We start from the raw sequence: 72089 nt of genomic DNA on the forward strand, positions 1-72089 counted from the left end.
AGTTCCGCAAACGTATTTAGCAATTAATGTCGTAGAGCCGACAGCAATTACTTTTTTTCTGTTCTAAAAAGCGAGTTACTGTAGCATATTTCTAAAGTTTTGAGTATGTTACCCCTACCGCAAGCTGTGTTCTCGTGCACTGTAAGTATGCGGATGTTAGGAACATTAAAGGAACCACCTGACGCGCCCACAGCCAGTTCATGGTCCCATCCACTTGTGAAGGCCACGTGCTCAGACGGAGCTTTTAATTTCAGCAAGGACGCTCCCAGCGCTAAAGAAGCACCCGCTACCTCATAATTTGTCTGAGTCTACTTTCACCCACCCAAAAGTCTGGAGCGCTCACTAGACCGCTCATTAAAGATGCAAACTGTGTGATGGTAACAGCTGCCAATGAACAACTCCCTTCATTTTGCTTAACAGCAAACCCAGTTCCCCACATAGAGGTGAGCCACTGTTCTACCTCTATATCTACATACATACGCTGTTTACTGCCGTAAGATGCGTGGCGAAGGATACCTTATACCATTAGTAGTCGTTTTATTTCTTCCTCCACTCGCAAACAGAGCGGGGAAAGACGACTGTCTGTTACGCCTCCGTATGAGTGCTATTTACTCTTGTGTTATCTACGTGATCCATACGCGTAATGTACGTTGGCGGCAGTGGAATCGTTCTGCAGTCAGCTTCAAATGCCGTTGTTCTCAATTTTCTCAGCAGTGTTCATCGAAAAGAATGTCGTCTTCCCTCCAGAGAATCGCATGAGTTCCCAAAGCATCCGCACAATACTTGCATTTTGTTCGAACCTACCGGTAATAAATCTGGCAGTCCGCCTGCGTATTGCTTCAACGTCGTCCTTTAATCCGACCTGGTGGGAATCCCAGATACCCGATAAATACTCAAGAATGGGTCGCACTAGTGTTCTATACCCGGTTTCCTTTACAGATGATCCAAATTTTCCTAAGTTTCTGCCAATAAACCGATGTCAACCATCCGTCTTTCCTGCTACCGTCGTTTCATTTCATATCGCTTTCCACCGTTACGCCTAGTTATTTCTTCGACTTGACTGTATCAAGCTGCACGTTACTGATATTGTATTAGAATATCACGGTATGGTTTATCCTAATCATCTTCGTTGCCTCACACTTTTCTACGTTTGGAGCTAGCTGCCATTCATCACACCAAATAGAAATTTCATCTAAGTCATTTTGTGTCTTTCTACGGTCTCTCAACGACGACACCTCCCCGTGCCCTATAGCAGCATCAGCAAACAGCCGCAGATTCCTGCTCACCCTGTCCATCACATCATTTACGTATATACATAGCGAACAACTGTGGTCCTATCACTTCCCTGGGGCAATCCTGATGATACCCGCGTCTCTGATGCACGCCCGCCGTCGACGACAACCTACAGGGCTCTATTACTTAACTATTCTTCAAGCCATACACATATCTGAGAACCTATACCGTAGTTTCGTACCTTCGTTAACCTCCTGCAGTGGGACAGCGTATCAAATTCTTTTCTGAAATCTAGGAATATGGGATCTGCCCGTTGCCCTTCATCCACAGTTTGGTAGATATCATGTGAGAAAAGAGCAAGCTGCTGTCTAAAATCGTGCTGAATTGTGGACAGAAGCTCTTCCGTCTCAAGGAAATTTGTTATATTAGAACTGAGAATATATTCAAGAATTCAGCAGCAAACCGATGTTAAGGATATTGGTCTGTAATTTTGCGGGTTCATTCGTTTACTCTTCTTATACAGAGCTGTCACCCGTGTTTTTTTCCAGGCTCTTGGGACTTTGCGCTCGACGAGATATTCGCGATAAATGCAAGTTACGTAAGAAACCACTACCGTAGAGTACTGTCTGTAAAACCGAATTGGGATTCGGTCTCCACCCGGCGAGTTTGTATACCCTGTTCTTCTACCACAAACAGAGGGGAGAAACAGTCCTCAGATAAACATAACAACAAACGTTCCACAATTTCATTACTTTTACACGTGGACCCGTCATATTCTTCAACTGTAACATAAAGGTTTTCCGAAAAAAAAGGGGGAAAAATGTTATATTAGTAACTACTATCAGAATAGAAACTTTATTTTTTGAACCATAGGCTTTACATATATAGTTTCAATTACAGCACCAGTTTAAATTTACCTTTATTAAAACTTAAAATTTCATTCTTTTGCTTTGGAAATAATGAATAACCTTAGTTACTACAATGAGGTGACAAAAGTCATGGGATACCTCCTAATATCGTGTGAAACCTCAATTTCCAAGGCATAGTGCAGCATCTCCGCGGGGCATGGACTCAAGTAGTTGGAAGTCCCCAGCAGAAATATTGAACCATGCTGCGTTTACAGCCGTCCATAAATGCGAAATTGTTACCGCTGCACGATTTTGTGCACGAACTGACCTCTCGATTATTTCCCATAATGTTCGATGGGATTCATGTCGGGCGATATGGGTGGACAAATCATTCGCTCAAACAGTCCAGAATGTTCTTCAGACCAATTGCAAGCAATTGTGGTCCGAAAACATGGTGCACTGCCGTCCATAAAAATTCCACCGTTATTTGGGAACATGAAGTTCATGATTGGTTGCAAATGATCTCCAAGTGGCCAAACATAGTCAGAGGATCCATTCCATTCCATTTAAAACAGCCCACAGCACTATGGAGCCACCACCAATTTGCACAGTGCCTTGTTGACAACTTGGTTCCATGGCTTCACGGATCTGCACCACATTCGAACCCTGCCATCATCTCTTACCACCTTAAAACGGGACTCCAGGCCACGATTTTCCAGTAATCTAGGATCCAACCGATATGGTCACGAGCCCACGAAAGGGGTTGGAGGCCTTGTCGTGCTGTTAGCAAAGGCGCTCGCGTCAGGCGCCTGCTTCCATAGCCCATTAACAGCCCAGAGTCCGCAGCATTGTACTTTGGGATACGTTTGTCGAACGTCCCACACTAATTTCTGGGGTTGTTTCACGCAGTATTGCTTTTCGGTTAGCACTGACAACTCTACTCAAACGCATCTGCTCTCGGTCGTTGACTGACGGCCATCGGTCACTACGTTGTCCGTGGTGAGAGGTACTGCCTGACATCCGGCTGAATGGCTCTGAGCACTATGGGACTTAACAGCTATGGTCATCAGTCCCCTAGAACTTAGAACTACTTAAACCTAACTAACCTAAGGACATCACACAACACCCAGCCATCACGAGGCAGAGAAAATCCCTGCCCCCGCCGGGAATCGAACCCGGGACCCCGTGCTCGGGAAGCGAGAACGTTACCGCGACACCACGAGCTGCGGACCTGACATCTGGTATAAGCTAGTAACTATGGGTGAAAAGGGACCTTCTATAGGCACTCCATCAGTTTATTTATAAACTTATCATCAACGAAAAAATAATTTGCCATTTGGTGCATGCACTGAGTACTCTCTGCTGTTCTATGTAAGGCCCCCGCTCCCAAAGTAGCATCAGTTTGACGAGACTCATCAGCAGCAGCGTCATACCTGAAGTTTACGACCAGGCTGGCCGTCGAAACATTGCGTATCTTGACTAGAAAAGCCACCTGCAAACCGAGAAGAGTATCACAACTTATTCCGCAGGGAAATCGAACGAATCCATTGAGAAAACAACATTATCAATGGTGGTTCACTCCCAAGCATTGAGAAAATCACATTGTCAATGCTTCCTCATGATCTGAAGACGGTAGGTGACGTCCGAAGCAATTAATTCTTCATGAAATTATACTGTCGAGTGACATTATTGTGACAACCTACCATAAGCTTAAATAACCATCCTTTGGACCGTGTAATAAACCATCCTCCTCTAACATTGCCATTTTTATATAGACATAACCGATAGGACGTATAATCTCGAATCTCGCATAGGTTAAAATTATCTCAGTTGTTTCATTAAAAGAATTCATATGATCTTGTATACAATGTATTATTTTTCAGGCTGAAATGTTGTTTGGTGTTGTTGTTGTTGTTGTTGTTGTGGTCTTCAGTCCTGAGACTGGTTTGATGCAGCTCTCCATGCTACTCTATCCTGTGCAAGCTTCTTCATCTCCCAGTACATGCCGCAACCTACATCCTTCTGAATCTGCTTAGTGTATTCATCTCTTGGTCTCCCTCTACGATTTTTACCTTCCACGCTGCCCTCCAGTACTAAATTGGTGATCCCGTGATGCCTCAACACATGTCCTACCAACCGATCCCTTCTTCCAGTCAAGTTGTGCCACAAACTTCTCTTCTCCCCAATCCTATTCAATACTTCCTCATTAGTTATGTGATCTACCCATCTAATCTTCAGCATTCTTCTGTAGCACCTCATTTCGAAAGCTTCTATTCTCTTCTTGTCCAAACTATTTACCATCCATGTTTCACTTCCATACATGACAACACTCCATACAAATCCTTTCTGAAATGACTTCCTGACACTTAAATCTATACTTGATGTTAACAAATTTCTCTTCTTCAGAAACACTTTCCTTGCCATTGCCAGTCTATATTTTATATCCTCTCTACTTCGACCCTCATCGGTTATTTTGCTCCCCAAATAGCAAACTTCCTTTACCACTTTAAGTGTCTCATTTCTTAGTCTAATTCCCTCAGCATCACCCGACTTAATTCGACTACATTCCATTATCCTCGTTTTGCTTCTGTTCATGTTCATCTTATATCCTCCTTTCAAGACACTGTCCATTTCGTTCAACTGTTCTTCCAAGTCCTTTGCTGTCTCTGACAGAATTACAATGTCATCGGCGAACCTCAAAGTTTTTATTTCTTCTCCATGGATTTTAATGCCTACTCCGAATTTTTCTTTTGTTTCCTTCACTGCTTGCTCAATATACAGATTGAATAACATCGGGGAGAGACTACAACCCTGTCTCATTCCCTTCCCAACCACTGCTTCCCTTTCATGTCCCTCGACTCTTATAACTGCCATCTGTTTTCTGTACAAATTGTAAATAGCCTTTCGCTCCCTGTATTTTACCCCTGCCACCTTTAGAATTTGAAACAGAGTATTCCAGTCAACATTGTCAAAAGCTTCCTCTAAGTTTACAAATGGTAGAAACGTAGGTTTGCGTTTCCTTAATCTAGCTTCTAAGATACGTCGTAGGGTCAGTATTGCCTCACGTTTTCCAACATTTCTACGGAATACAAACTGATCTTCCCCGAGGTCGACTTCTACTAGTTTTTCCATTCGTCTGTAAAGAATTCGCGTTAGTATTTTGCAGCCGTGACTTATTAAAACGATAGTTTGGTAATTTTCACATCTGTCAACACCTACTTTCTTTGGGATTGGAATTATTATATTCTTCTTGAAGTCTGAGGGTATTTCGCCTGTCTCATACATCTTGCTCACCAGATGGTAGAGTTTTGTCAGGACTGGCTCTTCCAAGTCGATCTCATTTTTGAGACGTTTGTGTTCCTTTTTACCTGCTTCACTTATTGCATTTTTATATTTTCTCCTTTCATCAATTTGCCTGAAATGTATAAAAGAGAAATTAATGTGTTACAATCGATATATGCTAACAGTTAAAATTACTCTTCCTTTAAAAATATTTGAGGCCGGAAGTGGTGGCCGTGCGGTACTAGGCGCTTCAGTCCGGAATCGCGGGACTGCTACGGTCGCAGGTTCGAATCCTGCCTCGGGCATGGATGTGTGTGATGTCCTTAGGTTAGTTAGGTTTAAGTAGTTCTAAGTTCTAGGCGACTGATGACCTAAGATGTTACGTCCCTTAGTGCTCACGGCCATTTTTTTTAAAAAATATTTGAAATTACAAAATTTGTGGCATACTTAAAATTCACGTTATTAATTGCACAATTTAACACTATTACATTCATTTCTGGATTAATTTATAAAATAATGATATAATTTGATAAAGATTCTTCTCTTGTCAAGATAGTTTGTAAACTCTTTTGCTTTGCAAACTGTTTGGAAAGTTTGAGTTCTGCAGAATGTAAGCCTCTGATTGAAACGCATCTATTTTGCTAAACTTGTCAAGAACAATGTAATTATTGGTTTTTTGAACGTGTAAATTGTAAAGTCAGTGCGATTTAGAAGAACTTGATTAAATAAAAAGATATTCACAGCAACAGGCAACTCTTCAACAGTTATTTTGTCATCGAGGACCAAAGAAATCGAAATTTTCGGCTGTAAGACCGTACTCCTAGAGAAGACTTCGAGCCATCGACAAAAACAACGATACAATGAAGATAAGTAAAAAAGTTCTTCTTTTGTAATATTACTCCTCTCGTTATTTTCAAAAAATTGTGAAAAGAATGAGAACTCTAATGCTGATGTGTGGTAGGGTAAGATTACAACCTCTCGGAGACAGGCGGAAAGAAAGTCGATGAAGTTATTGAAGGTACCGACAGGAATGTGTAGGATTGAAAACTCCAGTGCAGTGGCCATGTTCGCTCGGGCTCTCTGTTGAGGATCCATGGTGCGAACACCCCGATCGACGTGGTCCAATATATTCTCGATTGGGTTTAAGGAGTTTGGTCGCCAGAGGAGTACAGTAAACTCGTCCCGGTGCTCTTCGAACCACTCATGTACACTGCGAGCTGTGTGACACGTTGCAGTGCCCTGCGGAAGGTGCCATCGTGCCGACAAAAACTGCATGCAGTGATGGACATGGTGCGCAAGGATAGATGCATACAAGTGCCTTCGAGAATGACGAGATAAGCCAGGGAATGACACGAAAACATTCCCCAGATCAAAGCCCTCCTTCCTCCGGTTTGGACCTTCCAACGGCTGTTGCAGTGTGTTTCCTTTCAGACGTTTCACGCCGATGGAACATAAAACGTGATTTATCTGAATATGCCACCTGTCGTCACTCAGTGGACGTCCAGTTGCTGTATTGGCCTGCAAATTCCATCCTTCGTCGCCGATGAACAGCAGTCCGCATAGGTGCGCGAACCAGACGCCGGCCGTGGAGACCCATCCGCAGCAACGTTCGCTGAGGAGACAGTTGGTAGCTCCTTGGATCATCTGGGTGGTCAGGTTCTCAGCACTTGCTTGTCCATCCGTCCGTGCACATTTCCGCAGCCGTCATTCACCCCTGTCATCGATGGCCCGTGGTGCACTACAGTTTCATCGGGGCCAGTTTAGATAGCGGCGTTTCTCCAAGCTCGGTATAATTTAAACACGGCGGCACGCGAACAGTTGAAAGTCTTAGCCGTTTCATAAATTTTTCCAATCGTGGTCCGAAAGCCAATCATCATTCCCTTTTGGATGCTAGATAAATCGCTCCACTGTCGCATTACGACAATGACTGCACTGGTTCCTGCGTCCATAGGAAACACTGTATGTATCTTGCAGTGCTATTGCTGCCACCTACCGTCTGTGAGTGGTTATTACACGTTGACGTTGACGATAGGTGGTGGCCACATACGTACTTAAATGTATATGGACCGTGTATATGCTGTTGTGCCGTAAAACAAACTATTTTTATTTTAACTGGCTGTGTACTTGTCCTTACAGGAAGAAGTAATGTTTTGTATTTCCGAAGCTATTAAAGCTGCCCAGCTGTTGAGGAGGCACTTGCCGCATGCTGTCGTGTCCCGGAGCCTCCTCGTGCCGTTTGCTACCGGCAGCTCTGCTGCTAAGAGCCTACAGCGATGCGACGCCACTTCGCAGCACAAAGTGCGCACATTCCGTGACGTGCCTCTGCCCACTGCAGACCGCAGTTCCTGTTGTACAAACGTATCACAGTCACCTCTGCGTACACTTAGCAGCACTGACCATGTCCTCTGCCAAGGAAAGCCTAACGTGTCTGTCACAAAGTAGTCTCACATTCTACAGAACTTGTGATGTCTCCTGGCAAGACATTTGCCAAATCGCTGTAATATATGCGAAAAAAGAAACATGTATCTGTATTATTATTATTATTATTATTTCATTTCTGTATGAACGGTTGTCTATTATGTAGATTTTTCATTTTTGTGTTTCTGTGATATTTATGTATTTATATTTTGCAAATAACGTCTGTGGTCGGCGTGTGTGGAAATCGAAGCAGACAATGATAACTGAAAAAATTAACAAAGATATTTACTAGCGTACCGAATGGATTATAAATAGTGGAGGTTATAAATTACTCTCTCTGTCTTCTTGTAGCCGTTAAAGCTGTAAGAGCCTGTGACGCTCGCTTGAATGCTTGGTTAGCTTCCCTTTGTTCTTTGTTCGAGGAAGACGCCATTGGACGCTGATGTATAAAAAAGGTGTGTACTTTGAATTTATGTTGATTTTTTAATGTAGAAATTGTTAAAAATACTTGTAATAACTCATTGCTAGCTTGTCCAGTATTTCATTCCACATTCTTAGACGTTTTCAGCATATTTAGAATTTCTCACGAAGCAGATCCGCGCCGCGATCGCGGGAGCCGCTGCCGCGGCAAATTCAAGTTATAATAGAATGAAAGCAGGTTTCCCGCAATTAAGCGGGTAGGTAATGGTACATTAAAATTACACTCCTGGAAATGGAAAAAAGAACACATTGACACCGGTGTGTCAGACCCACCATACTTGCTCCGGACACTGCGAGAGGGCTGTACAAGCAATGATCACACGCACGGCACAGCGGACACACCAGGAACCGCGGTGTTGGCCGTCGAATGGCGCTAGCTGCGCAGCATTTGTGCACCGCCGCCGTCAGTGTCAGCCAGTTTGCCGTGGCATACGGAGCTCCATCGCAGTCTTTAACACTGGTAGCATGCCGCGACAGCGTGGACGTGAACCGTATGTGCAGTTGACGGACTTTGAGCGAGGGCGTATAGTGGGCATGCGGGAGGCCGGGTGGACGTACCGCCGAATTGCTCAACACGTGGGGCGTGAGGTCTCCACAGTACATCGATGTTGTCGCCAGTGGTCGGCGGAAGGTGCACGTGCCCGTCGACCTGGGACCGGACCGCAGCGACGCACGGATGCACGCCAAGACCGTACGATCCTACGCAGTGCCGTAGGGGACCGCACCGCCACTTCCCAGCAAATTAGGGACACTGTTGCTCCTGGGGTATCGGCGAGGACCATTCGCAACCGTCTCCATGAAGCTGGGCTACGGTCCTGCACACCGTTAGGCCGTCTTCCGCTCACGCCCCAACATCGTGCAGCCCGCCTCCAGTGGTGTCGCGACAGGCGTGAATGGAGGGACGAATGGAGACGTGTCGTCTTCAGCGATGAGAGTCGCTTCTGCCTTGGTGCCAATGATGGTCGTATGCGTGTTTGGCGCCGTGCAGGTGAGCGCCACAATCAGGACTGCATACGACCGAGGCACACAGGGCCAACACCCGGCATCATGGTGTGGGGAGCGATCTCCTACACTGGCCGTACACCACTGGTGATCGTCGAGACACTGAATAGTGCACGGTACATCCAAACCGTCATCGAACCCATCGTTCTACCATTCCTAGACCGGCAAGGGAACTTGCTGTTCCAACAGGACATTGCACGTCCGCATGTATCCCGTGCCACCCAACGTGCTCTAAAAGGTGTAAGTCAACTACCCTGGCCAGCAAGATCTCCGGATCTGTCCCCCATTGAGCATGTTTGGGACTGGATGAAGCGTCGTCTCACGCGGTCTGCACGTCCGGCACGAACGCTGGTCCAACTGAGGCGCCAGGTGGAAATGGCATGGCAAGCCGTTCCACAGGACTACATCCAGCATCTCTACGATCGTCTCCATGGGAGAATAGCAGCCTGCATTGCTGCGAAAGGTGGATATACACTGTACTAGTGCCGACATTGTGCATGCTCTGTTGCCTGTGTCTATGTGCCTGTGGTTCTGTCAGTGTGATCATGTGATGTATCTGACCCCAGGAATGTGTCAATGAAGTTTCCCCTTCCTGGGACAATGAATTCACGGTGTTCTTATTTCAATTTCCAGGAGTGTATTTCTTCTAGCTTCCCAGAAACCTCAGAGGAGAATTTTGGATTTTATGATGTCATTTTCTGGTGGACATGCGCAGCTGCTATTACAATCTCAGTGGCGTAAATAATCTATGTAAATCTGAGTGGTAAAACTTTACTTGGGTGATATCAAAGACTGCTGTGCTGAAACCTGTTCCGGCTAATAATAATATTAAAATCAAATTTCATTTCTTGTTTCATGCTCTCATGTTAGTCGTGGCAATCAATAGTGTTCATATGTTAAAAAATCCACAGCAGTCTTCATGTGTAGCGAATATAACATACTGTAACTTCTGTACATTTAAATAAGAGTATTTTTCAGTGCATTTCAGAGATGAAAGTAGAGAAGGACAAGTTCAATTTCATAATTATTTACGGTAATGATGCCGCGTTCCATTTCTAACAGGCCAGATCAGGGTTGTGTGAAAATAGTTTGCAAATTAAAGATCACACGTTCACAGCAGGAAGTTTTTTAGTGTTATGCGTATCCCCGCAAAATAGGTCGAGGTGCACGAAGTTAAAGTTTTTCAGCTATAGAAACTAATAGTGAGAATTGCATGTTATCTTTTGTGCTCGCAACAATAAGCAATATACAGTTAATTAAAATGTTATGCGACATAAATTGGCTATAAAATCAAAAAGTGCGCGATGGGGGAGACGCGACAAACTGCATGGCCATTTTACTATTTACGTTTGGTACTAGTTGTTTTGCCTTAAGGTACTATGTTGTCCTCCACCCACTAATTTGATTTTGTAGCTCTTCTGCCTTAATAGCGTTCTGTTACTCACTCTGCTTGAAAGAATTGACCGTGGGCCTTACACACTACTGCGGAGTGACGTGCTTGACAGCGCAATAATTGTTATAACAAATAATCCATGGAATATTTTTACTTTGAAATTTTTATATCTTCTCGAAATCCTATGTTTTGAAGTTATGTGGGCCATATAACCTAACCACAACATTAAAAAATCTAAATATAGGAAAATTGAAAAACGTTACTTTCTCTTAAGTTGTAAGTTTTCTTTGTTTTCATATCAATGGCTAATACTTTAACTGAGTTTGCTCGAGATACAGTACAACAAGAAAAAGATAATTTATTATTGATCAAAACATTTATTCTGAAAAATAAGATAATCGTGAAACACTGAAATTCTAATAGGTTTGTGTATAAATAACTCATCTGCTACCAGCCAAGATTTTCTTTATTTTACTTTTCGCACGACGCGTTTCGGGAAATGATTCCCATTTTCAAGTGCGTTTTTTGTGTTTGTTATGTCATTCCTATGTGATGTTCTCGATGTGTGAGATTCTGCTTCATTTCGTTGACTTTAAGCAGAATCTCACAAATCGACATCTTTACTGCAGTAAAGTCAACGAAATGAAGCAGAATCTCACACATCGACAACATCACATAGGAATGACATAACAAACACAAAAAACGCACTTGAAAATGGGAATCATTTCCCGAAACGCGTCGAGCGAAAAATAAAATAAAGAAAATCTTGGCTGGTAGCAGATGAGTTATTTATAAGCAAATCTATTGTTTTCACAGTCGCAGGCTTTCAGACCCATTTATAACGGATCAAATCAAACAATTGAAATTCTGTTATTATCAAACTAAGAAACGTTTTTGCTGTTTAAACATAATATTCATACGATTTGGATTAGAAAATAGAAGAAACATATTCCTAATCACGAAATGAAAGAGTTTCAGTCAAATTTATGTGTCTTTAACATACACGCTCGTCCCAGTTTTGTCTTCATACAAATGGCTAAAAGTGTTTTGCAATTCCCGCTAAAGATACAAGACCTTTTAGTGCTGTTTCTAAAGAAGGTTTCAAAGAACTATGCCAAGAAGTAATACATGTAGGTGCACTTTTTGGAGTCAATTTTTCAGGTGTCATGACACATTCCTCCACTATAGGTAGACATGTTACAGAACAGCACAATGCTTTCTTTTATTACAGATGTCATTAATAAAACGTGCTGCGACAGTTGATATGCGGACTGATTCGCATAGTCAAATCCATTCTTTAACGCCCATTCAAACTAGCTTCTTCCGTGACAGTAGCGTCATACGCATCCACTTTCTCTTTTCTAGTGCACGTACAATCTTCTTCTCTAGCAAAATTCTTCTCGTCGCTTTGTTCAAGATACTATTTTTCTCTACCTCAAGCACCTATTCGCATATATGTCGAGTTCGCAGATTGTACGCATCTAATTATTTGAATAAAATATTGTCTATCTTACACAATAATTCGAGATGATAAAACATGTTATGCTCACTTTATTTTTCTGTCTGATAACAAAATACACTTGAAATAAAATTCACTCAAGTCTCACTCACTCGATCTCATTTGGGGTTTACGGAACCCCAGTCGCCAGGGGACACCTGCCGTAGAGGGACTGACGCTTCCAGTGTGATGCCACTGGCTGTAGGGTTAGCGGTACTGTCGAACTCATAGCAGATGGCGCCGAGTTTCTCATGTTTACGCAGTTAAAATGAACGATTAGTGTGCTTAAGGTGTGTTACATCCCATTGTGTCAAATAACAGTTAATCAGCAAGTCAAAGCGGTCCCGTACTCAGGAAATGAGAACAGGGGAGCAGCTCCAATAATCCTGCATTGCCGCTCTTGGAAACGTCCTAGTGGAGGTGATTTGCCATTGCCTTCCTCCGACCTTATATCCAATATCAAGTGTGTATCTGTGTCGTGCAGATGACTGTGCTGAACGCTTATGGTGTGCACTGTTAGGTCTGCCTTCTTGTGGCAGGAGGGAGCAGGTTAAACCCTATGCTGGCACGTAGCCTACTCACCACAAACAGCAGCAAGGAGACCACCGAGCTGAAGATTCGCGTCACCATTAACAGCGTCACTTGAGTCGCTTGATGAGACATTGCGGACAGGTTTCCAATTTAATTATTTCGAATAGATATCCCGACCATGTTATAATTCTGCGTCGATATTTTTAATTGCCGGATATAGACTGGGAGACTCAAATGTTTATAACGGATGGCAGGGACAAAGAATCCAGTGAAATTTTTTTTCTAAGTGCAATATCTGAAAACTACCTTGAGCAGTTAAACAGAGAACCGACTCGTGGCGATAACGTATTAGACCTTCTGCTGACAAACAGACCCGAACTATTTGAAACAGTTAACGCAGAACAGGGAATCAGAAATCATAAAATGGTTACTGCATCGATGATTTCAGCCGTAAATAGAAATATTATAAAAGGTAGGAACATTTTTCTTTTTAGCAAAAGTGACAAAAAGCAGATTTCAGAGTACTCGACGGCTCAAAATGGTTCAAATAGCTCTGAGCAGTATGGGACTTAACATCTGAGGTCATCAGTCCCCTAGAACTTCGAACTACTTAAACCTAACTAACCTAAGGACATCACACACATCCATGCCCGAGGCAGGATTCGAACCTGCGACCGTAGTGGTCGCGCGGTTCCAGACTGAAGCGCCTAGAACCGCTCGGCCACAACAGCCGGCTAGCCGGCTCAACACAAAAGTTTTGTCTCAAGTACAGATAGTGTTGGGGATTAGTAGACAAAGTTACAACCATCGTACAATATGCATTAGATGAGTATGTGCCAAGCAAGATCGTAAGAGATGGAAAAGAGCCACCATGGTACCACAAACGAGTTAGAAAACTGCTACGGAATCAAAGGGAAATTTACAGCAAACATAAACACAGCCAAAGCCTTGCAGACAAACAAAAATTACGCGAAGCGAAATGTAGTGCGAGGAGGGCAATGCGAGAGGCGTTCAAGGAATTCGAAAGTAAAGTTCTATGTACTGACTTGGCAGAAAACCCTAAAAAATTTTGGTCTTATGTCAAAGTGGTAGGTGGATCAAAACAAAATGTCCAGACACTCTGTGACCAAAATGGTACTGAAACAGAGGATGACAGACTAAAGGCCGAAATACTAAACGTCTTTTTCCAAAGCTGTTTCACAGAGGAAGACTGCACTGTAGTTCCTTCTCTAGATTGTCGCACAGATGACAAAATGGTAGATATCAAAATAGACGACATAGAGATAGAGAAACAATTAAAATCGCTCAAACGAGTAAAGTCCGCTGAACCTGATAGGATACCAGTTCGATTTTACACAGTGTACGCGAAGGAACTTGACCCCCTTCTTGCAGCGGTGTACCGTAGGTCTCTAGAAGAGCGTAGCGTTCCAAAGGATTGGAAAAGGGCACAGGTCATCCCCGTTTCCAGGAAGGGACGTCGAACAGATGTGCAGTAGACCTATCTCTCTAACGTCGATCACTTGTAGAATTTTGGAACACGTATTAAGTTCGAGTATAATGACTTTTCTGGAGACTAGAAATCTACTCTGTAGGAATCAGCATGGTTTTCGAAAAAGACGATTGTGTGAAACCCAGCTCGCGCTATTCGTCCACAAGACTCAGAGGGCCATAGACACGGGATCCCAGGTAGATGCCATGTTTCTTGACTTCCGCAATGCGTTCGATACAGTTCCCCACAGTCGTTTAATGGGCAAAGTAAGAGTATATGGACTATCAGACCAATTGTGTGATTGGATTGAAGAGTTCCTAGATAATAGAACGCAGCATGTCATTCTCAATGGAGAGAAGTCTTCCGAAGTGAGAGTGATTTCAGGTGTGCCGCAGGGGAGTGTCATAGGACCGTTGCTATTCACAATATACATAAATGACCTTGTGGATAACATTGGAAGTTCACTGAGGCTTTTTGCGCATGATGCTGTGGTATATCGAGAGGTTGTAACAATGGAAAATTGTACTGAAATGCAGGAGGATCTGCAACAAATTGACGCATGGTGCAGGGAATGGCAATTGAATCTCAATATAGACAAGTGTAATGTGCTGTGAATACATAGAAAGAATGATCCTTTATCATTTAGCTACAATATAGCAGGTCAGCAACTGGAAGCAGTTAATTCAATAAATTATCTTGGAGTAGACATTAGGAGTGATTTAAAATGGAATGATCATATAAAGTTGATCGTCGGTAAAGCAGATGCCAGACTGAGATTCATTGGAAGAATCTTAAGGAAATGCAGTCCGAAAACAAAGGAAGTAGGTTACAGTACACTTGTTCGCCGACTGCTTTAATACTGCTCACGGTGTGGGATCCGTACCAGATAGGGTTGACAGAAGAGATAGAGAAGATCCAACGGAGGGCAGCGCGCTTCGTTACAGGATCATTTAGTAATCGCGAAAGCGTTACGGAGATGATAGATAAACTCCAGAGGAAGACTCTGCAGGAGAGACGCTCAGTAGCTCGGTACGGGCTTTTATTGAAGTTTCGAGAACATACCTTCACCGAGGATTCAAGCAGTATATAGCTCCCTCCTACGTATATCTCGCGAAGAGACCATGAGGATAAAATCAGAGAGATTAGAGCCTACACAGAGGCATACCGACAATCGTTCTTTCCACGAACAAAACGAGACTGGAATAGAAGGGAGAGCCGATAGAGGTACCAAAAGTACCCTCCGCCACACACCGTCAGGTGGCTTGCGGAGTATGGATGTAGATGTAGATGTAGATGTGGATGTAATCAGAGACATTGACGCACAGACCGGTGATCAGGAATTCTGCAGTATCACCTCTCGCCCCCTTGCCAGCCGAATACTGACAGTGAACATTTTCCACCACCAGGATTCGAAACTGTTAACCTCTGAGTCGAGCGCCAACGCACGAGGGTGAATTAGGGGATTCTACTACAGAGCCAGTTAATCATATTAAGCCTAAAATAATATACAGGGAACATATTGAAAATAAAACAGTATCAATTAACAATGGAGTCATTTCCACCAGGTGAACTGAACTACTGGATGGATAGAAAAAGAATGGAAGAGAAAGAACAGTATGGAGTTCGTCTGGGAAATTAACCAGGATTTTCAAAAGGGACCTTTAAATGAGTCTGAAATGGAAAGTATACAGTCTATTGCGGAGGTTCCCAAGCTTTCTGAGACCATAACCCCGAAGTGTAATCAGATATTGGCTGGGACCGTCATCCAAAACTAGCGCCTTGCTAAACTTGAGGATGAAAAAGAATTTTCTTTCAACGCTTTTATTTTTAAAATGACGGAAGATAAATGGATATTTGCATTTTATGTTTCACTTAAACACAAACTGCTGAATCCACGAGACAATGGATACTGCTTAATTCTAACAACGTTTTTTTATATATATACTAAGATGGTATCTGTTCTTTCGGACATGTCCGAAAGACCAGATACCATCTTAGTATATATATAGTTAAGGCTCACCGGCCACTTGGCCATCTTCTTCTTCTGTGCGAATGCACAAACAGTGCCCGAACTCTTACGGGAATCGGCAACGCGCCGCGAGTAATGAGTATAATGGGCAGGGGCACTACGAATGTATTGCGGGACAAGACGTTGAGAATGTGGGTTTCGCGGGAGGGGTGCCAGAGATAAATCCCTGCAGTCACGCTATCCTCTATGTCCTCGGTGGCTCAGGTGGATGGAGCGTCTGGCATGAAAGCAGGAGATCCCGGGTTAGAGTCCCAGTCGGGGCACACGTTTTCATCTGTCCCCGTTGGCGTATGTCAACGCCTGTAAGCAACTAATGGTGTTCATTTCATTGCAATAATTTTTTTATATATATAATGATAAAGTAATCCGTTATCCAAGTGCTACTTACAACTCCTTCTCAGAAAAGAAAGCTAACTGTCGACATTGACGGTAGACACTTGTTACAAAGCATGCTTCGTCCATAGAGTTCATCTTCCTAGCCACATTAGTATCACCCACACACTGTACTCCCATTTTAAAGCAACCAAATTAAAACGCGTGCAGCGCGCTCATTATCTGTAAATCACTTGGTTGGTGGACTTCATACCTGTGAAACGACAAATTTTAAGACTTCAGGGCATCAGCGCTTTTTGTTCAAAAATGGTTCAAATGGCTCTGAGCACTATGGGACTTAACATCTGAGGTCATCAGTCCCCTAGACTTAGAACTATCTTAAACCTAATTAACCTAAGGACATTACACATATCCATGCCCGAGGCAGGATTCGAACCTGCGACCGTAGCAGTCGCGCGGTTCCGAACTGAAGCGACTTGAACAGCTCGGCCACAGCGGCCGGAGCGCTTTTTGTCTGACTGCTGTCAGTAACAATAATAATAATAATACCGTATTGGCCCTTAGACAGTGTAGCAATCATTGCATAGTTATTCTTGTATTGTGCTGCCAATTAGCATGTTTATCTGTTCCAAGATGATACCTACAACTCTAAGAAGAGATTTTCCAGAAATATTAAAGTATATGTAATATACATGCCTCAGTTTCGCTGTCATATGATACTTGGTACAAAGTAGAATGGATATTTGTAGCGAGTGGGCTGTGTGAGGAAGATGTTTATACATTCATCTCACAAGCCGTAACCTCCACCATGTTGTGCCCTATGTTAATTATAGTATTTGAAAAACAACGTTATTATCGGTAAATTATGTAATCAGGGGTGACTGCCCCTATATGCAGATGAAACGTTAGCTTTTACAGGTGGCGCAGCGATCGAGCCGCGCGCGATTTCTACGAGAGCATAAGGCAGTAGCGTTCAGTGAGACATTTATGTCTCAAGCGGACATTGTATGTAAACGTGGTTTAAACTTAAGGACGCGACAGAACGGCGAAAGAGGGCAAAAAGGCGGACAATTTATAGTGTCTGCCAGCAGTGGCAATGAAACACGACGTCAGAACTGTGGTGGGAAAAAGATTCTGACCGAGAGGGACCGCTGACGCGTTTCACGGCTTGTGAACCGAGATCGCTTCCACATCCGACAGGAATTGCTGCAGGCAGTGAATGGAGGTCCATCACAACCTGTCAGCAGGAGAACATTGCGACGAGTATTGTGTGCAATGAACATTTGGAGTCACAAGAGGCTATTTCTCGCACAGGCACATAAGGACGACACCAGCAAAATTCATCGGGCTGGAAGAATGTGTGACCGGTTTTCTGAACACTCCTTCACACTATTACATCTTTATTGGCCTGCAAAATCACCTGAATTGAATCCCACAGAAACTCTATTGAACATGTTGGAACAGCTGGTAAAACTCCGACATCAGCATCCTCCCCCCCCCCCCCTTGCCCTTACCCTTCCAATTTGGTGGAATTGCACTACGAAACCATCACTGAGTGGCTTAACCTGGATGCGACTTACCTGCACAACCCTGTGGATTCATATCCCAACGCCCGCATCTCGTGGTCGTGCGGTAGCGTTCTCGCTTCCCACGCCCGGGTTCCCGGGTTCGTTTCCCGGCGGGGTCAGGGATTTTCTCTGCCTCGTGATGGCTGGGTGTTGTGTGCTGTCCTTAGGTTAGTTAGGTTTAAGTAGTTCTAAGTTCTAGGGGACTTATGACCACAGCAGTTGAGTCCCATAGTGCTCAGAGCCATTTGAACCATATCCCAACGGGTCCGCCGCCGGTAGCTGTGTGGTCAGCGCGACAGAATGTGAATGCTCAGGGCGCGGGTTCGATTCCCGGCTGGGTCGCAGATTTTCTGCGCTCAGGGACTGAGTGTTGTGTTGTCCTAATCATCATCATTTCATCCCTCTCGACGCGCAAGTCGCCGAAGTGGCGTCAAATCGAAAGACTTTCACCCAGCGAACGGTCTACCCGATGGGAGGCCCTAGACACAAGACATTTTTTTATATCCCAACGGAATCCAGGTGGTTAGTAAGTCCAGCGGCGGGATTACACTGGATTAAATGATGCTTGGAATGATATTTTTGCCCGGCGAGCTTATTAATGATCTTTTAAAATTAGTTTCGTGGCCAAAACCCAATCAGACCGTCTTGTTTCTATGCTAAAGAAAATTTTATGTTACCCCTGAGAGGATAGTTCCTCCCAGGTTGGGAACCACTGGTCTAGGGGATTCCCGACTTTTTTACTTGTAATGGAGTCTCTTGGGTAGTGTAAGGTGGTGGACCAGATGTAAGCTTGACAGGGTGGCTGGTCGAAAGTTCTCAACCGGCGAGTTGGGAGCAATGGCTACATTGCAAACAGATACACTTATTAGTCTCAGACAGAGTACAGTGACGCTCCAGGCCCACATCCAGCAGATACCATGGCCGTCAAACCACCGGTCTTGTCGGTGGTACATTGACAGGATCCTGGCGTGGCCTGTAGCTCGAAGCGGAGGGTTCTTGCTGACATGCATCTCGGTGGCAGCCGACCGCTGAGTTAGTGCTGGCCCTGCAACTGTACTTCACTGTCACTCGGTAGGTGGGTGCTGTTAACAGTCTGCCCTGCAGCGGCTTGTGGTGAAGGCGTTTTCAACCACGAAGCCATCTCTGGACCCCGGCGTCAGGCTGGTGTCTTCCTGCGGCAGCAGTGACTAAGCAGGCAGTGGCTAGTAGGGTTCTAGCGCAATTCTCAGATCCATAAATTGTAGATGTAGGACAGTATCGCAAGTGGTCCCATTGACTCATGGCTGGAATGCCCGATGCCACTTCAGACCACACAGCAGTAGCCCACTCCGCCAATAGCCGATTCAGTGCTCTCTGCTAGCTGGGCGAGTTCTCTCTCTACGTGCCCTGACGCAGCGTGTTGTAACAGTGCTGTAACAGTGCCGGTTGCGCAGCAGTGGTTGTTGTGACATACTGTAACCTCACAGTTGGAGTACTGCTCAAACAGCAGCTTGCAGAAATCTGAAGTGGTTATGCCGCCATCAGGTGGTGACCTGCAATAACTGGCTAGCGCCGTCACATTCTTGCAAACGAGAGACGTGGACTTTATTAGAAAACCATTCGAAAACTGAGGGTGGCTCAAAGGACAAACTACTGACGTACGTTAGGAATTTGTAGGATAAAAAGGAAATAAATGAAAGGATTCAGATAACAGACTGGAGCGGAAGAAGTAATCGTGCCTATAATGGAATGGAGATGGACGATACTCGTAAACAGGTGAATGGATGGTGGATTGATCAAGGTAGTTCTTTGCTAGACTTCAAGAAATAAGCAAAGTTCGACACCACTGTCTAATAGCTAATGGAATAGAGAACAGCACAAAATATGAGGCAACAATGTGGTGCATATAGCTAGAGATATAATAGACGGTCTTTATCCATTAGTTATTGTCCTCTACTAATAATGAAGAGTGCGGAATTTGGATTCGAAACCGAGATCTCCTGCTTATTAGGCAGTTGCGTTAACAACGTTTTTTTAATTTTTTTCCTCCGATCACAATAATGAAGAGACTAACAAAATAAGTGATGACATAGCTGTTCTCGGTGTCCGTGTTGAAGAAATGGAAGATGTGTTGGATGGAATGAACAGTCTAATGGGTGCAGAATATAGATTGAGATTAAATTGAAGAAAGACGGAAGTAGCCAGAAGTAGCAGCAATGAGAACAGCGAGAAACTTAGCATCAGAACTGGAGATCACGAATTGGACGAAGTTAAGGAATTTTACTACCAAGGCAGCAAAATAACCGATGAAGAGCGGAGCAAAGAAGACAAAAAGCAGACTAGCACCCACTCGTAATCAATATTCAACTAGGATAACTAACAATGTTTCTCCAAAATCATTCTAACACATCAATCTGAATACTCCTTGCACGTCATTATGTACAACAAACACTACTTTTGATTATGTTATCAGCATAGTTCCTACAATTATTCCTTTCATGTAGGTCATTCAGACACTTGTTCTATCCCACAAATGGTCTTCTTACATTGAGCTTTTATGCAAATAATGGGTTGTAGAAATATTTGTGAAGAATATCCACAATACATAATCCACACAAACATCAAAATATCATAGTCGCTACTACGGCCACTAACGGACAAACAGCGCCAGCTTGTTGCCAGCGGTAATTTTTACAACACGTTCAGTTCCATCCATAGTGACTCCAAACGTGCCCCAATACATGTAGTGAAGGGTCCCAGTTGACCTTGATATGGAAGGGATCAAATCAGCGCAGCTGAACGTCGAATGACAAACTTCTTGCGTTTGTTTTTCTCTTCCTTTTTCATCGTTTTTGTGCCGTGTGTCGAAACCTTCCGCAAAGTTTTGCTATTGTTCGACTTTGTGCCACTCTGGTGGAATCGCTGGTTGTGTAGAATCTCTTTGCCAGACATATTTGTGGTACGAATGTGGTCTATGAGGCGGCGTGGCTGGGGCAGCGAAGGAGTCTTGAGTTAGCAGCGCACTAGGAAGGTGGCGAGCGGGACCCTGCGTTGGGAGCGGCCCGTGTATGTGCAGGAAGACGACTTGACCGCACCTGGAGCTACTGTTTGGAAAGCTTTAATTTGCAAAGGGGCCGCCCTTTGCACACAAGAGCGCTTCGGTTGCATAATACTGGTGTTGTCCGAAAGATAAAGCAGCGGTTGGAGATCTGTACAGCCGTCACTATACTACCGCTGCATCCTGTTTGCATTGAGACATGTGTACTGGATAACTCCACGTGAAGCTGAGTAACTTAAGTACTCAGTACTTGCCCATCTGTGTGTTTTAGTTGTTCATCTTGAAAATCTGTAATTGAGTCCGCCCTTGTGCGGCACCATTAGTTCCACTACTTCGTGACTGGTCATTTGTTTGTTTTAACTTTTGATGTTACATGGTTCTCATTGAGTTTGCCCTGGTGGGGGCCATTATTTTGTGAGTGTGGGACCAGTGGTAACTGATTTTTGTTTCAAGTCTTATCACGCCAATTTATTGATTTGTGTAATGTATTGCCAGGAAGTATGCCCAAGACTATGAAATGAAGTAAACTTGCAACATAACCACTCTGTAAATCCACTGAGGTTGCGGGTGAATTCTAATGCAGCAGATTTGTTCTTGAGTTACGGAATTACCTTTTGTAATTGAACAATTCATGTTTCTTAATTTGGCATTCATCTGAAGGACTTTTGCACCTAAACTTGTTTTGAAATTGTTTAGTACTCCTGTACTGTAAAAGAGAAAATTTTAAAATGTGGCACGAGAAAACTGGTGTGTACAAAACTTATGATAAGGGGGTCGTGCTGTAGTTTCTTGTTGTGTATTTCAAGTGCTTTTGCTAAATTGGGTTTATCTGAATATTGTTTTTAGGTTTGAATTTATGTCACTTTATTGTTATAAATTTGTTTAAAGGATACTACATGCATTTTTAAGATAGCATTGGGGACTTTAAATTTTTTATCACAAGTAGTTACCGAGGTTGAGTTGAAACCTTTATGTTACAATTACTTTGCACTCAAATTTGACACAACTGTATCACCGGTATATTACCCTTGTATTGGATCAGTGTAAATATTGTCAATTAAGAGTAGGCATTTTAATGGCTACCCTTTAAAAAAAGAAAAAATAAAAGGGGTTGGACAATATGTTTTTATAAATGTTGAGTGAGAATTGTTTACTAATAAATTTGTTTTAAAGAATGTCTGAATCAATGTTAGTACGCCACCTTACCACTCCTTCATAGCTCCTACCATACCAGTTTTGTTATTTCAGTTTCCCGTGAAGGGCAGACTTGGAGCGCATAACACAGTTCCTCAGCCCAAATTTCACGTGGCTTACAGCTGATGCGTTATATGAAAACACATCATACGATTATTTCTGTTTTAAACCTTACACTTTCCCCACAGATGCACTCTTACCTGACGAAAACCTATTTCCGAAAACGGAATCGGTAACCCACCAATGTCTGTGCTATGGCGGTCGATTCCGAGATAGCCAGCTCGAATACCGGTGGTCGAAGAAATTTTCACCGTTAGCATCTGACCGTCGAGGGCAGGAAAGTGTTTCGTGAAATAAGGGGTATCTGTCAATGTTCATGATGATTCTTCTGCCAGATTCGAACGTCAAGCTCGACTGCCCTGCTGCTGCTATTCGCCAGGAGAAGGTTGTGTACCGGTATCGCGTTTATCTTCTCCCTTCTCCGTGCATTCGACGTCAACGACGTAAAACGCCAGTAAAATTCGACACGAACTCATCATTCACTGACGCTCAACATGTATGCTTAGACGCAACACCTGTTTTCGAAAAGCAAAGGTGCCAAGATGCTGTGATCCCATCCCTCGAGATCCCCCAACTAACAATGGCGTACTATTTCACAGAGGGTGGACACATCAAAAACACAACGTATTACCATGGGTAATACGGTGTAGGTAAACCGTTGGCATTCAAAACAGCTTCCACTCGTCTCGGAATGAATAAATACAGGTGCCATATGGTTTTCAAAGGAATCTTCCTGCAAAATAGTGGCAATTCCAGGTAACTATGATGGAGGTGGATAGCTATCACACACCCTTCTGTCACAGTAGACCACATAAGCTTTTCAGTATTGAAATCTTGTGACTCTGGAGGATTGTTTGGTTACGATGAGTCATTATCTGGCTCACAAAACGTCCTAGACGATGCGAGCTGTGTGAACAGGGCCTCTGGCATCTTGGAACTCAGCATCACTAGTGGAGAATAAACATTGACCCACAGGATGGACCTGATCAGCCAAAATGGTCACATAATCGCTGGCAGTAAGGCAACCTTGCAGAGTAACTATGGGACCCATGGAACATCACGATATGGCTGCCTAAATCATCACTGAACCCATTCGCGTTGTTAGCGTGCTGACTGGTTTCGCGTGTGGGATATTCAGCTCTACAGTGACATTGCAGCTGTCGTCCTCTTATTTTTCGTCACAATCAGATTCAAAGACTGTCTGTCGTGATTACTCAACACAGACTTTCTTCCGAGTTGTGACTTAGCGGATGATGTTTTTCCGCTTTCCATGTATGCGGTGTAAGCCTCCGATGTGATGTCTCTTGAAACATCAAACGCTTCGGCTACCTTGGGTACGTAAGCACCCACCATCGATCAGCAACAATTTATCCACGTTCGACTTCAGTTAACGCAGACATTTTGTGAATAAAACGGCCTAAATCGCTTATTAAAATTTATTTATTACGACGTTTCGGCTACTGCCATCATCATATGTCTACACTGAAGACGAAAGGGAGATAAACAGAGGTTTGTTATACAACAATACACCACGAAGGAATTATCCCAATGGAGCGGAAATCGGTAGAAGTGATGTATACGTACAGACGAAGAAATGACTACAATTTTAGAAAAATTGAATTATTTATTCAAGAGAAAAAGTCTCACAAACTGAGCAAGTCAGTAACGCGTTGGTCCACCTGTGGCCTTTATGCAAGCAGTTCTTCAGCTTGGCATCGATTTACGGAGTTCTTCGATGCTATTCTGAGGCATATCGTGCCAAATTCTGTCCCACTGGGACGTTAGATCGTCAACGTACAGAGCTGGTTGTTAGGCTCTGCCCATAATGCTCCAAACTTCTCTATTGGTAAGAGACTGGGCGATCTTGCTGTCCAAGTTATGGTTTGGTAAGCACGGACACAAACAGAAGAGCTCTTCCCGTGTGCAGACTGGCATCATCTTGTTGAAATGTAGCCCAGGATAGCTTCCCATTGAGGGCAACGAAACAAGGCGTAGAATGTCATCGACGTACTGCTGTGCTGTAAGGTTGCCGCGAATGACAACCAAAGTGGTCATGCTCTGAAATGGAATGCCGTCCCCGACCATCACTCTTGGTTGTTAGGCCTTGTAGCAGGCGATAGCCAGGTTGGTCTTTCACTGCTGTCCAGGGCGTCTCCAGACACATCTTCTTTAGTCATCTGGGCTCAGTTCGAAGTGAGGCTGATCACTACAGGCAATTCTATTACAGTCAGTGAGATTCCAGGACGAATGTGCCCGACACAATTGCAAATGGGTTTGTTTGTGTGCAGAGGTCAATGGTAGTCGGGTACCGGTTCGTTTTATTCTACCCGCACTAGATCTGAAGCACGAAATGTATCCAAACAGGCCGCAGCCACGAAACTGATATAAGCTCCCTCTCAGAACTTTCGGTGATTTTTAGTAAACGGAATCATACTGTAAAAAACACAAGTGACGATTGGCCATGAGTTACACGACATTTTTGTACAAAGATATACCTTACTTCTTCCATACGTACCCAAATTTCTCCAACCATTCTTTGAGTAATTAGTGGTATAGTCATAAAGGTTTTGGATACTTCTTTAAGTTTGTTCCGTTTATAGTACTTAATCTTTCGTAAATTTTTCAGAAATGTTGCATTATAACGTGAGTTTCAGCATCGGAAAAAACGAAAGTAAGAGGAGGCATCAAAATAGGAAGTGTGCGCGTAGCAACTTCCCGGTATATAACCTCTGAGTCATTTACGAAATATTAAATATTATAGAGGAATAAACTTCCAGGGACTTCCAAAAATGCTCATTACACAAATAAATATTGGAGACACTTGGATAAGTATGGTAAAAGTAAGGTACATCTTGCCCCAAAAATACTGTGTAACTCATGGCCAAATCCCATTTCTATTTTTTTACAATATGATTCCATTTCTGAGAGGGAATTTATATCGATTACGTGGCTGCCATCTGTCTGGATATCTTTCCTGCTACAGACGTAGTGTGGGTTCCGTAAACCGAATCGATAGGGGCAGCTGAATCACCTTTATATATACTACTTTGCTTTTTTTTTAAGTCATCTGTCTTCTGACTTGTTTGACGCAGCTCACCACGAATTCCCCTCCTGTGCCAGCCACTTCATTTCATTGTATTACTTGCAACCTATGCCCTCAGTTATTTACTGGATGTATTCCAATCTTTGTCTTCCTCTACAGTTTTTACCCTCTTCAGCCCCCTCTAAAACCACGGAAGTTATTATTCTTGTGATGTCTTAACAGATGTCTTAACGTCCTGTCCCTACTCACTTTCAGTGTTTTCCATGTATAGAGTGTTTCAGAAGTGATGGTCAATAATTCACACACGGAAAGTACAGGCCCAAAGTAGCTAAACAGCTTCTGTAAACATTGATCCACAAATCAACCGTTGTCGAGATACAACACATTTTCTGTCTCGGTTCATGAGTGTCTAAGAACGCATGCCATCTCTAGACGTTAACGTATGTGTTCGAAATGTTGTCTATGCGTCTGAATGGAACACTGAACTCGTCTCTCAAATTACTTGCGTATACTCTAAGGCAGTCCTGAGGAATTCTGTAAATGCTGGAAGGTTACTTCAGTCAGCAAGTGTAAGTCTTCAAGAGACTTGACTTCAGATTTGTAGACAACGCTTGTGACATGACCCCACAAACAAAAATCCGTGCGATTTAAATCCGAAGACCTTGGAGGTCATGGCACAGGCCCTCCTCTACCTATCTAATGTTGATCATACGTCAGAGTTAGAAGCCGGCACACTCGTAAATGAAAATGTGCTGGAGCATCGTCATGCATAAACCTCACGTTCAGGCTTTGGTTCAGTGGGGCATCATCATGTATATCTGGAAGTACAGTCCGCAAAAACCGCGGTCCAGTTAGCCTCTGGGGCAGGAAGTGTGGCCCAGTTTTCCGGTCTGCAATCAGACCTGCGTAGACGTTCAACGAATAACGCTGCTGATCTCGTGATACGTGAGTTGCGTTAGGATTGACATCGGCCCAAATGTGAGAATTATGGTAGTCAAAAATGCCGTACGGGCAAAGCCGGTCGCATCGGTGAACAGAATACTGCTTACAAACAGAGGATTCAGAGTACGCTGTTGCTGCACCCACTGGCAGAAATTCTCTCTAGGAGGGAAGTCTGCATTGTTGAGGGCTTGCACTCGCTAGAGATGATATGGATACAGTACTTTCCGATGTAAAATCCGCCACACACTGCCGTTACTCAGGACACACTCTTGGGTAGCAAACCTTCTTGCTGAAGTACTCGGACGTTCGCGTATAATGCGTAACACTCTTTCCTCAACATCAGGTGTTATGGATGTGGGTCGACCTTCTCGTATGTGGTGTGCAAAACCCCCGATAGGGGAGAGGAAAAGCTTCTTCATACAATCGCGCGGCCTCAAGAGCACTGACATTTGTTTTGCCACAAATGAAGTGCATGTCAGCATACTACTCTTCATTGGTGTAACTTCTGTCCACGGTGCCTTCACGTTCGCAACTGATTGTGACCTCGGTACGGCACAGTGCACGGAGGGGGAAAGGGGAGTAATTGCGCATTCGTAGACAAACAGATAGTCGATCCCAACCCTTGAGATACCAACTTAAATACCGCGGTATCCAGGGGCGTTTACAGTTGGTTCCCAACTTGAATTATTGCGATACCTCCGCAACGGTTGATTTGCAGACCACGTTCAATGGAACTTTTTTGCTGCTTCGGCCCGAAACACCCTGTTCCTATTCTCGCCGACTCTGTGGACAACCTCCTAATTGCATAACCTCCTCATTGCATAACCTCCTCATTGCACACCTTATCAGTCCAACTAACTGACAATGTTCTTCTGCAGAACCACAACTCAAATGCTTCGATTCTCTTCTCCTTCGGTTTTCCCACAGTCCATGTTTCACTATCATATAATTTTTATGCTCCAAACGCACATTCTCATAAATTTCTTCCTAAAATTAAGACCTATGTTTGATATTAAAAATTTCTATTGGCCAGGAATGCCCTTTTTCCAGTGTAGTCTGCTTTTTATGCCCTCCTTGCTCAGTTCGCCATGAGTTATTTTGCAGCCTAGAAAACAGAATTCCTTAACTTCGTCTACTTCGTGATCACCAATCCTTCTGTTAAGTTCCTCGCAGATCTCATTTCTCCTACTTCTCATTATTTTCGTCTTTCTTCGATTTACTCTCAATCCATATTCTGCACTCTTTACACTGAGCAGCAAATCCTGTAATTGTTTTGTCAATTTCACAGAGAACAGTAATGTCATCAGGGAATCTTATCATCGCTATCTTTTCACCGTGGATTTTAATTCCACTCTTAAACCTTTCCTTTGTCTCCACCATTGCTTCTGCAATGTATAGATTGAACAGTAGGAGCGAAAGACTACACCCTTTTTATTCCCAGCATTTCGTTCTTGGTCTTCCATTTACATTATTCCCTCTGAGCTCTTCTACATGTTGTGTATCACGCGTGTTTCCCTACAATCTGTCCACATTCTTCTCAGAATTTCGAACATCTTGCACCATGGTACATAATCGAACGCTTTTTCCAGGTCGACAGATTCTATGAATGTGCCTTGATTTTTCTTCAGTCTTGCTTCCATTATCAACCGCAACGTCCGAACTACCTCTCTGATGCCTTTCTTTCATAAAGCAAAACTGATCCTTATCTAACAGATCCTCAATTTTCTTTTCCATTATTCTGTATATTATTCTGGACAGCAACTTTGGGAGCTGTTATGTTGCTTGTGCAATAACTTTAGTACTTGTCGGCTCTTGTTATCTTTGGATGACTTTTTCTGAAAGTCTGATGGTACATCGCCACTCTCATACATTCTATACAACTTAAATAGTCGTTTTGTTGTCACTTTCTCTCAATGATTTTAGAAATTCCGATGGAGTTATCTATCGCTTCTGCCTTATTTAATCTTAAGTCGTCCAAAGGTCTTTTAAATTCTCAGTTTAATACGAGATCCCCAGTCTCTTCTATATCGATTCTGTTTCTTCCTCTTGTCATCAGACAACTCTTCCCCCTCATCGAGGTCTTCAACGTACTTCACCAATCTATCCGCTCTCTCCTCTGCATTTCACTGTGGAACTCCCATTGCACTCTCAATGTTAACCGTCCTTGCTTTCAGTTTCATCGAAGGTTTGTTTTTACTCTTCTATATACTGTGTCAGTCCTTCCGACAATCATTTCTTTTTCGATTTCTTCACATTTTTAATTCAGCCATTTCGCTTTGGCTTCCATTCACTTCCTGTTTATTTCATTCTACGTGACTTGTATTTTTGTATTTTTGAACACCGCATTCCAAGCCACAATGTTTATTAAATATTCCTCGTCCGTTACGTACTGAATTATCCGTTCAATATTCTAATATACTTTCTTTATTTCTTCAACTTCGGCTTGCGACGTCGGCATGTATACCTGAACTATCGTTGTCGGTGTTGGTTCGCTATCGATTCTGATGAGAACAACCTTATCACCGAACTGTTTACAGTAAGTGACTCCTTGCCTTGGCTCTCTGTACTTCCCTCTTTCATCTATCACCTGTAGTATGTCTACTGTTACCCACGGTTTCCTCGCAGTTATCTTCTTCGTACCTATGTTTTTCTTTCCATTTTCTGTGATTGCCCTTTTTAGAGATGTTCATTCCTTCTCATCTGAACTGCCTACTGGGCTATTCATTTTCACAGTATCAATAGCCTCAGAGAACTTCATGCGTAACTCCTTCATTCTTTAGTACTTCTGTATCTCATTTTTGCGCCCACTGATTCTTCCTGACTATTCTCCTAAACTTCAGCTTACTCTTCATCACTACTAAATTGTGATCTGAGTCTTTATCTGCTTTGTGCACGCCATAAAAACCAGTATCTGGTTTAGGGATCTTTGCCTGACTATAAAGCAATCTAATCGAAATCTTCCCATATCTTCCGCCCGTTTCTATGTATACCTCCTCCTCTTCTGATTCTTGAACAGAAGATTCGCTATTACTAGCTTAAATTTATTTCTGAACTCAGTTAGTCTTTCTCCCCTCTCATTCCTACTACCAAGCCCATATTCTTCTACCACTTCCCCTACAACCGCTTTCCAAACCCCAATGATTATTAGATAATCATCTCTTGAATTACTCGTTCGGTGTTCTCATACACTTTCTCTAACTCTTCGTCTCCAGCTTGCGACGTCGGCGTGCATATATGAACTATCGTTGTCTATGTTGGTTTGCTGTCGATTCTGAACTGTTCACAGTAACTCACTCTTTGCCCTAACTTCCTCTTCATAACGAATCCTACTCTCGTTGTACCATTTTCTGCTACTGCTGATATTAACCTACATTCATCTGAAGACAAATCCTTGTGTTCTTCCCATTTCACTTCAGCGATCCCCACTGTATCTAGATTGAGCCTCAGCATTTCCCTTTTCAGATTTTTTAACTTTCCTACCTCGTTCAAACTACTGACGTCTCACTCCCCGACTCATAGAAAGCTGCCCTTCCGTTTGTTATTCAGTACGTTTCTCATGGTCTCCTCTCCCCTGGCTTTCCCTCCCAGAGATCCGAATGGAGGATTAGCCTGTAATATTTTGCCAGTGGAGGGATCATTATAACACTTTTTCAAATACAGGCCACACGTCCTGTGGATATACGTTACGTGTCTTTAATGCAGTGGTTTCCATTGCCTCCCACATCCTCATGCCGTCGATCATTGTTGATTCTTCCGCCTTTAGTGGCAGTTTCCCACCCCAAGGACAACAGAGTGTCCTGAACCTTTGTGCGCTCCTCCGCCCTCTTCGACAAAGCCGTTCGCTGAATGAGGGTGACTTCTTACGCCACTGCTGGTAATTTTATTCATAGTTTAAGCGGTGGCGGGGTTCGAATCCGGCACCTAGGAAATTTTTGAGTCTAATCAAAGACTCTATTCTTAGAACACGGACCCATTGCAACGTGGCGGACTTAATAAACTCTTTTTAGTTTGGAGAACTCCACATAGGCTAATTGGCGCCATCTAAATAGGTAACTTGACAAACATAGATTTATTCTCATAGCAATCTGTTTTATAATTGGTCTTTTATGTTTATGTTTTAAAAACGAACCACCTTTTTATAGGAACTAAGAGGTAAAATATAGAAATAATAATAAAAAATTTGGTGGCAAAGTCCCCAAGATTAGCGCCATCCGCCGGCCAGTGTGACCGTGCGGTTCTAGGCACTTCAGTTTGGAACCACGCGATGGCTACGGCCGCAGGTTCGAATCTTGCCTCTGGCATGGATGTGTGTGATGTCCTTAGGTTAGTTATGTTTAAGTAGTTCTAAGTTCTAGGGGACTGATGACCTCAGTTGTTAAGTCCCATAGTGCTCAGAGCCATTTGAACCATTTTGAACTAGCGCCATCCGTCGACTAAAACTTACATCTTTCTAACATGTTTAAATCAAGCTGTTAGTTGATACCCCATTCTTAAGTTCTAAGGTTCTTGGGGACTATGCTTTTAAATATATTTGTTAACCTTTTAACTTAACATCTTTCGTTGGCTTGTTGTTGTGTAACAAACTACTATCTCTTTTTATGTTCCTTTCATCGAAATTCCAGATATCTGATCTTTAGGAAGTGATCCAGACTGTTTTATTCATAAAATATTGACAATGATCACGGACTCGCACAGAGAATTCAATTACTTTGTTAATAAGTTCAACGTAAAGCACTCACAATTAATAGAACACCGTTCTGATCACGACTGATATTGTAACGTTACGTGGACATTGCACAGGTGTCGTTCGCGTTCAGCGCCGCCTGCAGGATTGTCTAGCATCTACTCTTATTTTGAAGTATGCATTTCTCCCGGTGTTTCCATATTTTTGTCCAACTCCTTTGCTTTTACCATATTACGCACAGTGACTGATAGCACGGCACGGCGTTTCTGACCTGTGGACAAACAGATAAACAGATGTAATTCTGAACCCGTAACATAGTATTCTTTTGCTAGTGCTACCAACTAAGTACGAGGACGTTAAATAATTAATGCAACTAATTTTTTTTCTAAAAGCAGGTTTGTTTTATTCAGGATTCTAATATAATATTTTGCTTCCCACTCTTTTGACTGTAAAATTCTATTTTTCAACATAATCTACTTTCAATATTACGGCCTTACGCCATCTTACTGGGAGAGTCTGTATGCCCTCATGGAACCACTCTACTGGTCGACGTCGGAGTAATGCACCCATGTTTCATCGCCTGTGGTGATGCTCGATAGAAAATCGTCACGATCACGCTCGTAACGCCCAAGAAATGCTGCACAGATGATCCTTCGTTGCTCTTTACGGTCTTATTAGGCGGCGCGGGACCCAGCGTGTACACACATTTGAATATTCCAGCTGGGGTGCGAGTGTGTCGGCACTACCAACAGAGACATCCACTTGAGCAGCGAGACGTTTGATTTCGAGCGTCGATCACCTCGAATGAGAGTGTCCACACGTTCCAACATCGCAGGATTCACAGCTGTGTGGGGCTGCCGGGCTACCAGGAGGTCGAACAGATTTACGCAATCTTTTTGCGATGATGACAGACGCCTTGTCCAACGACTCACAGTGCTTTTGTTCTCTGTCACGTCTCTGTAGATTCTCTGCAAACACCTATGAAAATCTGCGATGCTCTGGTTGTCCGTCAAAAGAAACTTAATGACGGCTCTCTTTTTGGAACGCACCTCCATTACGGATGCCACTATGAAAGCTACGTTTAGCGCTGTCACCAATCGGAACTATAGGGGCTGAAGCGGGAATATCCCACTATGTCCCAAAACAAATTCCTCATTTTTTCAACCGAATTTGGCTGAGGGAAAAATGTGTCGCTTTATTTATTGAACTCCCCTCGTATGTACATAGGTTTGATAATGCGAGGGTTGTCCAGAAAGTAGGTTCCGATCGGTCGCGAAATGGAGACCACAGCGGAAATCCGGTAAAGCTTTGCACATATGTGTTGGGCAGTGTATCTAGTATGCCCGTCGGTCGTGTCGCGTCGCTCTTTCCAGTTTCGAGTGACCAGTAAACACTTAAAGATGCGTAGGGAGTAGCGTCTCCCGCCAAGTATGAGGGCCTGGTCAGAGATTTCGCCTGTGTCATGCACCCCACATAACACAACTGTCGAGCAGTTCGTTCTTCATGCCAATTCTCGGGCGCACACAGCAGGGGCAATGAAGACGCTCCTGCAGCGTTTCCGATGAGAAGTGTTTGATCACCCTCAATACAGTCCGTAACTGGATTCCCCTAAGTCTCATCTCTGCTCACAAGAGCCGCTGGCTATGCAGACAAAATTTTTCCACAGACAACGAGCTGCAGACCAGTGCAGATAACTGGCTGAAAGCACAGGCTTTCTATGACGAGGATATTGGAAAGTTGATACAATACTACGACAAAACTCGAAGTTGGAGCGGCGACTATGTAGAGAAATAGGTGGAAGGTGTACCTAACTGTTGCAAATAAAACGTTTCTTGGTTTCAGTGTGGTTTCCATTTCGCAACCGATCGGAACATACTTTCTGGACAACCATCGTACGTCTGTTACAGTTCAGCGGCACCGTCATCATTATCTGCATTAGATTGTGCTCAGTAGGGCATGAAATACAGTGAGGATTGCTCGGCACCTCTTCGGCGAACCATGTACTCGTAGATTAGATGACGAGAAACGAAGCGATAAATTTCCCTCTGTGCCCACCGGACGCAGATGAGCGCAGCTCTTTTGTCGACTGTGTGAGGAAGAAATAAAACGAATCTCCCAGTTCTCAGTGGAAATGTCCGCATCTGCAAGACGTCGAGGCGGTCCTTTCTTTTATTCTTCTGTCTTTTCCGCTTCCGCGCCTCATTTTCTGCCGGGTTGCGCACGCCGGCCATTATGGAGATTTTTAAAATGCGTAGCCGTTTTTTAATAAAAGAAGGGGCTCAAATATCTTTTTAAAGTAGATCACATTCTTGAGTGTAGTTCCCATTACATAGGGCTTACTAGCAGCAGGCCAGATGCAATTACAGTTGCCGTCCATGTTCCGCAACCATTGCATATTCCACCCGTACGTGTCTATGTAAGAGATATCCTTCGATTCCTCGTTTATAATTTCCGAAGATGTGCTTATCACGAGAACTGAAGCCTGATTTACACGAGTGACGCCGGCCGCTGTGTCAGAGCGGTTCTAGGCGCTTCAGTCCGGAACCGCGCTGCTGCTACGGTCGCCGGTTCGAATCCTGCCTCGGGCATGGATGTGTGTCATGCCCTTAGGTTAGTTAGGTTCAAGAGGTTCTAAGTCTTGGAGAGTGATGACCTCAGATGTTAAGTCCCATAGTACCTAGAGCCATTTGAACCATTTTGAACACGAGTGACTTAATTGTTTCAATCTGCTACTCGAGGTGAATGGACGTCAAATTCCAGGGATTAAATTTCAGTCACCAACCAGGTCGCGAGTGAGTCGATAACGTGATTGACCAGTTGTTTTAGCCTAGACCAGGGCTTCCCAACCTTTTCAGCTGGCGGACCCCTTCTTCAGTCGAAAATCCATGGTGGACCCCTAGTCAGTCAAGAGCACAGTAACTTTAAATTTCAGAGTGAAATCCATGGGAACTGAAAGCTTCTTAATGCAAGTGCCATGTTCCCATTGACTCCCCTCCCCCCCCCCCTTTCCCGAAGTATCAATAGTCTTTGGTTTAGAGATGAATGAAAACAACTTGAAATTAACGATCCAATTTGAATTCCCACTGTATCCAGACACTTACTAGTGGATTTACTCCCTTTGTTCAACACACTATAGCCTGATTAAAATTACTTGATAATTGACATTTCACACGCTGGAGCTGCCTTCCTCCAAGAGCACACAACGTCGCTGCCACTTGTGGTCTTGTTCACTTCCACTGTTTGGCTACTGTTGTGTAAGGAGCATGCATATTTCGTAACAGTCGTGCGTGTGTGTGTGTGTGTGTGTGTGTGTGTGGTTTTTCGTGAAATCCGAAGAAAAATGTTCAAATGTATGTAAAGTCTATGGGACTACTGCTGAGGTCATCAGTCCCTAGTCTTACACACTATTAACCCAAGTTTAACTTCCGCTAAGGACAACAAACACACACACACACACACACACACTTCCCGAGGGAGGACTCGAACCTCCAGCGGGAGCGGCCGCGCAATCCACGACGACATGGCGCCCTAGACTGTGCGGCCATTCCGCGCGTCTGTGAAGAAAAGAGCCAGACCCATGATTCGGGATACAAACACATCACGAAAGAAAAGAGGCGAAGGAATTGCCTTTAAAGGAGTGTTGTTACATCTGTTGTGCAATGTGTCGGAATACATTCACCCTGTTTACATGCGTTTCCAAAACTGGATTTCGTAAGCCGATGTCCCAGTTCCGCTTTTGGTTGGTCAAGTAAACACTTCAAAATCGATTCTGGAAATCTGCTTTTATAAAGCCGTTTTCCAGTTCCACAATAGATTTTCATGTCCATGTAAACAGCTCAGAAAGTCTAGTTATTTTTATGTCTTTGCGTATCTACTGAACGGCAGCTGTCAGTCCATAGCCGGCAGCTAGCAGGCGGTGTTTCAACAGTGTACTGTCAGTTGGTAGCTGGCAAATGGCAGGCGGCGTGGCAACAGTTTAGCCACAGCTGACAACTTCAACTACTACTTGGACACTGTATCGTGGCAGTCAGCCTCGATTGTAAACAAATTAGGAAAACAAACAAACAGACTCTCTTATTTCTATATAAGAAGGCAAAGCATTTCACAGAGCGTAAGACTTTTTTTCTCAAAGCAAACAATTCTGGCAGAGGAGGTTTATCTTTTACAAGGTTGCACGCGAAAAGTCCTCATTTGTTTACGCTCACAGCCAGTTGCCACAATATAGTGTCAGAATAATAGCAAGTAATTGTAATTGAAGTATAGGCAGGCCATACTTTTAACTGAGAGGACGGAATATATTATAAAGAAAAGAAATTAGCTTTAGAGATCATTTTAATTTTCGTAACAAAAATATCAATGCCAACAGAATTCAATTAATAATTATTTTGTAAATGATAGAAGACAGAAACAAAATTCACTACAGTGTTATAAATGGTTCAAATGGCTCTGAGCACTATGGGACTCAACTGCTGTGGTCATAAGTCCCCTAGAACTTAGAACTACTTAAACCTAACTAACCTAAGGACAGCACACAACACCCAGCCATCACGAGGCAGAGAAAATCCCTGACCCCGCCGGGAATCGAACCCGGGAACCCGGGCGTGGGAAGCGAGAACGCTACAGTGTTATAGTTCAGTTACGTTCACTGAGCATCTACGAAGAAAAATGCTTTCTTCTTTACTATAGATGAGTCTGTAAGAATAATAAGGGAATCCTAATGTGATGGTTGAGGGTGCTTCTGCTGACACAATTTTGAAAACTTGGGTTCAATTCTTGACAACTGCAGACGGATGTCTGGTTCCGCATCTAGACAGCTTCGGTACTTATTTTTGTGGGCAGCATAGATCGAGAATCCAGATTCACACATGTATGTTGTGGCAAACGGAAGAAGTACACGTTTTGCCTTTTCAACAAGGGGGTAGTATTTCTTGTTATCCAAACGAATCCAAAAGTGTGAGTAACTGCCAATGTCAAAACTTGATTTCAAGGTACGGTCTGTGGCAATTTCTACCAACAACTCATATTCATTTGATGATAGAATGTTCGGCTTTTTGGATACCGTGAATTGGTTGACCAACCATTCGTATTTCTGCAGCTTCTCATCTTCAGCTGTTGGGAAATAATGCTCCAACAATGACATTAAGCTTCGGAGATGTTCCAGGTTTTGATGAAACAAATTCTTCTCAAGCGCCAACGTTTTATTTTCCAAAAACTCCTTGAGAATAGGAGAACACTCGACCTCCCCGTCCTCGACACTCTCTGCCCAAAAATTGATTTTCCTCTTGAATGCTCGAACTTTGCCGATAGAAGTGACCTTTGTTTCACTTTGCTCTTCGAGTGAAATATTCATTTCGTTAATTTTGGAGAAAATATCTGACAAATTGGCAAGTATACACTGCCAATTTTCGTCATTAATAAGGTGTGCTAATTTGGTGTTATGCTCCGAAAGGAAAGCTAAGACTTCCAATCTTACTTCGTACAACCGAGAGTGTTCATTCTCACGTGAGAGCCACCTCACTTCTGTGTGGAGAAGCAGGGACCGATGAAGGCTTACCATATCTTCACACAGTATTGTGAAAAGTCTTGACTTCAACGGCCTTGATTTTATGTAGTTATTGATTTGAATGGATTCGTCTAAAACTTTCTTGAACGAAACAGGCATTCGTTTCGTAGCTAAAGTGTATCTGAGGAAAGCACAATGACTACTGCTGCAATTCTTGGCGTTTTCTTTTATTTTCGTTATTGCTCCGACTGTAGGACCCATCATAGCTTTCGCACCATCTGTGCACACATCTACGCAATTAAACCATTAAACTTCGTTAGTCCTTCAAAAATCATCCAACAATTTCAGGTCCTGTTATTTTGACAGGTAGTGGTCTGCACAATAAGAGGTTCTCCTCAAAACATCTAGAATATTCATAACGGACAAAAGCCAATGAAATTGCTAATCCTGCAACATCAGTGGATTCATCTGCAGAGAAAATGAATTGCGTTGGATGCGAGAAACAAAAGTGTCTTTCACATCATTTGACATGTCAGCAATGCATCTCTTGATAGTATTGTTTGATAATGGCACCGAAGATACAAGCTTTACTGGCTTTTCGTCTAGCATGCAAGAAACAATATCATTAACACACGGTTTTATGAGATTTTCTTCAATGGTATGAGCTTTGCCTGTTTTTGCCACTCGATAATTAACCAAGAAAGAAGCTTTTAATGAATTTTCATTAATTGTTTTTACATGAGTTTTCATGCAGTGCTGAGAAGCAGCTAGTTCAGCACTCTTCCTTTTGAAAAAATCGATGTCTTTAGCCTGGAAATCCGGGTGAGTAGCTTCAAAATGACGGCGCAATTTAACTGGAACTATTGAACTGTTCGGAAGGACTCGCGCACAAATTACACACTCAGCTTTACCTCCTTTGTCTCCATAAAGCCCATTTCTAAATATCTTTCGTTGTACTTATGCTTCTTGGTTATTCCACTTCCGCAGGATGCTGCAACCAATGGAGTACTTGCAGCGTTTCCACATAATAAATCCGGCTATGGAGCTTCTTGTGATTGTTCTTCCTTTGGTCGTCCTCCCTCCTCATTCATTTCAACTGGGTACTTCCCTTGTTGTGAAGGCAATGGAGAAACTGCACCCTTCTTCAATGATCCTGACTTCAGCCACCGATCTATATTGCAAGTAATAAACTGGTCAAAAATCAACTCATGAAATGGGTAGTGCACTGACAAAGCAAGTATAACATTTAATGATGCCTGGGGCCGCATACGTGCCAGCAAGCGCTGTGATTGGTCGACAAAGCTCGCTCCGCGCATGCGTAAAAGGTTTCAGCGCATCTAGCGCCGTGAGCCGGCGCACAAACGAACCCCGTATTGTTGCGAAACAGTGGATTAGAGAAGCTGCATTATCCGGCACTAAATGGTTCAAATGGCTCTGAGCACTATGGGACTTAACATCTATGGTCATCAGTCCCCTAGAACTTAGAACTACTTAAACCTAACTAACCTAAGGACAGCACACAACACCCAGCCATCACGAGGCAGAGAAAATCCCTGACCCCGCCGGGAATCGAACCCGGGAACCCGGGCGTGGGAAGCGAGAACGCTACAGTGTTATAGTTCAGTTACGTTCACTGAGCATCTACGAAGAAAAATGCTTTCTTCTTTACTATAGATGAGTCTGTAAGAATAATAAGGGAATCCTAATGTGATGGTTGAGGGTGCTTCTGCTGACACAATTTTGAAAACTTGGGTTCAATTCTTGACAACTGCAGACGGATGTCTGGTTCCGCATCTAGACAGCTTCGGTACTTATTTTTGTGGGCAGCATAGATCGAGAATCCAGATTCACACATGTATGTTGTGGCAAACGGAAGAAGTACACGTTTTGCCTTTTCAACAAGGGGGTAGTATTTCTTGTTATCCAAACGAATCCAAAAGTGTGAGTAACTGCCAATGTCAAAACTTGATTTCAAGGTACGGTCTGTGGCAATTTCTACCAACAACTCATATTCATTTGATGATAGAATGTTCGGCTTTTTGGATACCGTGAATTGGTTGACCAACCATTCGTATTTCTGCAGCTTCTCATCTTCAGCTGTTGGGAAATAATGCTCCAACAATGACATTAAGCTTCGGAGATGTTCCAGGTTTTGATGAAACAAATTCTTCTCAAGCGCCAACGTTTTATTTTCCAAAAACTCCTTGAGAATAGGAGAACACTCGACCTCCCCGTCCTCGACACTCTCTGCCCAAAAATTGATTTTCCTCTTGAATGCTCGAACTTTGCCGATAGAAGTGACCTTTGTTTCACTTTGCTCTTCGAGTGAAATATTCATTTCGTTAATTTTGGAGAAAATATCTGACAAATTGGCAAGTATACACTGCCAATTTTCGTCATTAATAAGGTGTGCTAATTTGGTGTTATGCTCCGAAAGGAAAGCTAAGACTTCCAATCTTACTTCGTACAACCGAGAGTGTTCATTCTCACGTGAGAGCCACCTCACTTCTGTGTGGAGAAGCAGGGACCGATGAAGGCTTACCATATCTTCACACAGTATTGTGAAAAGTCTTGACTTCAACGGCCTTGATTTTATGTAGTTATTGATTTGAATGGATTCGTCTAAAACTTTCTTGAACGAAACAGGCATTCGTTTCGTAGCTAAAGTGTATCTGAGGAAAGCACAATGACTACTGCTGCAATTCTTGGCGTTTTCTTTTATTTTCGTTATTGCTCCGACTGTAGGACCCATCATAGCTTTCGCACCATCTGTGCACACATCTACGCAATTAAACCATTAAACTTCGTTAGTCCTTCAAAAATCATCCAACAATTTCAGGTCCTGTTATTTTGACAGGTAGTGGTCTGCACAATAAGAGGTTCTCCTCAAAACATCTAGAATATTCATAACGGACAAAAGCCAATGAAATTGCTAATCCTGCAACATCAGTGGATTCATCTGCAGAGAAAATGAATTGCGTTGGATGCGAGAAACAAAAGTGTCTTTCACATCATTTGACATGTCAGCAATGCATCTCTTGATAGTATTGTTTGATAATGGCACCGAAGATACAAGCTTTACTGGCTTTTCGTCTAGCATGCAAGAAACAATATCATTAACACACGGTTTTATGAGATTTTCTTCAATGGTATGAGCTTTGCCTGTTTTTGCCACTCGATAATTAACCAAGAAAGAAGCTTTTAATGAATTTTCATTAATTGTTTTTACATGAGTTTTCATGCAGTGCTGAGAAGCAGCTAGTTCAGCACTCTTCCTTTTGAAAAAATCGATGTCTTTAGCCTGGAAATCCGGGTGAGTAGCTTCAAAATGACGGCGCAATTTAACTGGAACTATTGAACTGTTCGGAAGGACTCGCGCACAAATTACACACTCAGCTTTACCTCCTTTGTCTCCATAAAGCCCATTTCTAAATATCTTTCGTTGTACTTATGCTTCTTGGTTATTCCACTTCCGCAGGATGCTGCAACCAATGGAGTACTTGCAGCGTTTCCACATAATAAATCCGGCTATGGAGCTTCTTGTGATTGTTCTTCCTTTGGTCGTCCTCCCTCCTCATTCATTTCAACTGGGTACTTCCCTTGTTGTGAAGGCAATGGAGAAACTGCACCCTTCTTCAATGATCCTGACTTCAGCCACCGATCTATATTGCAAGTAATAAACTGGTCAAAAATCAACTCATGAAATGGGTAGTGCACTGACAAAGCAAGTATAACATTTAATGATGCCTGGGGCCGCATACGTGCCAGCAAGCGCTGTGATTGGTCGACAAAGCTCGCTCCGCGCATGCGTAAAAGGTTTCAGCGCATCTAGCGCCGTGAGCCGGCGCACAAACGAACCCCGTATTGTTGCGAAACAGTGGATTAGAGAAGCTGCATTATCCGGCACTAAATGGTTCAAATGGCTCTGAGCACTATGGGACTTAACATCTATGGTCATCAGTCCCCTAGAACTTAGAACTACTTAAACCTAACTAACCAAAGGACAGCACACAACACCCAGCCATCACGAGGCAGAGAAAATCCCTGACCCCGCCGGGAATCGAACCCGGGAACCCGGCACTAAACTTTGTATGCGTTCTCACTTAGGAACCGCAAAGGCTGCTTGGGAATGCAACCTGAAATAAGAGTACACATGTTTTTCACACGAAAAAGAGTGATGAATTTGATTTTCACATTTTTATTCAGTAATTTGACTCATTATTTTACACTTTTTTGCCGCGGACCCCCTAGAAAGAGCCGGTGGCCTAGACTGAAGGGTTAAATTCCTGAATAGAATGAAGGCTGAGCACGCTTAGAGAGTTGGAAGTTATACTGTCCAGTCGGATTGTGACCAACTGTCAAAATACTGAAAAATCATCTTTCACGTGCAGGAAGGAAGTCGATGAGATTCTGGAAGTTGCCGTCAGGCATGTGGAGCCATGTTGTGGCCAACGGGGCTAGGTTTCTTGGTTGAGGATCCATGGCGCGAACAGATTCTTGGCTGGGTTTAAATGCGGTGAGTTTGATGCGGGGAGTACAGAAAACTCGTCCTAGTGCTCTTCGAACCACGCACGTACACTGCCCGCTGTGTGACACGTTTCTGATCCTGTTGGTAGATGCCAACTGCGTGTAGAGGTGGACGTGGTCCCCAATGTTAGATGCACACTTGTGTTGCTCCACTGTGCCTTCCAGAATGACGAGATAACCTAGGGAATGCCACGAAAACATTCCCCAGACCATAACTCTCCCTCCTCCGGAAAGTACCCCTTCAAGGCGTTTCACGCCGAACACACCAACGGCCATTTGTCCGAAGAAGCATAAAACGTGACTCATGTGAAAAGGCCACTTGTCGCCACTCTGTGGACGTCCAGTTGCAGTATTGGTGTGCAAATTCCAGCCTTCGTCACTGATGAAGAGCAGGTAGCATGAGTACTTGAACAGGCTCCTGCTGCGAAGGCCCATACTAAGCAACCCAACCGCCGTTGAGGAGACACTGTTGGTAGTCCCTTGGTTCACCTGGGCAGCCAGCTGCTCAATAGCTGCTCGTCTATTCGCCCATTCCACTTCCGCAGCCGTCGCTCACCCTCATCATATATGGCCCGTGGTGCACTACGGTTGCCGCAGCGTAGGTTTCGCATAGCAAGATATACTTAAACCACAGTGGCACGCAAACATTGTACAAACTTAACCGTTTCGGAAATGCTTCCATCTTTGCCTCGAAAGCCAATGACGATGCCCTTTTGGACGTCAAATAAATCGCTCCGTTCCCGCCTAACGACAACGACTGAACTGTTTGCCCTGTCCCCCCCCCCCTCCCCCAACACACACACACACACACACACACACACACACACACACACATTTTATCTACCATCCACTGCCAGTGCTGCCACTTCCCATCTGGCAGTGATTACTGCAGGTTAACGTCGAATGTAGGCAGTAGGCTCATTAATGTGACTGGACCGTTAATAATTAGTCCTCTCCACAGTCGCTCATGTTACAGCAGTCGAGACCGGCCGCTGTGGCCGAGCGGTTCTAGGCACTTCAGTCCGGAACCGCGCTGCTGCTACGGTCGCAGGTTCGAATCCTTCCTCGGGCATGTATGTATGTGATCTTAGGTTCGTTAGCTTTAAGTAAAGTCCCATAGTGCTTAGAGACATTTGAACTACACTACTGGCCATTAAAATTGCTACACCACGAAGATGACGTGCTACAGATGCGAAATTTAACCGACAGGAAGAAGATGCTATGATTTGCAAATGATTAGCTTTTCAGAGCATTCACACAAGGTTGGCGCCGGTGGCGACACCTACAACGTGCTGAAATGAGGAAAGTTTCCAACCGATTTCTCATACACCAACAGCAGTTGACCGACGTTGCCGTGTGAAACGTTGTTGTGACGCCTCGTGTAAGGAGGAGAAATGCGTACCATCACTTTTCCGACTTTGATAAAGGTCAGATTGTAGCCTATCGCGATTGCAGTTTATCGTATCGCGACATTGCTGCTCGCGTTGGTCGAGATCCAATGACGGTTAGCAGAATATGGAATCGGTGGGTTCAGGAGGGTAATACGGAACGCCGTGCTGGATCCCATCGGCCTCGTATCACTACCAGTCGAGATGACAGGCATCTTATCCGCATGGCTGTAACGGATCGTGCAGCCACGTCTCGATCCCTGAGTCAACAGATGGGGACGTTTGCAAGACAACAACCCTCTGCACGAACAGTTCGACGGCGTTTGCAGTAGCATGGACTATCAGCTCGGAGGCCTTGGCTGCGGTTACCCTTGACACTGCATCACAGACAGGAGCGTCTCCGATGGTGTACTCAGCGACGAACGTGGATGCACGAATGGCAAAACGTCATTTTTTCAGATGAATCCAGGTTCTGTTTACAGCATCATGATGGTCGCAGCGTGTTTGGCGACATCGCGTTGAACGCACATTGGAAGCGTGTATTCGTCATCGACATACTGGCGTATCACCCGGCGTGATGGTATGCGGTGCCATTGGTTACACGTCTCGGTCACTTCTTGTTCGCACTGACGGCACTTTGAACAGTGGACGTTATATTTCAAATGTGTTACGACCCCTGGCTCTACCCTTCATTCGATCCCTGCGAAACCCTACATTTCAGCAGGATAATGCACGACCGCATGTTTCAGGTCCTATACGGGCCTTAATGGATGCAGAAAATGTTCGACTGCTGCCCTGGCCAGCACATTCCTCAGATCTCTCACCAATTGAGAACGTCTGGTCAATGGTGGCCGAGTAACTGGCTCGTCACAATATGCCACTCACTATTCTTGATGAACTGTGGTATCATGTTGAAGCTGCATGGGCAGCTGTACCTGTACACGCCATCCAAGCTCTGTTTGACTCAATGCCCAGGCGTATCAAGGCCGTTATTACGGCCAGCGATGATTGTTCTGGATACTGTTTTCTCAGGATCTATGCACCCAAATTGCGTGCATGTCAGTTCTAGTATAATATATTTGTCCAATGAATACCCGTTTATTACCTGCATTTCTTCTTGGTGTAGCAATTTTAATGGCCAGTAGCGTATTTGAACAGTAATCGATTTTGTGCTTTTGTGTCTTCTTAATCTTTATTTTTAACTCTGATTTTTTAATTAAGGTTTTATCTCAAAGTTGCATATAATTTTTTTTTTATTAATGGCTACTTTCAAACATTTCCCTTCATTCTCAAATTAGTACCTACGTTAAAAGGTACAATATTATTAACCAAACATGAAATATAATATGTTTAGTTACATAAATAATTTTCAAATGTTTTGTGTCCACAGATTACAGTAGTGCAAGAAATCTTTAGTGACATGTCTACATTTACAACGTTTGGCTGTACATAACAGACTTGTTTTTACATTAGATTAATATAACAAATGTTACTTCGCTGTATTATGATTGTCTTAGTACATTCAAAATCGATAGACGTCCTCTGCTGTTTATACATTAAAATTAGACAGTCGCCTTCAGTTGTTTATTATGCGTTCATATCGTTTGTTTATATGCTCTGTCTCTTGAGATATCATAAAGTTAAAACTAAATATATAGGGTGTTACAACAAGGTACGGCCAAACTTTCAGGAAACATTCCTCACACACAAAGAAAGAGAATATGTTGTGTGGACATGTGTCCGGAAACGCTTACTTTCCATGTTAGAGCTCATTTTATTACTTCTCTTCAAATAACATTAAGCATGGAATGGAAACACACAGTAACAGAACGTACCAGCGTGACTTCAAACACTTTGTTACTGGAAATGTTCAAAATGTCCTCCGTTACCGAGGATACATGCATCCACCCTCCGTCGCATGGAATCCCTGATGCGCTGATGCAGCCCTGGAGAATAGCGTATTGCATCACAGCCGTCCACAATACGAGCACGAAGAGTCTCTACATTTGGTACCGGGGTTGCGTAGACAAGAGCTTTCAAATGCTCCCATAAATGAAAGTCAAGAGGGTTGAGGTCAGGAGAGCGTGGAGGCCATGGAATTGGTCCGCCTCTACCAATCCATCAGTCACCGAATCTGTTGTTGAGAAGCGTACGAACATTTCGACTGAAATGTGCAGGAGCTCCATCGTGCATGAACCACATGTTGTGTCGTACTTGCATCCCGTATGAAATCATGATAACGTGCTCCATTGAGCGTAGGTGGAAGAAACTAAAATGAGCTCTAACATGGAAATTAAGCGTTTCCGGACACATGTCCACATAACATCGTTTCTTTATTTGTGTGTGAGGAATGTTTCCTCAAAGTTTGGCCGTACCTTTTTGTAACACCCTGTATACATCGGTGTTGATAAAGCTTTCAGTACTGATGCAATACCTTATAAATTACTGATATGTATGGTCATCAACTAACTGCTTTATTGAATCAAAAATCATTTTTAAAAACAGCCAAAAATTGATTGTATTTAAATTCGGACAGTTCCATCATCAAAGTATCAGGCTAATTTGTCTTCCGTTTATATAGTTCCTCCTCTTCAAGTATGTCTAATTACGTGCCTTTAGGTGATACGTACAAAATTTTCGTAGTATTTACTTCTCATGATGACCAAAAGCGCTGATATGTCACTCGTATCTAGTTACAAAAGTCGGACCACTCTGGCCTGTACAAATATTACCACATCTTGCACACTGTAATCTATACACGCCACATGCATAATACTTTTTTCGCTTTTTACGAGTTTATGTCTCAGTTTAAATCTAAGCTGACCTGCTGTTCGAAATGCTGTTTTGTATTCGAAATGCTGTTTTGTACTGCTTAGAGAAAGCATGCGCTTAACTTTTCCGTAAAGTGGCCATAACATTTCAATGTAATAAACGGTTTTTTTACATGGGCATTTTTCACGTTTATATATTTTTAGGTCTCTTTCGCATTTGTGTTTTTAGAATGTGTAACTAAGCTTTCCTAAAACCAGTACTACATGTTTGAAGGTGCTCACTCTGTATTTCTGTTTCATCAACGGAAGATTACATAGGCGACCTACCATGGCATCAACGGAAGGTTACATAGGCGAACTACCATAGCATAGAAATACCAGTTTTTATGTTGTGGTGGGTGGTTAGAGTCATCCCTCATTACTGCAACTAAATGTGTTGGTTTAAGGTAAACAGAAATTTTCAACTTAAATCTGTCCTTGTTTCTGTTAAGTCTAAGAAATCAATTTTCCTTCCCGAATCTTACTCTTAAGTGCATTTAATACTGTGATACTGCTGTTTAAGCCGTGTGAAGGGCGTGCAAATCCTTCTCCTCTTCCTTTATTATAATAAACTGTCGTCTACCAAGCCATTGTACATAACTATTTTTCTGATCAAAAATGGGTTATTCTGAAGCACCACTGTCTCTATTTTAATGATAAACATGTCCATTATTAACCTAAAGAGGCAACTGCCCATCGCCAAACCATACTTCTTGTTGGTACACTTTCTTAACAAATTCAAAGTAATTAAAACTCAAACGGAGATTCCAGTAGTTCAAGAAATTTTATTGGTACGTTTTGTTATCGAAAGGTCATGAAAATGTTGAATGAGGATTTCAGTATTTTCTTCCAAGCGTTCTCCCCACAAGAGACCAAATATCTGTAAGTAAAAATTTATTATGTCTCTACAATACCCAAAATAAGAGAACCTACATTTTAAATTAATGTAAATAGCTGAAAAATAAACTTTATGAAAAATATTTCGACAGCGAAAATGTCAGCTCTATCTAAGGTAAAACATAATTTTGGACGTCATTTGGCACTTAGACAGAAAACAAGACACAAACGATAATATAAAAGATTTTACATGGTGCCTTATTGGTCCGTACACGACAGTGTCCGGCACGAATATATACCAAAAAGCCTAGCGCGAAAATTTGATTTTTCAGGGGACATATCTCAGGTTCTATTGATCTCAGGGATAAAGGGTCAAGTGTTTTGGATAGTCCTTGGTTCAAATGGTTCTAGGCACTATGGGACATAACATCTGAGGTCATCAGTCCCCTAGACTTAGAACTACTTAAACCTAACTAACATAAGGACATCACACGCATCCATGCCGGAGGCAGGATTCGAACTTACGACCGTAGCAGCAGCGCGATTCCGGACTGAAGCGCCTAGAACCGCTCGGTCACATCGGCCGGCGTGATAGCCCATGGCTAGCGACCATTTGTACACCGATCGGAAGAACAGGCATCCTGTGTCTATCCTATGGTACAGGGTCAAAATTTAAACATTACTCAGTTCCTCCAGGCCACGAAAATGGAGCAAATCGGTTGATTCTTTTTCATTAGGTGTGGTCTAGGGTGGATTGTAGGCAGATCATAAAAGCACCATTTGTTCCTGAGAAACCCCCGAAAAACCATGGTTTCTAGTTACGAAAAGTACGAAATGAGGTAAAGGCCACTTCTATAATTTCTATTCATGGCTTTTCTCGGAGTATCTCGAGACTTTTTTCTATATCACTATCCGTTACTGAACCTGAGATTGAAAGTTACCGTACTTACGTATGTAATATTCGGTCGGAGGCGTAAATATATTTGTAACTCACATAGTGAACATGCGACAAGGGTTCTAGGTCACCTAAAGAGTTCTGAGGTCACCAAAATATGCTTTCAGTCAGCATTTTTTCACCAGTAAAACTTTATGACGCACTTTCCTCTGTGTAATGAGTATTTCATTCCTATACAAATATGCCCAAAATGGTACGGCAGCAACAAGAAATGGGTTAAAAATGGTTTAACACAAGGAAAATGACTTAAAATGACTGCCAAAAAAAATCTGTAAAACTTGAAAGACCGCAAATTCAGTAAAATATTTCCAATAATGTATTTACTCCTTTAAGATACAAATTGCAAGCCGGGAGTTTACGATTAAATGCAATCAACAAGCAAAGCATCCAGAAAAACTTTATATTAAGTGTCCTTATTTGTTGTTTACAAGTGTCAAAGTTTGTAAATGTACTGGCGTATATAAATAAACTAAAAACTCTACTAACCTGTGTAACCCGTTATGTATAAGCAGTACACACTACCACAGGGGAAAAAGAGGGGAACCGTGGAAAAATGCTTCTTCGGAGCGCGACAAAGGCGAATATGTTCCTCTTTAAAATCAGTTGTCTCAATCCTCATTTCGCCTTCCTCGCCGAAAACTTTGGCATACGAACTTATTGATGCTATTTTGTGCTAAAGGCAGAGAGCAGCGGTGAAACAGTGACGTTAGAAGAGAGAGGAGGCAGTGCCTGTGGGAGAGAAAGAGGAGACAGTGATGGTGAGAAAGAGAAAGTAGCTGTGAAAGAGAAAAAGAATGGATGAAGACAATAACAGTGGAAGCCAAAGAGAGAGCAGATATTATCAATGAGAGTAAAAGAGAAGAAGTGAATGGAAACAGAAGTGAATGGAGATGGGTGAGATATGGTGGAGACAGTGTCAGAGGAAAAGAAAGATCAATGGAGACAGTATAAATGAGATAGGAGACAGTATCTGTGGCACATACTGTAATTCAGTGGGAGAAAAAGGAGACTGGGAGGGGAACCTAAATAGACAGTGGCAGTGAGAGGGAGATGCTACATACGAAGGCTTAACTACAAAGAGAGACTGGCTAAAATGATTTCGAACGTTCTGCATTGAAAGGACACGAAGATGCTCACACACCAAAATTTTTGATGAGAAATGCAGAATTAGGACTGAGGGTGTTGGTTCCCCCTTTTCTGTCAGTCTTTCAAAGAGGAATATATTCGCCTTTGTTGTGCTCCGAGAGGAGCATTTTTCCGCTGGTAAATATTGTTTGATGTGTTCGTCTGCCGATATCTTCTTTAGGAAATTAATATTGATGTTTTGAAATGTTTGGATGAGATTTTTCTTATTCTTTCAGTGTTATTTATTGTGAATTTTGCTTTGCTCATTAATAATCTCTATTATCATTAATAGCTCCTTAATACTATTATTGCATTCCACGCATTCCAACTTTTTGTAGGAGGGACAGTCCCTCACGTCCTCAGTTTCATGATTCAGGCGCCAAACTCCACTGAGAGAGTATTCCAGAACACTCCGAGTGGTGTCTGCAATTTTATTTGTGAATGCATCTTCGCCAGAACTGCGTTAGCTGTTTTCAGCTAATGCAACCAGCGAGCTTTGGTTCAAATGGCTCTGAGCACTATGGGACTTAACATCTGTGGTCATCGGTCCCCTAGAACTTAGAACTACTTAAACCTAACTAACCTAAGGACATCACACATATCCATGCCCGAGGCAGGATTCGAACCTGCCACCGTAGCGGTCACGCGGTTCCAGACTGACGCGCCTAGAACCGCACGGAGCGAGCTTTGTATCTGAACACACACATGTAGTAGAGTTCTGTGGTCGGCTTCTTCACTTTGTAATAGCTAATGTCAGAGGTTTCCTGGCCAAATTAACAGACCGGTGCAATTTGGCGCTAGCACAGTCTTGTCTCCAGGAGACTGGATGGAGTGGACTTTCGCTGCACTGCACTTGCACTCTGTTGTTGAATGTGGTAAATTATACAGACGCTTCTGCGGGCGGCGTGACCTCTAACATTTTGCAGTGTGATTAGTGTAGAATAATAACGTTTACAAGTGGTTCTTATGACATCATATTCACGATTCGAAAATCACTGGCTTGGTAGCTACTTTAAGCTGTGTGAACCTTGATATTAAGCTGTATAAGGCTATTTGGACCTGTTGCTCAATCTCATATCAGAACTTACCATCATAATTATTTCTTATCAACCACTGACATGAAAAGGTGTGTTCAGATAACAGCCATTGCTGTAGACTTTATATTTGTTAAAAGACGCTCGCTACGTTCTCGCCACAGCCCCCCCACCCAAAAAAAAAATTCTATACGTCCCTCCAGATCCTCGAGTGCCATGCGCTCCACCTCGCTTTCCGTATATGCCTCCCGTCCTCCACGCGGATCCTCTATAATCTCATTCCTTTCCCCCATCTGCTCCTATTCGTCGAACATATCCGCATACTCTGCACCTCCTGCCGCCTTGATCCCCCTCATCCCCTGGTTGCTCCTCTCCTCTCCAATCCCCGCCCCCTGCCACGCCTTCACTGTTGTGTCCCCCCTACCCTCCATCTCTACACCCTTCATCTCCTTTCCCAAGGTGGCTTCCGTCAATGGTGCCCTCTCTCTCTCCATTTATCCCTCCTATCAACCCTGATCCTCACCCCCCTCCTTTCCTGTCCTTTCCCTGGGCTCCCTCCCCCCCCCCAACCATCCTGTTTTCTCCCCACCTAACCTCTCCCTGCCTCCATTCTCCTCCCTCCCTGAGTCCTCTTGCATTCTCCTCCTCTGCCTTTCCCCACTCCCTGTTGCGTCTGCCCAGCGCCCACCCCCCCTCTTATGGGTCCTGGTCCTCCATTGGCTCCTTTCCCCCCCTCCCCCCATTTCGTTTTTTCCTCTCCTTCCGCCCCCCCCTTTCTTTTCCCGTCGTCTGTCCAGGTCCCCCCCCCCCACATCTGCCCTCAGCTGTGGTATATCATATTTGTGAAAAAATTTTTAGTGCAGTGTTCAAGTGAATGTTTAGTGTTGTTCGTCTTTCCAAAGTGTTGCAAACAGAAACCGTGCTGTCGCTGGGTGTAAATTTTATATCTCTTGCAAACAGAAACCAGACTGTCACCGTGTTTTTTTAATTGTACGTCTATTCTTTTACCTGTCTGCTTTTTATGTATTTTATTAGTATCATCAACCCTTTGTTTTATGTTTTAAGTTCCACGATTGTCCGCCATTTTACGATTTAAGTCCCTGATTTTATGGCCTGTTTTTATTATTTGTTATCTTCATCTTTTTAAAACAAATTCTGTAGGCTGAAGAGCGGCGTACCAAGCTGCTGCCAGTCCGCCCCCTTCGGGGGGAATCGAAACTCAATAAAGGAAAAAAAACATTCTCGCCACACATGTGCTCAGGAAGTTGTTGTCTCATCCCTTCCTTCTCAGAATGTAAAAGTATTTTATGTGGAAATCTTTGGAAGGATATGCCTGATGTTTAATTAGTATGGTTTCTCTATTTCACGTTTGCCTCCCAATGGTTACAGCCGACAAGTTTGTGTAAAGAAGCATTTGGTTGAGAGTTTAAACAACGTTTCACCAGGCAACGCCGGTCAACTGCTGTTTGTGTATGAGGAATCGGTTGGAAACTTTCTTCATGTCAGCACGTTGTAGTTGTCGCCACCGGCGCCAATTTCGTGTGAATGCTCTGAGAAGCTAATCATTTCCATAGCACAGCATCTTCTTCTTCCTGTCGGTTAAATTTCGCGTCTGTAGCACGTCGTCTTCGTGGTGTAGCAATTTTAATGGCCAGTAGTGTATATTCCGTAGAACGTTGATCTCTGCACCTCCTGGATACTCATTTTCTGTCGCCCTGCTGATGCACATGGTGAGTCATAAGCAGCTAACATTTTTCCTGTCACATTTTTTAACACAACGCTTTCAAATGAGCCTTAATAGAGATTGAACTTACGAACTCGTACTCAAACGGCTCCTTGTGAATGTGCGGTTCAGTTAGATATGTGTGTACCGCTTGCCACGCATCGCAGGAAAGAGAGAGTTTGTTGGAGATACCTCGAGATGTATTTTAGAGTCCTGACCTGATTTTAGGACCCTGCCCACAGTGCTCCAAAGGTTCTCAGTGGGAGAGGGATCTGGCGACCTTGCTGGTCAAAATAGGGTGTGGCAAGCATGGGGACAAACAATAAGAACCTCTCACTGTGTGCAGTCGGGGATTATCTTGCTGAAATGTAAGCCGAGGGAGGCTTGCCATGCCAGACTATCAGTCCTGGTTGTCGGATCGTATGGTGGGCAACGGTTATTGATATCCCACCACTATCCAGGGCGCCTCCAGACACGTCATTGGCCTGGAATCTCGTTGACTGGAGTAGAATTGTCTTCAGTGATGACTCCTGAACTGAGCCCCGATCACCAGCCTATCTGTGTCTGGAGACGCTTTAGAGAGTACTCGTACACCAAGATGACTGTCGCCCTCCATATAGTCCGCCAATCTGGACGGATGACACCCCACGTCATTAGATTTCATTGCAGGACCCCTTTGGTTGTCATCCACGCAACCTTACGATATTCTACGCCCCGTTTTGTTGCCCTCTATGGCAAGCCATTCTAGGCACTACATTTTAGCAAGATAAAGCCTGCCTGCATACGGCGAGAGTTTCTATTGCCTGTCTTCGAGCTTGCCAAATCCTACCTTGGCCAGTAGCGTCGTTGTATCTCTCCCCAGATGCCGCGTGGAGTGGCCGCGCGGTTACAGGCGTCATGTCACGGATTGCGCGGCCCCTCCCGCCGGAGATTCTTCCCTCGGCCGTGGGTTAGCATAAGTTAAAGTTAGTGTAAGTAGTGTGAGGGACCTATGACTTCAGTGGTTTGGTCTCTTAGGAATTCACACACATTTGATTTCCTCTCCCCAGTTGAGAATCTCTAGAGCTTTATGGGCGGGGCTCTCGAACCAACTCGCGATTTTGGGGATCTAAGGCGCCAAGTGGAAAGAATTTTGCACGGTAGCCCTCAGGAGGATATCAAACAGTGTCATGCCGAATAACTGCTTGCGTAAGGGCCACAAGTTAATGACTTGCTCAATTTGTGAAGCTTTTTTTCCTGGATAAACAATCCAGTTTTTCTGAAATTCTGATCATTTTTTTGTCCGTACATTTTTGGAGTGAATTGTTCAGTCTATGTTAGCGACCATTTTATATTTCTCTATTTTTAGTGTTGGTTTTGAGGTTCGTTTGGAATTTTGCTTTATTTATCTATCCATGTCCTTTAGTAGTATCTATTTCCACTGACTGATCTGGAGATTATCCAGAGCTTTTACATATAACGTTCCGTTATATAGCTAGTATTTTTAACTTTTCGGTCCACTTTGTTATTGTAATCCGCATGTTATTTTTATTCAACATTAAATGTTTCAACGACTTTCGAGAGCTCTTGAGAAGAGGAATACAGTCATTATATGTTCCCTAACGTAGCAATACGTTTCGCAAAATAGGCTGGGATTGTGATAATTGTGAGGACGACGACTGTCAGCACAGCGTTGTTTCACCTCGATAACCACATAAACGTCGCGTAACAGGGCACTGCACAACCTTGGCGCTCACCTTCAACAACTTCCTTGCCTTTTTTATGCGATAATTTCCATACAAAACATTGGTAATCACTACAAATATCACTAAATAATGCATTTAAAAACAGATAAAGCAAACGAAATCAAACGGCCCCATTTAAATTAGCAGTTTATACATATCAACAGATGTAAGGTTTACAAATATTCGCCATGTAAAAACATACTACCATACTATAAGATATCGAGAAATAGCTTTCAGTATCTCAGTCAGTTTAAGAAACATTTGGAGGGTGGGTGTGCTCTTGTTATGCGATAACCGACATATACCATACTTTCTGATGCGCTACACCTTTTAGATGTAATTTCGAACTATTTCATTCCTTGACCCCCAGCTGCTGCGTAAGATCCGGCAACGAACTGATGCGTGGCTCTGCGTAACTGTGCCACGCAGCAGTGACCCAGCCGTTAATCCTCTTAGGCGACGCCCGCCTCATCCATTAGGACGAGCCCATTAACATGCATTACCTAACAGTATTCTGCAGCCGCTCGCTATGGTATCCAGGCATCGAGCATCTACATGATCACTGGTAACGAATTAGAATTCAAGTAGAGATACACAAACATGGTTGGACGACAATGATGTTCATCGAATTCTACATTACTTACCCCAAAGTGAAACCATACGTCACGAAAGCCACTGGGATAACGTTTTTGGAAAGGACAGGGCCGATAACCTTCTCCAATAAGATTTTCTAGTCCGTCTCGAACGACTTCGTGGCGACGGAACGTCATGTCCTGATCTTCCCATCTTTAACATACCAGGTGGTTATGATTAAAGTGCAGTTACTGACAGTGGTCCAGTGTAGATGGTAATTATCTCATTGAAACTTGCTAAATATTCTAATGTGTTCATGCGGAACCGACTTAAGCTGGGAATAGAATTGGTTACTGTTTTGGTCACCAGGCGCAAAGGTGGCGCTGTGAATGGAAGAATGAGGACTAGAAATTTTTACGGATGTAACGGATTAGGAACGGGATGTGGGCATAAAAATCTCAAACAAGTGAAAAAGGCATAATCTTGATTTTATTATTAACCACCGTTTACATAATTTATTCAATATTAGCACCGGAGACGTCGACGAGATACTTCTTCCGGCAAACTATATGATCAACTGTTCGTCGTAGTTGTACCGGTAGAGTATGAGCAACATGTTCCTGTACAGTGGCCTTCAGATCAGGTAGAGTCAGAACGTGTCGCTGGTAAACGTGTTCTCTTATATATCTCCAGAGCCAAAAGTCTTATGGATTCAGAATAGGTGATCTTGCAGGCCACATATCTGGAAAACTTCTATACGTAACACATTCAGGGAAGGCTGTATTAAGCAGATCATTTACTGAGTGAGCGACGTGAGATGTCGCTTCTATCTTCCACGAAAACAGTCGTTCCCACACAGTTGCGCTCTTCAAGACCAGGAATCAGATGCTGTACAAGGAGGTCTTGATAACGTACGGACTTCCCGGTGCACCTCACAGGACCTCTGGTTGTATACTCTTAAAAGAAGAACGGACTGAGGATAAATGTGGTTGTAAATCCTCACCCCACCGTCACTTATGATGAGTGAAACGGTTCTTCCTGCACCAAACGCGGTTTAACAGTACCCCAAATTCTGCAGTCTGTGGATTCACTGCACCCGGTAGTGTAGAATGTGCCTCGACACTCCACTGAATATTGTCCGACAATATGTCATCAACTTCGTTCCGTTTCAGAAAACCGAAGAGCAGATTCTGAAAGTTGTTGTAGGTCGTGAGGTTTCAGTTGCTGCACCGTCTGGATCTCGTACGGGTACCAGAGTAAAATAGGCCGCAAAACTTTGTGTACTGTTGATCATGAGGTGGACAATTCTCTTGACATTGCACTAGCGTTAGTACTGCCCGGAGAACGTGCAGCATGATGAATTACAGGAACAATAACCTCTTCAATAACTTCCACCGGGATACAATGCCTTCCTCTTCCAGGTGCCATACCAAGCTCACCCATGTTTTCAAATTTTATTACCAACTTCTTTAAACCATTAAATATCGTCGGACCTCTTCTCAGACCTTTCATTCGGCGCTGCCCTCTCAATGCAGCATTGCAATTGCAGTCGTCCACGTAAAGCAGTTTCACTAAAAACGCACGGTCCCTTCTCAATTGCCATACTGTTCACTCAAGTTATGAGTTGTCAAATACGAGGGTCACTCCAAAAGAAATGCATACTATTTTTGTAAAAATAGAGTTTTCATTCTGCATGTGTGAACGTTTTACAGTGTGTAGATACATCCTTCCCGCTTGTTTTCAAACTTAGTTCAACCTGTTCCCGTGAGTGGCGCCGTTACAGCATGTCTTCAAGATCGCTGCTACACTTGACGTTCGTCAGAAGCAACGTGCTGTCACAGAATTCCTGTGCTGTGAAAACGAGACAGTGGGAAGCATCCACAAGAGGTTGAAAAAGGTGTATAGAGATGCTGCTGTCGATCGCAGTACAGTTAGTCGGTGGGCAAGCAGGTTACGTGACGAAAGTGGGCACAGCAATATTGAGGATTGTCCTCGCAGCGGCAGGCCTCGTACTGCACACACTCCAGACAATGTGCAGAGAGTTAACGAATTGGTGACTGCTGACAGATGCATCACAGTGAACGAATTGTCACGCTACGTTAGGATAGGGGAAGGAACTGTTTGCAGAATACTGAGAGCGTTGGCGTTAAACAAGGTTTGTGTCAGGTGGGTTCTCAGGATGTTGACAGTGGCTCATAAAGAAACAAGAAAAATGGTATGCAGCAAACTTTTGGAAAAGTACAAGAGTGGTGGAGATGAATTTCTTGGAAGAATTGTGACAGGTGATGAAACATGGCTCCATCATTTTTCACCAGAGACAAAGAGGCATTCAATGGTGTGGCATCATGCAAATTCACCCAAGAAAAAAATTCAAAACCACACCTTCTGCTGGAAAAGTTGTGGCTACGGTGTTTTTCGATTCCGAAGGACTCTTGCTTGTGGACATCATGCCAAGTGGAACCACCATAAATTCTGATGCATATGTGACGACACTGAAGAAACTTCAAGCTCGACTGAGTCGTGTTCGACCACATCGGCAAAAGCAGGATGTTTTTCTGTTGCACGACAATGCACGGCCACATGTCAGTCAAAAAACCGTGGAAGCGATCACCAAACTCGGATGGAATTCACTGAAACACCCGCCTTACAGTCCTGACCTGGCTCCATGTGACTATCATCTCTTTGGGAAACTGAAAGACTTTCGACCTGGAACAAGGTTCAAATGGTTCAAATGGCTCTGAGCACTATGGGACTTAACAGCTATGGTCATCAGTCCCCTAGAACTTAGAACTACTTAAACCTAACTAACCTAAGAACATCACACAACACCCAGTCATCACGAGGCAGAGAAAATCCCTGACCCCGCCGGGAATCGAACCCGGGCACGGGAAGCGATAACGCTACCGCACGACCACGAGCTGCGGACGTGGAACAAGGTTTGAAGATGATGACTCCCTTGTGCACGCTGCCAAACAGTGGCTCCAACAGGTTGGTCCAGAATTTTACCATGCGGGTATACAGGCGCTGGTTCGGAGATGACGTAAGGCAGTTGAGAGGGATGGAAATTATGTGGAGAAATGAAAATATCGTTCCTAAAGGATGAGTCTACACACTGCAAAATTTTCGAACATGTAGAATAAAAGATGGATTTTTAAAAAAATAGTGTGGATTTCTTTTGGAGTGACCCTTGTAGCAGCATGTATGTCGTACCATTATAGTAACAGTGTACAGCGTTAGATTTGCAGCTGGTGGTCATAACTGGAACTTAAGTCTTTTCCAATGTAAATCGATTCCGCGCTAACCCATTAGCATATCTACCAAGTTTCGTCGGCATACGACAATTACAACCCACACCGGACCTCCGTGAACAGCTGTACTTTAACAATGTGGATGATGGAAGACATTAGCATGGTTATATTTGTCTGTGAACGCGTTTCTGATATTCTTTATGTAATATGATTTAAATTTCCGTAAATCACTGCATGTACTCATCAGCATTTAGCCTGTTGGAATGAATTTTTTTTTTTTTTTTTTTTTTTTTTTTTTTTTTTTTTTTTTTTTAAGAACATGTTAAAGGAAGGAAGTTTAGGACATGGCGTTACATTCCGTGATGCTGGAGTCAGAGACAGGGCACAAAAATCTTCCTGAAAATTTTCAATGAGATTACCCCCACTGATTGCTTCAAGTGATTTGTTGTTGTGAAAACGCAAAGCTGCACCGTCGTTCTGAATCCACGTTAAACTGTAGGTCGCCCTAATCACTGATTGGGGCCGGCCGAAGTGGCCGTGCGGTTAAAGGCGCTGCAGTCTGGAACCGCAAGACCGCTACGGTCGCAGGTTCGAATCCTGCCTCGGGCATGGATGTTTGTGATGTCCTTAGGTTAGTTAGGTTTAACTAGTTCTAAGTTCTAGGGGACTAATGACCTCAGACGTTGAGTCCCATAGTGCTCAGAGCCATTTTGAGCCACTGATTGGGTAAGCCAGTTCAGCCGAAGGTGGAAACGTAATAGACATTCTTTCTTTGGGAATACTGACCATCTATGGAAAGTTCAGTTATTAAGATGTAAACATGATGCTGACAAGGCTCTATCTAACGGTAATTGTAACTGGCTCCGCCAGCTGCGATTATACAGCCTAACATCAAGCTGTCAAACGGAAACTGACGACACTCAAATCACAAACAAAACCATCATGATAGTTTGCACTGACCAGCCGATTTTTAGACAAACTGTCTTCTCCGGTGACGACTTCGGCATGTTGCAAGAACGAGACCGCAGCAGTTTGCCCACCAGATTTCGTCGTCGCCAACCAGCAACAACGTCCTCCATACGGGAGGGAGTCTGTGCGGCGGTCAGACGACGGTGTGTTTGTACGATCCTGCTGCGTGAATGATTCCTTAAACGCGAAATTTAAAATTCCGGCTGTCCTTTTGCGCTCTTACACTTCCACCCAAGACTGTTCAACGATTCACTGAATAGAAGCTTTCGATCTACATAGTGCTTTTACGTATGACTAGAATTTTCTCGTGTTTTCGGCAAGATCTTTCGCTATAATGGTGCAAGTTGTTGTCGGCTCACTCATCGATCTTTTTACAGACGCATGAATTTTTACCAACTCTTCCCTGTCTACATTTGCGTGTTCTTTTTTGACCCGAGAGTGCAGTAGCCTTTGCTTCCCATCATTTTGCGAATTTTGTTGGTAAACCATTGTGGCTCTTTCCTTCCTTAATCCGCTTACTTTGCACATACTACTCGAGAGCAGAATGTTTAAGAGTATTTTCACTAAACGTCCAGGTGTGATAGATCACGTCATGGGGAACAACTTCTGTCAGAGACAATATGTTCGCTGACACTTCCCGGTGACGCTAAGCATCCTTTAGCATTCGCCTTGGTACGACGAAATTTCACCGAACTAACGGGGTCTATGAACCAGGTGTGCTGCATAGTAAACTGATAGCAATTTTCAATTAAAAAACCGTAAGTACGAGTGTCTCTAAGCGAGAAAGATAATTTGGAAGCAGATCAGGAACATTAATCTGGCTGGTCATACTCCCGGTCATATGGACAGTTGACTGGCTTATAGGCAACACACATTGCATAGGCACACAGCTGAGTGCCTACACCCTACCATCTCTCAGGGGCATAACCAGTACAAATGGATGGCGAGCGTGCTGGGAAGCCTCAGCAAACATTTTCTCTCTAGCAAAAGGTGTTCCCCATGACTTGATCTGTAACTCCTAGACATTTGATGCAAGGACTTGGAAACACCCCCCAAATGCTTAAATTATAAATGATTTATAGAGATATGGATATCCAACCTTGAACGCAACAGGATCCACTAATGAGACTGCATTCGTAATAAAATGTATTAAACAGCTAAGTGCAACAACAAAGAAATTCACAGTCCTAACTACTGAATAAATAGTCAATCATCAAGACCCATTAGAAACAGGTAAGCGGAGCACCATGAATCGCAACAATTCTTTCAACATTCTTTAAAAAAAAGAGAGAGAAAAGAATACCAAAATACGCTTCTGACTGCATGAAACTCTACTCTACATCTGCTTTAATTGCTTCTTACATGTGCCCATGTGAAACTTGATAACACTCGTATGAAACAATAGGGTAATTTTCCGTTTACTTGTCACGCTGTTAGCGGAGCGACCATCGCTGCAACAGTAGACTGAAAGAAAAGTTGTAATATATAATACTTTATAATAGGTGGTCGTGCTATGGACAAGCTTGGTCCTGATCCCAAGTGGTATATGCCGAAACAAAGACATTCAGGGACAGAGGGAACTCTCATAGTCATGAAAGTATCTTTTCATAGCGAATCTGTATTCTCATATTCCGTATACCATATGAACAATGTAAACATAACGATATATGGATGCTAACTAAACCAAAATCATTTAGCCACAAGTAATATTGAGACCCATGTCTCCAAATTTTCTATTCCATGGAATCACACGTTAATCGTGTGGTTAGAATAGAAGCTTCAACATTTAATGAATACACAGAGAATCTGGACATTAAGCCACCTCCGATACTTCAGAGGCTACTTACGCATGTGGTAAGGAAAAAGTCCCGTTCTTCCACTCCCAGCCGATAAAATAAATCAGAGACTGAATTGAGAACAACGAAAAACTCTTGTGAATTCCGAAAGAGCATCATTTTACCCTCAAGATTACACATCTCTATGCCTCTGACGATACAATGGACTCGTTAGGGCACTCACTAATGACGAAGTGGTGGTCAAGATACAGAATTAAAAAAACCAGTCTACTGTCTGAGACGACACAACGACACATAACGTTTCAGTTGGAGGGTTTTTAGTCATTTAAGCAACACATGACAGTAGTGAGAGCTCAGCAACGCCACGGGCAAAGAAAGAAACCCAGTCATTGACTGTAACATTTATTCACAGTTCATTATATCTTCTGAAACTGACTTCTGTCTTTCAAATAATTCCTGCATTGCAGAACGTTAACGTAACAATTAAGAAGAGAACGTGAAACTGATGGCCTGGCTGAAGGCCATTAGGGGTAGGAATAAACATCACCAAGGCAACGGTCTCTAATATATTTAAAAAATCTGAAAGCAAGAATTTTGAAAGAGGGACTGCTAACTGAAAAACATGAAATAAAATCTTAATTTTGCTCCGTCGCACAGTTGCTGCAAGCAACAAGAAATCTCCATGCTGCGAGAGGACGCCGATCGACCGAAGTCACAAAAACAACACGAGTATGTCGCGAGCGTTTGTTCAACCACCGTTCGCACACGGCAACTACCGAAACTCTCTACGACATTCCATTCGACCAGTTGTCACGGAGCATCCTAAGTCGATCATTCTTTGTTGAGATATCTGACTGGTATACTGATAAGATCACATTACCTTTGATCAAAATGACAGCCAATAATCGTTCAAGAAATGAAAGCTCTTTATGTGAAACGGTAGCTCTTTCTGTTTACTACGTCAGTAATACACGAAGAATGACACAAAAAATATAAAAATAGATATCAAGAATAATACAAATTATGAAATTAAAGCGATTTTTTACTGCAGTTAAGTCGCTACCTCGCTGTAGATACCTTTCAGTACACTGACGAGTGAGTTCACCAGACAGTAAATTATTCACCTTGCGTGTAATAGCCAGTAGCGATTTCAGGTAGCCATGGGTGTCCTAGAAAACGTTAGACCAGGTGTCAACTGCTGAGAAAACGAGGACTAATGTTCAGTGCTTGCGAATGCCGAGCGTCTGTCAGTGTGGAACTTAATGTGGAAGTCCGATGTTTCGATGGTAAGAAAAGTCGCCCCGCGAAAGAAGCAACTAGTTTAGAGTAGTCACACGTAAGCCTCGAACCTCAAGGTTTAAAGTCGTCTCGATAAGAGGCAGAAATCACTGCAAGCTGTCACCGCCGTTTCCTTACGAACGATCCCTCTACTGTGAACGCCTCGCATAGATATTTGATGCAGCTGGGAGCATGGCAGTCATGTACAGTGACAGAAGGCGAAGAATACCCAGCAACGGACCAGAGAATACTGTTATCCTATTACATGAATAATGTATTCACCTGCATGCGAATGAGGTTTGTCATGGTGTTCATCAAATCTCAATGTAGTATCCAGAAGAATAGTGTACGAGTGACGGTACAAGCTGTAAGTTCTATACAAGTGTTTTGAGTCAGAGTGGGTACATAATACAGCTGGACAACCAGATCTGCCGTTTACTTGATGCTTTCTCAAGGGCAGAAACATTTATGACCCTTTATTATAAAACGGTTCTTGGGTATTGCAGGCTAAATCTGATGTTCCTTAACACGGGTAGCTTTCACGTCCAATCAAACATATGAAGCGACAAATACCCCAGATTTTAATCGCATTGTCAACCTCTGAGATAGGAAAGGAATGGAAAAAGTGATAGAAGTTAATCTCGAGAGAGAAGTCTCTCTGTGTCACAGAGAAATGCAGAAATATGTGAGGCAATACCGACCCTAGGACTTATCTTAGATGAGAGGTTAAAGAAAGGCAAACCTACGTTTATATCATTTGTAAATTTAGCCAAAGCTCTTGGCAAAGTTGACTGGAATAAATTCTTTGAAATTCTGAAGCAAGAATGAAGTACAGGGGCCGAAAGGCTGTTTACAACTTGTACAGAAATCAGACTGTAGTCATAAGAGTTGAAGGACATGAAAAAGAAGCAGTGGTTTGAGAAGGAAGTGAGACATGGTTGTAGCCTATCCCCAACGTCATTCAGCCTGTACACTGAGAAATCAGTAAAGGACACTGAGGAAAAATTTGGAAAGGGGCATGACATTGTGATTGTGTCAGAGGGAACAAAGACTTGGAAGAGCAGTTGAATGAAATAATAATATCTTGAAAAGAGGTTATAAGATGAATATCAACAAAACTAAAGCAAGCGTAGAGAATTCGAATTAAATCAGATGATGCTGAAGGAATTAGATCAGGAAATAAGACACTAAGAGTAGTAGATGAGTTTTGTTTTTTGAGCAGTAGAATGATGAACAAAATTGAGAGTGTATAAAATTTAGTTTGGTAATGAATCGAAAAACTTTTCTGAAGTAGAGTAATATGTTAATAAATAATATTAATTTAGGTGTTGGAAGTCTTTTCTGGAAGTATTGTACAGTAGAGTAACATGAACAATAAATATTGCAGACAAAACGAGAACAGAAGCTTTTGAAATGTGGTGATGTAGATTAGATAGATCCAGTAACTAATGAGGAAGTGCTGAACAGAACTGAATTTGTGGCACAACTTGACTAAAAGAAGGGATTGATTGATAGGTCTCATCTCAGCCATAAAGGAAGGGTCAATTTGGTAATAGAGGGACGTGTGTAGGGCCAAAATTGTAGAGGGCGACCAAGGGATGGACATAGTAAGATCAAATGGATGTAGGTCGCAGTAGCTATTCAAAGATGAAGAAACTTCTATAGGTCAGAGTAGCGTGGAGGGCTCCTTCAAACTCTTCTCTGGACTGAGAACCACAACGACCACACATCTCGGAGATATGCCTGGAACCCTGGGAAACTCTGGAATCACACGACAAGAGTGAGTCGCTTGATCCTCTTAGAGAATATTTAGTTATTTTGAATACATTATCGTGTTGGTATTTTTAAATAAATATTTTACACATAACATAATTAGTACAGCGAATCTATGGCAGTGCATACTCCATGAACGATTTAGGTTTTGACATTTTGAATGTACGACGGATGTGTGGCGAAAAATAAATGATTGAGAATCAGATCTTCTGTTTTACTTGCTAAGTATTAGGCCTATTGTCTCTTTTTCTCAATTTTCTTGTGTAGCAGAAAGTATGCAAAGAATCTCATATAGAAATCTTGAGTACCTCTCTTATACAGTATTTTTCAGTTACATACAAACAGTAAGAGTAATTACAAGAAAAACTGTGCTAAAAATTCTAAATATATACTAATGCCACAAAAGAAAATACATCTGCCAGGACTCCCGGTCAGCTAGAAAAATAATGTATAAAGTAATAAATTAGTTGATCGGCCATTTTGTCGATTTGCCATAAACAGATAAATATGGTGGTTACAGTGATAACCAAATAATAACTTCTCAGAGTTTCTAGCCAACGTTTGCTATTTAAACTGCCTACAGTTTTAGCGACCAGGATTCTCAAAGGGCAGTAACCACTAGTCTGCAATAATATGCTGCTTTCATGTGTGAAGGCGCATTCACATGTTTATGGATTGTTATTGCTTATTTCGTTCATACTTCTTTTATATTGTATGACATAGATTAGGTGCTAGGTAAAATATAAACTAAGCCTTTACATAAAGAAAGTAGAGGGGCAAGGAGGGAACTAGATAACCTTGACCCCAACTGAGACATCATTCCATTGCTCAGGCAATTGTGCTTGTTATATTTTGCTGAGATCAGCATCAGCACTATCTTATCATCACATGTCTACAGTGCTGACATCATCATGTCATTTGTGAACGCTGCCTTTTTCTGTGCCCCTGCCCACGTGACCTGCAGCATACCTGCCCACAGCTCCCCCCCCCCCCCATGTTCCCAAGACCCCACACCTCTTCTCTGCCAATGGCATGGAAGCTCCACGCCCCTAAAGGAATTTTAATTTACGGGCATGCAGTTTTTTCGCCACCGTATTTTGGAGAAGCTGTGAGCTGCCGAAGCCTGTGATTCTGACTTCATGAGAGTAACTTAATATGCTTCATATTTGTAAAACACACAATGCTAGTGTGAGTGCTGTCATTGCGTAACTGTTGGTACACATATCTAGTATTCATGTGTTCAGTTGTTGAGATAAACATTGAGCAAAGAATAATTTAACAAGACTATCTGCTGTAAACGTCTAACAGAGAAATATACTGACAGCTTTCTGCAGCAAGGATGGAAAGGCCTCATAAAAAAAGAGAGGTATACCACTATAGACAGGCAGAATGGTTTTCAACAAATAATGGCAATGCAACAGGATGGCAAGAAGACGCATTACCTAGCTGAATACACCAGCACAAGGTTCTCCATGTTCTGGAAGTGTATACCCTTTAAAAATGTCTATCCAGTCTCCCACCATGTAAGAAGCACTAGTGACAAAATAACAGAAATAACAGCAAGTATTCATCCATTTATAATTATTATTATCTTTGTATAACATTATATTTGAGCTTCCAGTTATTATTATTATAGAGTGAGCAGACCTCCTACTGGACCAGGAAAAGTGTGTGTTCACAGCAGCAGCAACATTCCACATGTAGTAGCAATGAGGTGGAATACTATAAAGCTGTTGCTGTGTAAATAAATATATCCTATAAAAATGGTTTTTTTTCATTTTCAAGCCCATCAGTCAGTAACAGCACACACTCTTGCTGTTTGTAAAGAGCCTTGCTGTTGAATATGTGTGAACACTTACAGATATAATAATAATAGTTATAACTTTAAATGTATGGCACCGAGCAGACGATGTGTACAGCTCACTATCTGAGTGTGTTAACTCTGACTCTGAGGGGCTTATCAGCCATGCAACATACATTCAATACTCAGCATTATGTCATCACTTCATGGTAACAGCTGCAGTTGCGACTCCAGAATGTAGCTTCACAGCACGCATATACCTGCCTGCAATATTTTCATGAGCATCATCATTCTGCATTATCAAATATAATAATAATTTTATTTACATCCATGGTGATGATAAACTGGCAATAAAGGTCAGTATTCTGGTTTTTAAAGGGTGTGGTTCAAATGGCTCTGAGCACTATGGGACTTAACATTTGTGGTCATCAGTCCCCTAGAACTTAGAACTACTTAAACCTAACCAACCTAAGGACATCACACACATCCATGCCCGAGGCAGGATTCGAACCTGTGTCCATAGCGGTCACGCAGTTCCAGACTGAAGCACCTAGAACCGCACGGCCACACTGGCTGGCTTAAGGAGTGTGCAAGGGCTGTCAAAAGGTAAAGATGACGGAGACAGTGCAAGTATTAAAGCTAATAGTGATGAACAGGAACATAGACAGATATAGATGTGTGGGTGTGTGTCATCACTAGTAATTCATTTCCCTAACAGGTGAGTTGAAATCATTCCAGCAACAGCCACTAGTGATGGGCATAATATATATATATATATATATATATATATATATATATATATATATATATATATATATATACGTGTGTGTGTGTGTGTCATCACTAATAATTCATTTCCCTAGCAGGTAAGTTGAAGTCATTCCAGCAACAGCCACATGACAGGAATAATGGCATTCAGTCAAACCTGCTGTTTAAACAGCACTGGCTGTAAGTGTGTCAGTGTCAGCATGATATCGAATTGGGAGTCCTACCCAGTGATGGTATTTGAAAACCCTCGATCTAGTGGCATCATTATTATCCATGGACGAATGGCGTCGATTGTGTGACATATCAATGCAAATTTCAGCCTTGTTCCACTGAAACACTCACTCTCTGCCGGTGATTCTGGATGATCATACAATCTTGGCAGGGTATTTCCTAAGAAAAGTTAAGATATTAACACAAAGAGTGCGTGCATCTACAGGACCACACTTTAAAGCATTTAATATGTATGAGGAGCAATCAAATGGAAAATAAAGCCGGCCGAAGTGACATAGCGGTTCTAGGCGCTACAGTCTAGAACCGCGCGACCGCTATGGTCGCAGGTTCGAATCTTGCCTCGGGCATGGATGTGTGTGATGTCCTTAGGTTAGTTAGGTTTAAGTAGTTGTAAGTTCTAGGGGACTCATGACCTCAGATGTTAAGTCCCATAGTGCTCAGAGCCATTTGAACCCTTTTTTGGGAAATAAACGCCCATCAAAAGTTCCATTCAAAAGTACACTCCTGGAAATTGAAATAAGAACACCGTGAATTCATTGTCCCAGGAAGGGGAAACTTTATTGACATATTCCTGGGGTCAGATACATCACATGATCACACTGACAGAACCACAGGCACATAGACACAGGCAACAGAGCATGCACAATGTCGGCACTAGTACAGTGTATATCCACCTTTCGCAGCAATGCAGGCTGCTATTCTCCCATGGAGACGATCGTAGAGATGCTGGATGTAGTCCTGTGGAACGGCTTGCCATGCCATTTCCACCTGGCGCCTCAGTTGGACCAGCGTTCGTGCTGGACGTGCAGATCGCGTGAGACGACGCTTCATCCAGTCCCAAACATGCTCAATGGGGGACAGATCCGGAGATCTCGCTGGCCAGGGTAGTTGACTTACACCTTCTAGAGCACGTTGGGTGGCACGGGATACATGCGGACGTGCATTGTCCTGTTGGAACAGCAAGTTCCCTTGCCGGTCTAGGAATGGTAGAACGATGGGTTCGATGACGGTTTGGATGTACCGTGCACTATTCAGTGTCCCCTCGACGATCACCAGTGGTGTTACGGCCAGTGTAGGAGATCGCTCACCACACCATGATGCCGGGTGTTGGCCCTGTGTGCCTCGGTCGTATGCAGTCCTGATTGTGGCGCTTACCTGCACGGCGCCAAACACGCATACGACCATCATTGGCACCAAGGCAGAAGCGACTCTCATCGCTGAAGACGACACGTCTCCATTCGTCCCTCCATTCACGCCTGTCGCGACACCACTGGAGGCGGGCTGCACGATGTTGGGGCGTGAGCGGAAGACGGCCTAACGGTGTGCGGGTCCGTAGCCCAGCTTCATGGAGACGGTTGCGAATGGTCCTCGCCGATACCCCAGGAGCAACAGTGTCCCTAATTTGCTGGGAAGTGGCGGTGCGGTCCCCTACGGCACTGCGTAGGATCCTACGGTCTTGGCGTGCATCCGTGCGTCGCTGCGGTCCGGTCCCAGGTCGACGGGCACGTGCACCTTCCGCCGACCACTGGCGACAACATCGATGTACTGTGGAGACCTCACGCCCCACGTGTTGAGCAATTCGGCGGTACGTCCACCCGGCCTCCCGCATGCCCACTATACGCCCTCGCTCAAAGTCCGTCAACTGCACATACGGTTCACGTCCACGCTGTCGCGGCATGCTACCAGTGTTAAAGACTGCGATGGAGCTCCGTATGCCACGGCAAACTGGCTGACACTGACGGCGGCGGTGCACAAATGCTGCGCAGCTAGCGCCATTCGACGGCCAACACCGCGGGTCCTGGTGTGTCCGCTGTGCCGTGCGTGTGATCATTGCTTGTACAGCCCTCTCGCAGTGTCCGGAGCAAGTATGGTGGGTCTGACACACCGGTGTCAATGTGTTCTTTTTTCCATTTCCAGGAGTGTAGTTACCATGCACATTAAGATAATTATCCCACTGGGAGATGAGATGATCAGTTCCTACTTCATAGAACACAGTCGGCTGCTGATTGATCTAGGACGTCACCCACTCACACTTCCTTGTCTGACCGAAACCAATGTCCACATATGTCTTTCATCATGTGGCAAAAGATGTGAAAATTACATGGTGAAAGATCGGGCTGTACAGAGTATATTGCAGTGGTTCCCATCCAAATCGCTGAAGTATAGCGTCATCTGATTGGCAGTGTGGAAGTGGGCATATTCATGCAAAAGGAGGATTCCCTCCAAGAGTATTCCAAAAACCTGATGGCAAATGGTAAAGCCAACAATGAAAACATCCCACACCTCCCCAGCCAAAGAAATCCAAAGCTGTACACACATTCCAGTAAGGTCATGATGAACAAAACACAAATGAAACATGGCGGATTCAAACATGGCAGAGAGAGTGGGATTCTGCTCCATGAGCTCCTCGAGCATAGAACCACAATCACCTTGCACTGCTATGAATTTACCTTGCAGAAATTGCGAGTGCCAAAAGTCAAAACGCACAGGGATGTTGCTGAAAGGAATCATCCCATTGCATGATAATATCCGCCCCCATACTGTCAGTCGGACGAAGGCTATGATTTACTGATTTGATTGGAAAAACAGCAACAAGCACCGTACAGCCTGGATCCTCCACAATGTGATTTTCACGTCTTTGGCAACCTGAAGAAAGACGCGCTGGAGTTGGTTTGTCAGAAGAAGTGGACGCGTTGATGCGGTTGTGGATCCATCAGTGACCGACTGCGTTCTATGAAACGGGAATAGATCGTCTCGTCTCCCGTGGAATAAATGTCTCAACATGTACGACGACTTCTTTGGTATGGAACAATTCCATAATCCCGTTGTGGCAGGTGTTCGGTTTTCATTTGACTGCCTCTTTTTTCAGCTATGCAATACAACATGATCTAGAGTGTCGACTAAGGTATGTCCACCCATTCTATGAGACATTGTGGAGTAATCTGCTGCTGTTAGCTCACCAAACTCTCTTCCCATCAGAAAACAACCACAGCTTAACTCTACAATTCGTGCTGTGCATCGATGGAGGTGAAATGCTTGAATCAGCTTAGGGAGATGTGAGAATGGAACTACGATCTTGTTCAAGTTTGTTTGTATACCCAGCTATATATAAGTGTTTACAAATTTAGAAAAGTTTAAGAGCAATACATGTATTACTGATTTCCCTGTAAAATCCCCCACATCCTAATGTAAACGAACAGTTCCTCCCACGATTGAGTGGACAAAACAACCTCACTACAAGGATCTTGTAGTAAGGCACTGGTCCTGCAATGATGATGCCGGGAACCGGAAGAAGAAGAAGAAGAATGGATCATTACTTCCCAATAACTTAAATGCTTTAATTACTGGGTGTTCAGATTGTGGGAAGGCTAATCTTGTTTTGACATATTAATGTATCCTGAGGGAGTCCACTTTGAGCAAGTGCATATATATACATTCAAAACACCTGCTACAGCCAAAATATCAGCTGTTGCAGGAGCTTTTGCATGGCATTGCTGGAGTAACATACCAGATGTTTAGCGGAAGCACCGATATTCCACTACCTGAAAAAGTAAGGCCCAACAGCATATTCACAGTTGATGACATCACTGTGGAAAACGAGGAAGAGATACGGAAATATTTCTGCTTTGGCCACCATACATTTCGTCTGAGGCAGACAAACTCACGGATCCCAAAGCAGTTGGTCTGGGATAATGTGAATCTTATTATCGCTTTCAGATAGTACAATCTGAATCTAAAGCGTATTTACCAAGCACATGTAAGAACCAGCACGTCAGACAATGAGTTAGTTATCTTACGAGCGGATTGCTGAAATAATTCGCAGTGTGGCTTCCTGGTTATTCATAAAACTAGGAAATTAAATGAGGGCTGATATAAACGAACTTCGATGAGCTTTCGCATAGAAGGCAGTGTAAGAAAGCGTGTGTATCACTATACATGGACAAATTTCCGCATCTGTCATACACTCGTTCTGAAGGTGCAAAGCACATGCATTTACACTGATCAGCCAGACCATTATGACAGCCTGTCTAACAGCCAGTATATCCACCTTTGGTACAGATAACAGCGGCGATGTGTCATGGCATGGAAGCAATGAGGCTTTGGTAGGACGCTGGATGGAACTGGCACTACATCTGCATACACATGTCACCTCGTTCCTGTAAATTCCAAAGAGGGGAACCGTGAGCTCTGACACCATGTTCAATACATCCCAGATGTGTTCGACTGGGTTCAGATGTGGCTAGTTGGGGGACTAGCACATCAATTGTAACACGCCAGTGTGTTCCTCAGTCCAGTCCATCACACTCCTGACATTGTAACATAGCGCATTATTTTGATGAAAAATGCCACTGCCATCAGGAAACATGGTCGTCATGTAGGGTCGCACATAGTCTGCAGTCAGTGTACGATACTCCTTGGATGTCACGGTGCCTTACAGGAGCTCCACTGGACCCATGGATGCCCACGTGAATGTTCCCCAGAGCATAATGTACCTACTGCCAGTTTGTCTCCATCTCATAGTACACGTTTCAAGGAGCTGTTCTCCTGGAAGACGAAGGATTCACGCCCTCCCATCGCGCATGATGAAAAAGGTATTGGTATCCATCAGACCATGCAACGCTCTGTCACTGCGCCTAGGTCCAATGCCGACGGTCACATGCCCATTTCATTCACAGTTGTAGATGTCGTGGTGTTAACACTGGCACATGCATAGGTCGTTTGCTGCTGATCCCCATCGTTAAGAGTCTTCCGTGCACTGTGTGTCCAGCCTTATAGTCTGGTGTTAGTTCCGCCACAGTTCGCTGCCTGCCCAGCATACGACGTTCGACATCTGTAATGAAGGGTCGCCGCCCAACCCCACAACGTCTGGACATGGTTTCCCCTTGATTTCGCCACCTGTTGAAGACCTCACCACAGCACTTCTCAAATACCTGACAAGTCATTCAGTTTACGAAATTCTCGTGCCGGGCGTCTGGGCCATCACAGTGATCCCTCAGTCAAACTCAGATAGATCGTGCGTCTTCCCCATTCTGCACATGGACAGTACGTTCACTGATACTACGTGCACCGATCGTGTGTGTGACTAGCAGTCATTTCTCGTCAGGCGACGACGCTATGGTCTGCATGGGTTTATATCAACAGTAGATCGATAGTCGAAATGTTCTGGCTGATCAGTGTATACGAGGAAGACAAGAATAAGAGGAAGAAGCAGGGAAAGTATGTGCTGTTACCGAATTCATTAACTGTCATAGTGAACTATATGGGGTCAGCAGGAAGAAACCATAGGTAATCACCCAATATGTCTAACCGAGAAAGAAATACAAGTTGAGAATAAGAAATTTCAAATAACACCTACTTTATTGGGGCTGATAATTAAATGTAATTAAAAATATCGAACTTCAAACAGACACTATTTCCAAAAAGATATAAAACTGTGTGGTAAAATATTACGTTTCACTAACGCACAAAGGACGAATGATAGCCTCAAAGAGCTACAAATGCGAGAATGTAATTAAACCCATGTTAGCAGCTGCACATAGCGGAGGCGGAGACATGGAAGTTCAGCATAAAAGATTTAACAATCTACCTCTGGAGTATATACGGGCTGCTAGGAGTAGAAGTGGACATACTTTTGTTAGTGACTGACGATAGAGCACTGAACAATCAAACATTAGTATTTACTTCATTTGCTGATTTGTGATAATAGTTATTGGGAGTAGCATGCTTTTAGGTTTGTTAGTGACTTCATGTGGCGAAAGCAAGTCATTAATGCTTATTTTCCTTTGGCCAGAAGGTAAGGCACTGAAGTGTGGAAACGTGGATGCAAAATGATTAGTCTGTACTGACAGATGTGGTCCACTTAATGGTGCAGTTACGACTATGCAGAAAGTATCAGGTAGCAAATTAAATGATGTGTTTGCAGGAGGACTGTTAGATGCAGACAAAAAAAGCAACTAACACATTGAAGTGCATAGATGCAGAGATACAAATGATCACAATATCTGCATATATATCCCTAACACCCTGTATATTACGACGACCTGAATGAAATTATAGAATGATTACGACTACTCATAGCACCAGTTGTCACAGAGAATACAGGTCATATGAATGCAATCACATCAGTCGTTCTAAGCTTCGAGAAAGATGTGTCACTGAGTAATTACGCAGACGGTTGTTCATGAGCACTATAGGCCAGCATGCAAGACATTCCTGCGCAGACACGTGGTAATATAAGGACTGGGTAATTTGTGACAGGCTGATCTCGGAGACGTGCGAGAATCTTCATGATCTAATTAAATTTTCAAGAACATTTTAATGGTTACAGTTACGTATTCCAAATTTGCATGGACTCTACCTAAAAAAATAAAGATGAGGAAGGAAATTGTAGAGGTGTTCCAACGATTTCTGCAGATTGGAACGAATTGGTGTATTGACAACCCTCAAGCTGACCATGGAGGCAAATTTTACCATAGACATTTCAAAGCAGTAATGGAATCATATGAAACAAGCCACTACTCAACATTCTCCCATTTTAAAGCTAGTATTTTTGAAGGGTTGAACACGATGATCAAAAACCGAATGAGGGTGTATTTTAATATTAGAACGTCATACAAATAGCTGGACATTCTACCAAAATTAAAAGTTTCCGCAGTGTAGCGTACAAACTCGGGAACTTACATCTTAAAAAGAATAAATGGTGAAGAAGTTGCACGGCGTTTTTAAACAGAGGAATTACAAAAAAGCTCTCTATCAGATATGTTCCTCGTAGAGCGCTCAGTAAAGCATGCATGAAATATAGAGAAGCAACTACAGGAGGACAAAAGACATAACATGGCAATTGAGGCGATCGCTATCTGTCAAGCAAGCAATACATTCAGGAGACAGCTTCGGCTGTTCATTAGAAAAGAAATGCTCATATTAATATTACCAGACAGACCTCTTACAAACATAGATCTGCT

This window comes from Schistocerca nitens, chromosome 7 (genome assembly GCF_023898315.1).
Source record: "Schistocerca nitens isolate TAMUIC-IGC-003100 chromosome 7, iqSchNite1.1, whole genome shotgun sequence".
Taxonomy (NCBI): domain Eukaryota; kingdom Metazoa; phylum Arthropoda; class Insecta; order Orthoptera; family Acrididae; genus Schistocerca; species Schistocerca nitens.